This window comes from Pelodiscus sinensis, chromosome 8 (genome assembly GCF_052426305.1).
Source record: "Pelodiscus sinensis isolate ZL-2025 chromosome 8, ASM5242630v1, whole genome shotgun sequence".
Lineage (NCBI taxonomy): Eukaryota > Metazoa > Chordata > Testudines > Trionychidae > Pelodiscus > Pelodiscus sinensis.
In genome coordinates this window covers 57283805-57355893 of record NC_143059.1, presented here as the reverse complement: position 1 = coordinate 57355893, position 72089 = coordinate 57283805, and the positions used below count along the sequence as shown (strand labels likewise).

Genomic DNA, 72089 nt, shown 5'->3' with positions numbered 1-72089 from the left:
AGATCTCAAGGGTGCTGGACTAGAGAGGTTCAGCGTGTAATTGCCTCTGTTTTCAATAACTTATTAGGAGTTGCATTGCCTAACACACAATAGGGATCAGGCACAGGGACTTTAAAACACTGAGCAATTCCTATGATAGCACCTGTTACAACACAGTGCATTAAATGATGCTTACCAGTCCCTCTAGCCTATTATAACACGTCAGAAAAACTGACTGAGAATGAATCCATTTCTGTTGATTTTATTATTAACAAAAGAGTTATACATGTTCCCTTTGTTTAAAGTCAATGTTTAAGCATGGCTTTTGCTTTGGGACTTCTGCTTATTTTAATGGAAGATAAGTGATTAGGGAGGTGTGGGCATTATTATGCTGGCATAGCCACAGAGCATAGCTACAGCATCTACTGACAGACAGCCATTTTCTGCTGATATGTGAATGATTGTGATGATGACAGAAGCACTCTTTCATTAAAGAATGGAGTTTTTGTCAGCGTAAATGTGTTGCACAGGGTGCGTTTATTCTTAGGAGAATACAACTTTTCTTAGGACAATATAAGTTTTCAGAGTAGGCCAAACCTAGAACTCTCCACAACAAATTAGATGCTAGGAATCTTTTAGACAAGACAACATGTCTCTGAGGCTTAGTCTACACTGCAGGGTTTTTGCACAAGAAGCCTTTTGCACAAGAGTTTTTGCGCAAAATCTTCTTGTGCAAAAGCACTTCCAGACCTCAAAGTGCATTGCAAAAGTGATGTGCTTTTGTGCAAGAGCATGTCCACACTGCCATGCGCTTTTGCGCAAGAGATATGCTTTTGTGCAAGAGAGTGTCCACACTGCATGGACACTCTTGTGCAAGAAAGTTTTGATGACCATTCACAGAATGGCCATCAGAGCACTTGTGCTTTTTCTGATAGGGGGTGCTTGTGCAAAAACCCCTCCAGAGCATCTCCAGCTGCCTTTTTTGCATGAGAGTTGTAGCAAAAAAATGAGTTATTCCTCGTGGGGAGAGTAATAACTCTACCAGCAAAAGCCCTCTGTTCTATCAATTTTCTTGTGCAAAAACGCACTTGAGGTATGGACACTGCTGGTTTTTGTGCAAAAATGGCTGGTTTTGCACAAAAACCTTGTAATGTAGACATAGCCTAAGGTTTAGTGTTGAGGGGTGGGAGCTCCATTTCACACTCATAATGTCAAAGTGATAGTCTGTGAATTGAGAGGGTTAAGTATAGCCTAGTGGGACTAGAACAGTTTGTTTCTAAGGTCTCATCCTATGGACTAAGTTTTGTTTCTTTAAAGAACTAGAGACGTGGGGAGCTGGGGCTGAGGGCTTCTGGTGTTTGCATCTTCAGATTGCTGCTGGGTTTGCTAGATTCTGGCTAGCTCTATAGTAATATCCCTCTCTCTATTCCTCATCATTTATAGTTTTATTTCAGATTTTGGGTCTCAGTCCACTGGGTGGTTCCTCTCAGGCATGGACCTGCTGGTATCCTTAGTCAAGGCTCAATCCCTCAACCTGACACTGTGCGTGCAGAGTTGGGGGGCCGGTTAGCAGAATAACCTCTGCAAAACCTATGTCTGTGATTCCCTAAGACAAACTTATTCAATCTCAGTCCTCCTGAGATCCAAAGAGAGAGAGAGAAAAAAGACTGGTTCCTCGCTATCACCACCCAAGCGATTCCAAGAAAATCAGGGAAACGATCACTTGGGAATCCCCTCCCTAAGGTAGAGCTCTCCCCCCCTGCCCCAACCTCCATTTTGCTTGGAGTTGGGAAAAACAGAGGGAATCCACAGACAACAATTGACTCTGCCCTTGTAACTAGGCACTTAGTCCTAAGGACACAACAATGAACCAATACCGGTTAATTAGAATGAAAAAAACCTTTATTATTATTATTAAAACTCTTTTATTATCAAAACAAAACTACAGTTACAACCATAGTAAATTGGCTAGGTGGAAAATAGCCACAGTTTGATATATATACTCAGGGAAAGTCCCTGGGCTGTAATCTTTAGTTACAAAAGAAAAAAACAATTAGCCAGCTCAAACATGATTTCCAAAACCCCAAACAAGGAAAAAAATAAACGTGACGGGCTATCTAAACTTTTCCATTCATGGAGAGAGAAAGCATTTCCCATCTCCCTCAGTACGTGGGAGAAACTGCTGTGCTCTCAAACAAAGAAGAGAGAGAGAAAAAAAAACCCTCTTTCCCGTTTGAAATTCTTACCTGCATTTTTATTGGCTGACTGCCCAACACTTTTGCTAGGTACCTGAGTTAACCCCTTAGTCACTAGTTGTTGATCATTTTAAACTTCTTCTTCATCGGATTAATAGTCTACTGAATGAGAAGGACATCCCATCCTTCCCATTAGGAAGTCAGTAAATTCCCTAAGCATTTTCAGTGGAATCCCTGGAGATCATCCCCAGCAGCTTGATTGCCAAATAACTCACTCACTTGTGGAGAGAACATTTTAATTCTATCAATTAACATGCAAGAAAATGTATTGCTGCAATGAAAGTGTGCTTGCTTTGAGCAAACTTAATCAAAAAACAATTTAAATAGCTAAGAAGTTTGTGTATATTAGCTATCCCACTTTTTAAAAGCGAAAGTTACAAATGCATACAGTAGTTTACCAAATCACACACCCTATGCAATGAAATTACATAATAAACTCATCTGTTGAACTGATACTTGCTACAGAGAAATGCACATAAAATAAATTAAGAATCCTTATACTTAATTTGATGAAAAATTATGTATTGTCTACATTATGTAGACAATAGCCCTGATTTGCCCCCAATAAAATCAGTTTTATACTGGTGCAAATCTGTCAATTACAACATAATTACATCTGATTTACACTTGTGTGTAAGAGGAGAATGTGGCCCACTCTGACATCTACGAACATGTCAGCCATGGATATGGTCCACTGAGTTTGATAAGTTTTACTTTCACTGGATCTAACTGCTGATCTCAGTTCTATGGGTGCAAATACAGATATATTCCTTTGACTATTTGTTTGCATAAAGTTAATCATGTGTTTGTGTCGGCAAGTTTGAGTACTTGGATACTTTACCCTGAGGTTTTCATGCATTAAGGTTGTCAAGGCTGTTTCCCCACTCTAGCACTTTCAGTGCAAAAGTTGAGGACCACAAAAGACTTTAAAATACTTTTGTCACTAAAGGCTTGCATTAAAACTCCTCAAGGTCATAGATTCAATAGCATTAGATTGGTATTGCTAACATCACCAAAATGCAAAGAAACCAACCAATCACCTTTGAAAAGTCCAGGAAGGCGCACTTGGGAATTCCTTCCTGTGAGAAACCATCAAACTCTTGATCCTTCCTCCTCTGGAGAGAGCTTGAAAACCCAGCTGCTGAGATTAGCTGAAAGGGGAACTTTAATTTATTTTAGTAGTTGACTTAGACACATGCACACAGAACCTCTTGCCTTCTAGGACACAGGAATCAGATTATATTCGTAAAAGGGTCATTTTTATTGAATAAAAAAGCATGTTTGGTAAAACATTGCCAACAAAATAAAAGTGAATTGTTTCCCTGGGATTCAGCTTGGAAAGTTACAGTCTAAGGGGGTAGTTAAATGTGCTCAGCACAGAGAAGTCCAACAATCCCACAAATAAATAAATAATCTGATTGTGTTTTACAAAACATTTCTTGTTCTACTCACATATTTATAGTTTCAAGACTTAGTCCTTCCCTAGGTATGGATGTTATTGTATTCTCCATGCCTGGATCCCTGGGTCCTTTCAGGTCTTTCCAGCAGCTTTTCCCTACTCACAGGAACAGGAAGGACTATTCTAAATCAAAAGCCCATACTATCTTTTCACTGGCTCCATGCCTTCCTGCCACCTTGCTTCCTGCTTCCCTAATCATTCTCTTGAAAACAAAAAGAAGCAATACCATTTCTTCAAAACATGCATTTGGAGCCAGACTTCACTTGACAGTGGCTGTTTAATGTAATAATCTTATTATTAATTATTAATATAATAATCTTTTAAACTATAATTTATATTCAAGGACAGATTAGAATGTGGTTATTTGATATTTATATGGAGTCACATGTTGCTTTATCATATGTTGCTTTATTAGTTAAGGTGCAATTAGTGCTGCTATATGGTGAATGATGCAAGCTGGGGTGAAGATGATATTTCACTGTGCTTCAATAGGTTGAATTCATAGTGTTCATTTAGGAAAATTAGCTGACAATTACTTTTAGTGTATTGCAGATTCATAAAATCAACTCCCTGCAGGAGAAACAAGGCTGTTGTGCAAGTGATATTGGCTATCAAGTCATGCTGTTATCCTCAGAACAAGGACATTTAGGCTGTGTCTAGACTACATGCCTCTGTCGGCAGAGACATGTAGATTAGACACATAGCAAAGGCAAATGAAGCCGCGATTTAAATGATCGCGGCTTCATTTACCTTTACATGGCTGCTGCGCTGAGCCGACAAACAGCTGATCAGCTGTTTGTCGGCTCTCACGCTAGTCTGGACGTTCCCCCTGTCGACATCAAAGCCCTTTGTTGGCAGTCCCGTTATTCCTCGTGGAATGAGGTTTACCGGGGCTGCCGACAAAGGGCTTTGATGTCGACAGGGGGAACGTCCAGACTAGCGCACGAGCCGACAAACAGCTGATCAGCTGTTTGTCGGCTCAGCGCTGCAGCCATGTAAATGTAAATGAAGCCGCGATCATTTAAATCGCGGCTTCATTTGCTTTTGCTGAACAAACAAATCTACATGCCTCTGCCGACAGAGGCATGTAGTTTAGACGTACCCTTAAAATTGTGATCTGATTGACATGGAAAAGTTCAACCTTTAAGAAATAGAGTGCTTCTGCTCTAAGTAACAATCAGTACCAAAAGGGGTTTAATTTTAATGGGGGGGGGGGAAGGGCACAATGCCGTTTGAATATGTGGGATCTTTAAGAAGTCTCAGAGTGGACACCCAAAAATTGAGGTTCCCCAAATCAGTAATTACTTCTGAAAATTTTGGCCTCAAACTGTAATCCTGTTCCATACCTCCTTTGCTGTCTTCAGGAGTAGTGCATAGTAAAATGGTCAATATTTCTGCAGGTAATCTCCCAAGATTTTCTGTCTCCCAACCTTTTCTTTTTCAGTAAATTCTCCCACAAATGCAAAGAAATGCATCATTCACATGGGTTAATCTGCATAGGTCTTGAGTTATACATAAGGGCTACGTCTACACTGGCCCCAAATTCCGGAAAAGTCATGCCTGAAATTAGGACTAAGAGATCCTTCGGAAAAGGGCTTTATTCCGGAGGATCGCGCCAGTCTAGACGCTTTTTTCCGGCTTTTCCCCAAGCCGGAAAAAAAGCGGTGGCCATGTTTATTTAAATCCGCGGGGATATTTAAATCCCCCGCGGATTTCCCTATTCTGACTTACCTGCTTTGCATGACTTTTCCGGAATTTGGGGCCAGTGTAGACGTAGCTAAGCGGTATAATAAAGGGAAAGTTAAAGGCTTTCTCATGAATAGACCTTTAGAAAGGTTATGTGAAAGCTTTGCAAGATTTTCCTGACAACTATTATAGCCCCAGCAACATTTTCTAGGGTGCAGCAATTGTGACACTTAAGAATTTTTTTTTTAAAACCTTGAATATGCACTTATATAAAACAAACAAATATTCAGTACATTTAGATAAAAATGACTTGATTTTATTTGCAGGCTATTCAGAACCATTCCTATTCTATTCTCTGTCCACAGAGAATGTTCAGGAAGTGCTAGCAAAGCCATTTCAAATTCAGTTAGTTTTTAAGCTGACCTTGAATTCTGTCTAAATGTTATAGTCTTTCAAGCCCAATATGTAGTTAAACTAGCATGTGTCTTTTGGAAACCCTGAGTGCAGTTCAGATGGACCTAAGGACCTGGGTGATGTATTTACCTTTTCCGATTGTTACAAAGTGAAAATTTTTTAAAATCCAAGTTGTTTACAATATAGTTGTTTAAAAGTTGGCTGTGACGATGCATTCCATATTCTTTATGAAATATGCTGATAATACCAATATGCCATAAATGAGATAGGCTTTGTGTAAGATAGTTCATCTAAGGTATCAGAAGGGATATTATTTACTCAATATGGTTAATCTCATTTGTATTCCTGTATAATTTTTTGTATTAGAAATTAGGAATAACGCCAAGTTATTTTTGTATTTGAAGTTAGGAATAATCTGCGTATCTGTATTTCATATTTGCTGCTTTAGGTGATTCTTACTGCTAACAATTCAGGGCTACAATGGAAAAGTCATACAGGGTCAATGGCCCATCAGCAATGAATTGTGAATAGGCTTGGCCTTCCTATGGTTGCTGAACACCGTTACTCGCTTATGGATGCTGTAATGCAGCAGAGTTAGGTGATCTGGTCATCTGATACTAACCTGCATCTTGCACTGATGGACAGTTCCACAGAGGGATGGGGGAATCAGATAAAGGATTCCAACCTTATGAAAATCCTATATAAGGCAGAGAAGGAAAACAATGATGGTCTTAACCTTGCTTCACTTCTGCCTTCCAACCCCCCCCCCACCCGAGATATTTGAAAACACGTGGAAACAAATACACAGTAACTGAAATGGGTGGGAGAGAACTATTGGACCCAGGCTAGGAAAGACACCCATGGCCTGTGAAGGACTTTGCTTAAAACAACATCGAGAGTGATGAATTCTTATTTGTAACCAGTTTCTTTAATGAATCTAGCTTAGTTTGTGTGCTTTGTTTTATTTTCCCAGTAATCTGCTTTGTTCTGTGAGCTATCTCTTTAACCACTTAAAACACATATTTTATAGTTAATCAGCTTACTTCTGTTGCATAATATAAACCAATGTATGTGATTTCTAATGAGAGTGGGCAAGAGACTGTGCATACCTTCCTCCATATTGAGGGAGGAGGTAAACTTCATGTAACTTAGGATTTGTACCTCAAGGTGTGTGTGTGTGTGTGTGTGTGTGTGTGAATATTTGGGTACTATAGTAAGTCCCTTCAGATGAATCCTTCCAGGGCTGATCTCAGTGTCTGGTTGAAAAAGGCAAGCTCAGTGGAATCTTCAGCAGCTCAGGTGACATCCCAGGGGTCCCAAACTGTTCCAGTGGCTATTTACAATTATTTAAGTCCCAATGGGCCAATTTCTTCTCAGACTGCCAGTGATGCCAGTGCAACCTCATTGACTTCAGTCAGGTTAAACTGGAGTGACTCTACTTAGAATGTGATCCATTTTTAAAAAGGTTAATTTGTGCCCGAACTATATACTTCTAAAAAAAAGGGTAATTTTGAAGTAAGAATATTGCTGATGAGAAGGCATGATAGTACAGCAGATTGGCCATATTTGTATTACCAAGAAATGCTTATATCAAATCATAAGAATCCTAGGGCTAGAAGAGAGCTCAGGGGGTCATTGAGTACAACCCCCTGCCCAAAGCAGGACCATCCCCAACTAAATCATCCCAGCCAGGGCTTGTCAAGCCGGGACTTAAAAACCTCAAGGGATAGAGATTCTACAAACTCTCTATGTAACCCATTCCAGTGCTTCGCCACCCTCCTAGTGAAATAGTTTTTTCTAATATCCAACCTACACCTCCGCCACTGTAACCTGAGACCATTGTTCCTTGTTCTGCCATCTGTCACCACTGAGAACAGCCTCACTCCATCTTCTCTAGAACCTCCCTTCAAGAATTTGAAGGCTACTATCAAATTCTCCCTCACTCTTCACTTCTGTAGACTCAGTAAGCCCAAATCCCTCAGCCGCTCCTCATAGGTCATGTGCTCCAGTCCCCTAATCATTTTAGTTGCCCTCCACTGGATCCTCTCCTATGCGTTCATATCATTTCTATAGTGAGAGGCCGAGAACTGAATGCAATACTCCAGATGTGGCCTCACCAATGCTGAATAAAGAGGAATAACAACTTCTATAGGTCTGCTGGCAATGCTCCTCGTAATGCAGCCCAATATGCCATTAGCCTTCTTGGCTACAAGGGCACGCTGTTGACTCATATCCAGCTTCTCATCCACTGTAATCCCCAGGTCCTTTTCTGCTAAACTGCTACTTAGCCATTCGATCCCCAGCCTGTAACAGTGCTTGGGATTCTTCCATCCCAAGTGCCGGACTCTGCACTTGTCCTTCGTGAACCTCATCAGATTTCTTTTGGCCCAATCCTCCAATTTGTCTAGGTCACTTTGAACCCTATCCCTACCCTCCAACATATCTACTTATCCCCCTAGCTTAGTGTCTTCCACAAACTTGCTGAGGGTGCAATCCATTCCCTCATACAGGTCCTTTATAAAGATGTTGAACAAAACTGGCCCTAGAACTGATCCCTGGGGCACTCCACTTGAAACCGACTGCCAGCCAGATATTGAGACATTGACCACTACTGGCTGAGCCCAATAATCTAGCCAGTTTTCCAGCCACCTTACAGTCTATTTATTCAAACCATACATCCTTAACTTGCTGGCAGTAATATTGTGGGAGACCGTATCAAAAGCTTTGCTAAAGTCAATGTATATCACATCCACCAACTTTCCTGTGTCCACAGAGCCAGTTACCTCATCACAGAAGATAATCAGGTTGGTCAAGTGTGACTTGCCCTTGATGAATACATATTGATTATTCCTGATCACTTCCCCTCCTTCAACTGCTTCAGAATGGATTCTTTGAGAATCCCCTCCATGATTTTTCTGGGGACTGAGGTGAGGCTGACCAATCTATAGTTCCCTGGATTGTCCTTCCCTTTTATAAAGATAGGCATGACATTTGCCTTTTTACAATCATCTGGGACCTCTCCCGGTCACCACAAATTTTCAAAGATAATGGCCAAAGGCTCTGTAATGACATCTGCCAACTCCCTCAGTACCCATGGATGCATTAAATCTGGACCCATGGATCTGTATATGTCTAACTTTTCTAAATAGTTCTTAACCTGTTCTTTCTCCACCAAAGGCTGACCACTTCCTTCCCATACTGTGCTACCTAGTGCAGTAGTCTGGGAGCTGATCTTGTCTGTTAAGACAGAGGCAAAAAAAGCATTGAGTACTTCAGCTTTTCCCACATCATCTGTCTCTAGGGGTATGTATAGACTACATGGCTCCGTTGACAGAGCTATGTAAATGAGTTTACTAGATATAGGAAAATGAAGCAGCGATTTAAATAATCGCTGCTTCATTTACATCAAAATGGCCTCCACGCTGTGCCGAACGGCTGTTTGGCGGCACAGCGGGGCAGTCTGGACATGCCGCAGTCGACAAGGGAAGCCTTTGTCGACTGCTCTGGTAAACCTCATTTCACGAGGCATACTGGAGTGGTCAACAAAGGCTTCCCTTGTCGACTGCGGCGAATCCAGACTGCCCCGCTGTGCCGCCAAACAGCCGATCGGCACAGCGCGGAGGCCATTTTGATGTAAATGAAGCGGCGATTATTTAAATCGCCACTTCATTTTCTTATATCTAGTAAACTCATTTACATAGCTCCATCAACGGAACCATGTAGTCTAGACATACCCTAAGTTACCTCCCTCATCCAGTAAGGGTCTCACACCCTCCCTGATCACCCTCTTATTGCTAACATGCCTGTAGAAACCTTTCACATCCCTTGCTAGATGCAATTCCAATTGCACTTTGGCTTTCCTGATTACACCCCTGCATTCTTGAGCAATATATTTCTACTCCTCCCTAATCACCCGTCCAAGTTTACACTTCATGTAGGCTTCCCTGGTAAGCCAGTCTGGTCGCTTATCACATTTGCTTTTCTTACTGCTCCTAGGGATGGTTTGTTCCTGTGCCTTCAATAAGGCCTCTTTAAAATACTGCCAGCTCTCCTGGACTCCTTTCCCCCTCATGTTAGCATCCCAGGGGATCCTGCCCATCAGTTCTCTGAGGGTATGTCTACACTACAGCGCTAATTCGAACTAACTTAGTTCGAATTAGTTAATTCAAACTAAGCTAATTCGAACTAACGGATCCAGACTAAAAAACTAGTTCAAATTAGCATTTTGCTAATTCGAACTAGCATGTCCACATTGAGTGGACCCTGAACCGGGGTTAAGGATGGCCGGAAGCAGTGCCGGCAGGGCATCAGATGAGGACTTAGAGCGTGGAGCTGCTGCCTCAGGCTAGCTGAGGGCTGTGTTTAAAGAGACCCGACCCCCACCCCGGACAGACAGTTCTCAGGGGTGCCCCGCTTGCAAAGCAGTCCTGGCTTGGATTGCCCGGAGTACCCACACTAGGCACATCACAGCACTCGGCCATCAGACTGGCTGCACTTGCCGCAGGCTGCCATCTGGGGAGAGGGGGCAATTGGGGGGCTGCAGGAGAGCTTCCACCCCCAGAAGCCCGCAGAGCCAGCCCAGTCCTCCCCATCGGGGGCTCGTGCCCCATTCCTCCCTCACCTCCTTCCACTTACCCTTCCCTAGCCCCCCTTCCTGATGTACAAAATAAAGAAAACGTGTGGTCAGAAATAGAATCTCTCTTTATTGAACAAAACTTGGGGAGACTGGGAAAAGGAGGTGGGAGAGGGGAAGGGAGAGGGTGGGAGAGGGGAGGGCAACTACAATGATCAGAGGTTTGGAAGAGGTCCCATATGAAGAGAGGCCAAAAAGACTGGGACTTTTCAGTTTAGAAAAGAGGAGACTGAGGGGGGATAGGATAGAGGTCTATAAAAGCATGAGTAGGGTGGAGAGGGTGCATCAAGAAAAGTTCTTCATTAGTTCCCATAATAGAAGGACTAGAGGACACCAAATGAAAGGAATGGGTAGCAGGCTTCAAACTAGTAACAGAAAGTTGTTCTTCACAAAGCAAAGAGTCAACCTGTGGAACTCCTTGCTGCAGGAGGCTGTGAAGGCTAGAACTAGATCAGAGTTTAAAGAGAAGTGAGATAAAGTGATGGAGGTTGGGTCCATGGAGTGGTATTAGCCAGGGGGTAGGAGTGGTGTCCCTGCCCAAAGTTTGTAGAAGGCTGGAGAGGGATGGCACGAGACAAATGGCTTGGTCCCTGTCTTCGGTCCATCCCCTCCAGGGTACCTAGGATTGGCCGCTGTTGGCAGACAGGCTACTGGGCTAGATGGACCTTTCGTCTGACCCAGTGTGGCCATTGTAAGCTCTCCTGCCCTAGACGGCCACTTTCCTGTGCCTAGTGCGGAGGTCGTGGATGAGGTCCACGATGTCCGCACTAGACCAGGCGGGTGCCCGCCTCTTGCGGTCCTGGGCAAGCTCCCGGGAGCCGCCAGCCTGGTCCCGGGAAGAGGCGGAGGGCTGGGGGGCATTGGGTGGCTGGCTTGAGCCGTGCCAGGTGCAGGGTCTGCTAGCTGGGTGCTGGCAGGCTTGCACCTGGCACGGGCACCGTAGCCAGACCGTGCCCCTTTAAGGGGTCCAGGGCTGGGAGGGGGGCAATAGAGTTTCCCTGGTGTTGACCAGAGTGGCCACCAGGGAAAGCTGGGGAGGGCTAGCCTCCCACTAGTTTGAATTAAGGGGCTACACACCCCTTAATTCGAACTAGTAAGTTCGAACTAGGCTTAGTCCTCGTAAAATGAGGTTTACCTAGTTCGAACTAAGCGCTTCGCTAGTTCGACTTAAGTTCGAACTAGCGGAGCGCTAGTGTAGCACCTATCAAAGTTAATTCGAACTAACGTCCGTTAGTTCGAATTAACTTTGTAGTGTAGACATACCCTGAGGGAGTCACAGTCTGCTTTTCTGAAGTCCAGGGTGTGTATTTTGCTTCTCTCCTTTCTTCTTTTGGTCAAATCCTGATCCTGTTGAAGGTAACATCAGTGACTTCAATAAAACCAGGAATTAATTGCTATAAGGACATATGCAGGGCATCAGCATATTTAAATAAAATATTTGCACTTTCTAAAGCTTGGAACATAAAACATGGTTAACATTATTCTGCATGTTTAGCTTGCTATGGAGTTGGACTAAAAAGAAGAGGTTGCTCAAGCAAGTGAACAAGACTTGACTTCACTTTTTTCAGGCCCATGGAAAATTTTTTGCATAAGACGATCAATTTAAAAAATCTAAAGCCTACAAAGTTACATGGCTAGCATGTATAGTGGAGTGGGAAGGGATCATGGCAGGATGTGAATGGAATATTACCATCTCTGAGCTAGAGGTTTAATGAAGTAAAACTTCCTTTGATAGAGCCAATTAAACTGGGGTATGCTTAGTGGCTTCTGCTAATACAAAGTCATACTCATCTTCTGTTAAAAACCAGGGCAAGGCGTGCTCGATTTGCCCCCAATTTATTCTCTAATTTCAGCAGGAAACTTTTTTTCTTTGAAGATTGACATGGTAAGTTTTAAGTATTTTTTTCAACTTTTAAATGCTTTACTATTGATATTGAAATAGAAATCAGAATATAAATTGTGTTCAGGAAGGAAGTTATATACATATGCTCCAGGAATGATAGTGCTAAGTAAAGTATCTCTCTGTAAGTGAGTTGGGCTGTACAGGATAAGATGGGTTATGAGACAGGAAGTTTGCAATACTATACATAGTGCATGTATTTCTATACATATGTAATGTGCTAGCTCTTCAGTTGTAGTAAATCAATGTACCGGTAGCTCCATGGAATTCAGTGGCTGATTTACACTAGCTGAGGATCTGGGACAATGTGTTTAACTTCTCTGTAGTCTATGATGCAGCTGCCTGGAAAGTACTACTAGCCCGTGTACAAGACCTATCTTGAGGAAGTGGTGCCATGCTGTGTAATGATTTCTCAGACATGACCTCGAAAGTTTTGTTGGGCTGTTACTCCTGATCTCCAAGAACTGTTGCCTATGGAGTCCTGCAGGGTCCAAAACTTCCCCTGTCTGCATCTCCTTTTTGTCTGTATATGAACCCTTGGAGAGTTGTGAGACACTTCAGGCTCCACTGCCAAACATTAGCTGGTGCCACCTGGCAGCACTATCTCAAAGAAGAATACTTGTGAGAGATCTGGTCATATGAAGCCAGTAGGCATTCCTCAGCTCCTGGCACAAAATGTGACATTTTAAAAACAACTGAAGTTTATTACCACCACTACCAGTTTATTTTCAAAGCCATTTGCAAATAAAACGAACATGAGAGAACTAAGGCAAAAGCTATAAATGGAAAAAAAGGTTCCTCAACTGAGTTCTAGGTCCCTTGAGTTCCTCCACACTCCTCCCTCAGATGGAGTTCATTCCTGGAAGATTTGTAGATTTCCCATCATGCCTCGCTCATAGAGCATACTCACTCTATTACAAATTCCAATATTCAGAACTGCTGAAAAAAGCCAGACAGAACAGAGTTATGTTGGCAAATAGTTTTGATAGATGAAGAAAAAGAAAAGAAGCAGTAAGCACTGCACTTTTAGCATGAAAGAAACCAGCCACTTATTCCCCCATTACACAACTGCATTTGAATCTTAATGACTGTAGTTGGTATTCAGATATTATAGTGATGCTAGCCCTAGAAATACATATTACTGACAGATGTATTTTATTATTAAAATGCTTCAATAATCACACTGGCCAGTTCCATTAGTATTTGAACATCATTAAATTCTACTTCTCACCATAACGAATAGGAATTTTATGGGTAAATCAATTAATATATTAAGTAATATTCACTTGCTGCTACAGTCTGGATAGAAGATTCACAAGGACTGAAACCAGAATGCTAGTATTTATCAAAATCTAAACAAATTACACATTAATTTCTAGAAAAATGTTATGGACCTAAATTAGCTTATGACAAAATCATAAAGCCATAGCTTTAAAAATGAATCTAAGAATTCACAAAGACTTTACTTTACAGACTTTAGCACACTTAATCCTGTTTGACACATAGGCTACTTCTAGACTGGCATGATTTTCCGCAAATGCTTTTAACGGAAAAGCTTTTCCGTTAAAAGCATTTGCGGAAAAGAGCATCTAGATTGGCACGGACGTTTTTCCACAAAAGCACTTTTTGCGGAAAAGCGTCCGTGCCAATCTAGACGCGGTTTTGCGCAAGAAAGCCCCGATCGCCATTTTCGCCATCAGGGCTTTTTTGCGCAAAACAGTTTTTAGCTGTCTATACTGGCCCTCTTGCGCAAAAACATTTCCGGAAAAGGGCTTTTGCCCAAACAGGAATGTCAAAGCATTTGCGCAAGAAGCACTGATTTTGGACAGTAGAACGTCAGTGCTTTTGTGCAAAATCAAGCAGCCAGTGTAGACAGCTGGCAAGTTTTTGCACAAAAGCGGGTGCTTTTGCGGAAAAACTTGCCAGTCTAGACGCAGCCATAAGGTATAGCAGAGCTATGTTCTGGAATTGGAATAATTTGATTTTGGATAATATGACCAAACTAAATAAAACCACATACTGAGAATTTCAGTGAGATGACCATAGTGCTTTGGAATAAGTAAGAATTCTGTAGAGCCCTGCAAATTTGAAGATATCAGCTTTTTATCCACGGGTATCCATGGATGCAGGTATCCGCAGTTCATTTTTGTGGATGTGGATACAAATTTTGTACCTCAAATACTGAAAAATTTTAGATATCCACTTTATATCTGCAGGTATCTGTATCTGCAAATGTGGATATCCATGGCTCATGTTTGCATACACAGATGTGGATGCAGATACAAATTTTATATCCATTTATGGTTTTAAAGATCTCATTTCAAGCATCAGTATTAGAGTCAGTGTTAGTATAAGTATTATGGAAATACTGATAGCAGCACCATAATTAAAGCTGAGTGTTGTACTTAAGAATAGTGTGTAGCCTTCCTAAAATTACAGCATTTACTGTTCAAGTGTTGACTGAGTTTTCTTAATAGCAGTGTCAAGCACCTAATGGCCCTCCTGGTGAGGGATTGGAACTCGGTTGTTCTAAGCACTGTGCACACACATAAAACATGATGATTCATGCCCTAAATTGTTTACATTCTAAGGCCTTGATCCTGGAATTATGTTCATGATTAATTTACTGCCATGTGCAGGCCCACGGAATCCATGGGATTTAAGTACCTGCATAAGTTGATCGTCAACTTTCAGTTTACTTCCTAAAAATTAATAATCTAAGCAGTCAGTATCAGAACAAGGGGTTTATGACACAGAAGGGAAGATTTTTAAAATATTATTTAATTTATTTTATTTCAGTGTTGACTTGATGTCTTCCAACAAGACAGCAGGCTGTATGGACAAAAACTACATGTTTTGGGTTTGTGTGATTTGTTGTGGCATATGATTCTCTTTGAGAAAACACTGCTGTGAAAGGGTCTCTTCATTTGATTCTGTATTGTAGGATCTCAGTAGTTGTTTCACCTGGCTGATACCTATTTGGCCAAGACACATAGGCTATGTCTATACTGCAGAGCTTTTCCGGGATACTGGAGATATCCCAGAAAAGCTCTGCTGTGTCCAAGGAACATGTCTGAGTTTCCAAAAAAAATTTCGGAAAAGCAGATGCATTTTTTCAGCATCCCTGTAAACCTCATTCTACGAGGAAGAAGGGATGTTCTGAAACTGGGTTTTTCCCTGACATTTGGCCCCATGTAGATGGGCCAAATGTCAGAAAAGCCTCTTTCAGAAGAAAAGCGGAAAAAGTTATGCAAATTGCAGTTCACAATTTGTGTATCTTTTTCTGACTTTTCTCTGTAGTGTAGACATTGCCTTACTATGCAAGCATGGGGAGAAGTGAAAGATGTTTCACTGATATAATTAACTCAGTGGCACTAGAAAGGTAGCTCTTCAGAGGCATAATAATGCAGATTACCTAGTGCTGCTATCCTAGAGGTTAACATAATTAAATCCCTACTCTTAATGCCAATAGCCTAATAAGAATATGATTTAGTTAATTCCTGTAATCAAAAACATGGGCTGGTTTTAGTGCATGGTATGTGAATAAATCCTCTTTGATTGTAGTAGTTTCTCTTCCCCTACAATCTAAAGACACTTTAAAGTCTACTATCTATTACTATCCAGAGGGTGATGCTAGGCTCTGTTTCCCAAACCCGCTCAAACCTGACACTTAAGTGATTAGAAGGAGGCTAAAATCTCTCTAAAGTGCTTTGCATAATAGAATAAATGTTACTGCTCAGTAAGAGGAATCAATATAACACTTATTTCATTTGCTACAGGCTGAAAAGACTTTGTGAACTGAGCCAGATACATATGCAGTAGGCAGATAGTTATCACTCTGCTGCTCAGAAAGTCCCCTAAAAAAGATATTTACTATGGATCCTTGGAAGAGCCAGAGAGAAACAATACAGATGTAGTAGCTGTAGTCACGAACAGGGGGGCCGACAGCCACCACCAGCCCTTGGGAAAGGCATGTGTGTGAAGCCCAGCTCCATATTGTGAAAGGGGCTGGACATTGGGTGGAATGGGCAGGACCAGAGCAACTAGCCCTCAGTGCTGGCTAGATGAGGGAACCTCACCCCCAGCCCTCTGTCTGGCACTCTGGTGATGATTTAAAGGGCTCAGGGCTTCAAATGTGGATACTGCCATAGTAGCAGTGATAGCGGCCAGGTACCACAGGTCCCTTTGAGTTGCCAGGCCCTGAGGCAATTGTCCCCTTCCTCCCATCAGAGGGCCAGAGCATAAAATAGTCTTTCACTTGTGGAGATCTAGGGTTGCAGGTAGTCTCATCCTTGTCTCTAAGGGATATTTGTTGACAAAACAAATTCAGTCCATAATTTGTGCAGGTAGGGTTCAATCTTGCAGTGTATTGGGTGCTGATACAGAAAAACACATATGCACATACTTTACACTGAGTGCTTAAATTCCTTATTAAAATTCTTAACCTTGAAACATCTAAGGTGTTGTTGCCTGTAAAGAATAATTGAAACTATAATTTTAACACAATAATAATATTAATTTAATAGCAAAGGTATGAGCATTCACTTATTTACTGTTAATTAGCATTTGTTAATAATTATTAATTGCTAATTAGTAAATAGAATCACTAGTTAGAGTAAGTAATCTTGAATACATGGCTTTATTTATCATATTCAATTTCCATTAGTGAACACTTAATTATATGTTGTTGCAAGCTTCAGGACATCATGTGGCTAAAAGCATTTTTTTCCAAGCTCTTGGGTTACTGTAGTATAAATTAAGAGTCCATGTTAGCTTTATAGTGGTGTAAGAAATGCAGCACAGTTTCTGCAAATTCTTTATGTTAGCCTCAGGAAAGCAGCAGAGTTGTGAAAATGCTCCATAATAGCCTCTTTTTGAGATCATATAGCCTCTTGAAATTGGTATCTCTCTCTCTTCCCTCTAAAATTTATTAAAAGCAGAGCTTCTAACCCAGATGACAATATGTTCATTTCAATACTTCATTAGGAGAAACATGCTTTTTTGACATCATATGCTTGAATTTCTTTTTGCACTGCAGTAAATCAGAAGCTATCCCACTGTTACACCAGTGAAATTGCATTGGTGTAAAAGTGAGAGAATCAAGCCCTCTTTATTTCAAAATGTCATATGGAGGCGACAATGAATATAGCAAAGCCAAGAATTAATTCTTCTGAAGGATGATAAGGTTCCATAAGTGATTTCTGTTTTGGACCTTTGTTATTTAATATAGTGCTATAGCAACTTGGGATGCTAAAGGGCTGATTCTCATCTCACTCATGCCAGTTTTAGACTTGTGTGACCATTGTGCCAGATTACGTGTCCACAAATCAAATTCCTTTCTCTTCAGCTTTTATGTTTTGTGTTGAATATCCCAATAGCAGTAAGAAATGAAACAGCCATAGGCCGAGTCTTGGAAAAACTCCTAGGGGAGTTTGGGAGCCCAGTTCCAAGTACGTTTAATAGAAAAGGGATAAAGAAATGATTTAGGCAACTTTAAAAATCCCAGCATTGTGCCCTCAGAACCTGAACCAAAGCCCATCAGGGAAAATGACTAACTGCCTAGCTGTGGAACAACTCTATTGAATTCAATGGTGTTTTGCAGCTGTGCTTAGAATTAAGCACCTGGACAACTACATTGGCTTTAGTAGAATTGATCAGATATGTAATTCAGCGCAAATCTCTCCTCTGAATTCAGTGGGCTTTGGATCAGGCCCTGAGAGTGGCAATTCTCAGACTTCAGTGACATTATTCTCATGCTTAAAGTTAAGCACTTTTTGAAGAATTTTGCTGCCTTGAGGCCACAGACCTTCCCTCATCATCATCACCACAGCTTGTTGTTCCAAAATGGCAGCCAAACCTGGTGTTATAATTTATATTAGTTCCTTGGGAGTACTGGATATTGACAGCTCTCTGTGCAACAAGCAGTGTACAAGTGTTTGCCAAGGCTTTCCACATTCACGTTTGGGGTCATTCCTCAGTTTCTACTTGGTCATATTGTTATGAGTCCTTGCCAGCCCAGTTTTTGCTCGATTTAGAGTACATCAGTTTTTGCAGTGCCTGGATGGAGTAGTTCTGAAGGACCCAGGTACTCCACGATGTTCAGAATTTCCTGCCTTTTTTTAAAAAGAGATTTCCAGAGGGAACTCTTTTTCTAGGCTTCAGTCTCTTAGGTGGTAGCATACGTCCATGCAGTGGTTGTCTTGGATTGTGCGCCTGTTTATGTCTCTCCTTTTTACTGAAGGCATCCTACCACTACTGACTGTTGTGCAGTCCCTGCCAGGCAGTATATTGACAGAGTGGGAGCTGGTTTCAAAGTCCCTCTGACAGACCTCCAGGACTCACTTAGTTCAATACCAATTTAGTGTGCGTAGCTCAAGTGTGAACATGGTGTGAAACAGTAGTCCACAATTGACCCTCCATTGCTGTAGCTAGATGACAACAACATAATTTCAAAAGCCCTCAGATATCAACAACCCAATACTCATCGGCTGCATCTAGACTGGCATGATTTTGTGGAAATACTTTTAACAGAAACGTTTTTCCGTTAAAAGTATTTCCGCAAAAGAGCGTCTGGATTGGCACGGATGCTTTTGCGCAAAAAGTGCTTTTGTGCAAAAACATCTGTGGCCAGTCTAGACACGATTTTGTGCAAGAAAGCCCCGATTGCCATTTTAGCCATTGGGGCTTTTTTGCGCAAAACAATTCTTCCCTGTCTACACTGGCCCTCTTGTGCAAGTATTCTTGTGCAAGAGGGCTTTTTCTTGTGCGGGAGCATGAAAGTATTTGTGCAAGAAGCACTGATTTTGTACATTACAAAGTCAGTGCTCTTGCGCAAATTCAAGTGGCCAGTGTAGACAGCTGGCAAGTTTTTGCGCAAAAGCAATCGCTTTTGCGCAAACTCTTGCCAGTCTAGATGCACCCATACACTCTATATGTAACAATATAGCTTTCCACTATAAGACCCATAAAACTCCCACATTCAGTTAGTTTCTATAACACTACAGCAATGGCTATGAACACCAATAATATTCATTTGTGTGCATAGACTTCCACATATGCGTCAGCATGGTACATTATTTCTTCAATTTCCCTCCTTTACCCTTCACTTTCCATTATACATTCCTAACATTTTGTATTGTCTTCTTCCTAAGCCTCTATTTGAAATTTGATTGCTTATTGCTTCCTCCTAGACATCTCTTATTTAAAAGGTGATTGCTTTTGCCCTCTCCCTTTCCCTGCCTTTTGCAGTTGCCAACCTGATATCAATTTTAGTATTTTTCCATTTCACATCTGTTGGGTGCTGTCAGTTTTAATTTAGTATTTGTATACACATCTTTAAGTAACTTTTTTGGAAGCTTTTGGTCCTTTATCCTACACTTTTCTAGCCATCTATTGTAGTTACTGTTTTGGGTTTTTTTTTTCTCTCTCTCTTCCTGCTGTATCTCCATACACATCCTTTTATCTCTGTGGTCTAGTAGAAAAGTTTGTGTTCTAATGGGTTTTATTTACTTAGCTACCTCATCGGCTTTATTAGGAAAATAAAAGAAAAATTGAAAAAGCAAAAAAGATACTATCACAAATGAGAATTTCCGTATGTGAGTTACAGTCACATAGTGGCTAGAATAGCATTTATAGAGGGCTTTTCATACTTTCCGAGTACAAGAGTGCTCATGCCAGAGCTCCAGGCCAATTCACTTGTGTATGAGCATAGATCAAAGTTTTTGTTAAGTGCACGGGACTGTATGTGGTGTTTTAACCCCATGAAAACTAGTGGGATGGTACTTGCATTGTTTTCACTTATCTGTATCCCGTTACAATGTAGTAGCAAATATTTACATTGTGTAAACCCCGTAATGCAATAGCCCATCAAATAAGATGACTTGTAGAATGCAAATTAAGAACTTTAATAGAAAAGTGCTAATTTCAAAGCACTTTCAAAGCATAGGTCGTTGTGTGTGATGACTGGAGACTGAAGATTCAAATGCTTCCCTCAGCTCTCCATCATCAAGGGAAAAGCTCACATGGGTAGTCACACAGATAGCTTGTTTTCTGTGAATAGAAGCTATAAGCATGGGCTGAAGGAAAGATCTGGGATTGGTGGACTGTTTGAACTCTTACAGGGAAGTGTACTAGGTGCAAAGCGGAGATCCTCCTCAGGTAGCCTCAAATAGACTTTTGGAAAAATGTCAATTTAGGGACAGTTGGAATTACAATTCTGGGTATGTCTACACTAAAGACCTAAGTCAATCTGTATTAAGTCGACTTACCACCACTGTAGCAATTACTGTGGTGGTGCATGTCCCCTTTGACTGGTGGTGAGTGTCTTCACCAAGGAAGCTTGCACTGACCTAAGAGCCTGATCTCTCAGCTTTGCTGGCAGTTCTCTGCTAAGAGCTTATCCTAGGCTGCCCCCTCTGCTCTCCATTTCCTGTGAGAGCAGAAGAAGCCTCCCCCTATTCCACACCAGGAACAGGAAGAAGCTGCCTGGGACTTCTTACCTCCCTGTCTCTTCTTGCTCCCTTTGCAGGTGCAAATCTTATAAAAGTACAGAGCACTGCAGATGCTGCATCTTGACCGAGAATTCTGCCTGGGCCTTTATATAGGCCATGTAAGTGGCTGGGGAAGCTGCTTGTACCTTCTGATTTTCCTCCACCCTCCCTTTGTACATGTGTAATAGGGCCAGGCAGTAGCCTCCCCTCAGTGGCTGTGAGGATTCTCCACTCAGTTAGATTCTTTTAAGAATAATTGAAGTGCAAGTGTATTCAAGAGAAGTCTGAATTATCGAGTGAATGACTGTGACTCAGACAATATGTCTAAGAAAGGAGTAAGAATTCCTAGATCTTGCGTCCAGGCATATCAGTGTCAGTGGGGCTCCTCCCTAGGGTGGAGGGGTGGGGGCAGGGAAAAGTCAACAGGGAGAGGCAAAGGAGGCAGTTGCCCTGGGGCCTGGTGATGCAAAGTGGCCCAGGACTCCTGGCTCCTGCTACTATGACAGTGGCAGCAGCTGGAGCCTCGGGCCCTTTAAATCACCACCAGAGCACCGTGCCTCACGACGTGCTCCAGGAGGCTCTGACAGCTGGGGGGAGGAAGGCGCCATGATCTGGATGGCGTGGAGAGCTAGCTGCCCTCGCCCCTGCCCCTTCCAAGAGCGTGGAGTCAGGCCCTCCCCCACCATGCCTAGAGGCCCTCAGAGGCCTGCAAAACCTGCCTTCACCTTCCTCCCAGTGTAGGGTGGGTGGTGATTTACTGCTAGTCTGGGTCAGCAGTAAATTCTGGCTCCCATGAGCAAGGGATAGCAAGGGGTGTATTGTGACTCAGGATGGTGTCTCGGGGTCATAACCCCTCTTGGAGCTTGCATGTGTTGGTGGAGGTTATGCACACCCCATCCTCAAGGCTGTGTTTGAAGTCACAATCCAGCCCTGAACATACAGCAGCAAATCATTCCACATTTTGTAATCTATCTTCTTTTTCCAGCCTTTGCTGAGGGACATCTGCTAATCTAAAACATACTGTGCTGTACATGTCCAACCTGACAGCTGCATTGCAAAAAATAATTGATCTAAAGCCTGAATTTGTAATCACACTTAGCAGGCAAAGTACAACTCAGCAGTTTAGGAGAAAGTGCTGTGTCCTTTCAGTGGTTTGCAATTAGAAGAATGAGGGGAGAGTCACAGGCATAAAATTACACCAGCCAGCAGTGATCTGGTTCACAGATCTGTGTGTGCATGTGACATCAGGGCATGTCATCTGCATCTCTGCCATTCTGCTCTGTTCTTATGGCCAGAGAGGAATGCTACTTTCTAAGCAACTGAAACCAAAAGGATGACTCTTGGAGCAAGGTGCCACAGAATCAAGCTCATGGAAAAGATATCAGCATTTTCCAGCAGAGATGGAAACTTTTAACCATTCTTAGATTATTGTCAGTTTTGGATTTTCAGGCTCCTCCCCCCCCTCCCCATTTCTCTTTTTACATTTTTCTTCCCTTTTTTCATATGGAATGCGAGAAATGTGAGAAACTAAAAGCCAATTACAATTTAAATGGAAATTAAACTAAAAGAAAATTCTTAATTTTTTCCATTGAATTTTTTTAAAAGTCAAATTTGACAATTTCTGCAGAGAATTGCAATTTGGATGCAACTACATTTTTCAGTGGGAAAATGTTTCAGTCAAAAAAATTTTAGACAGAGCAACTCACACCTCTCAGTAAAACTTGCCCGTTCCTTCATGTGCAAGCAAATTGTTGTTCCCTCACCCAGCTGCATTGGGTAGAAACGGAGAGAGGAAGAAGCCTTCATAAGCTTTGCTTGGCCTGCTCCAAGGCAACCCAGAATCACAGTCTGTGCAAGTGGGTGAAATAAGCAAGGCAACTATGATGGCATTGCGCCTTTCTGAAGCACATTGTCATCTAGTGCTCCCTATGGAACAATGGGCCTTCATGCCTTCCCACAGAGCAAGCAATTCTAAGAGTGTGTTGAAAAGTAAAGTCTAAGAGCTGCCGGTAATTACATCCCAGGCTAGATTTTTGCTGCAGTTTCATAGTGTAGCTACCTAGTCAATGAATAGTCTCATGTAAATCCATGCCATTACTCAGCATGAGACAACCTTAGTCTGGGTGCCAGATTCCTCTATTAAATTTAACTAAGCTTCAGACTTGTGAGAGCTTTCCTTTCCTTTCCTTTCCTTTCCTTTCCTTTCCTTTCCTTTCCTTTCCTTTCCTTTCCTTTCCTTTCCTTTCCTTTCCTTTCCTTTCCTTTCCTTTCCTTTCCTTTCCACTAGTGTTTTTCCTACAAGCTTCTGACGCTTATTCTGGTGGCAAATCTCTGTTCAGGAATTTCTTGCTGCAGAGGAGATTAGGACTGATGCTGCACAATTTACAGTGCCCTCAGTCGCAGTAGTTATTTCTCAGGTGCAGTACACTGGAGCAGAAAGCTATAATTCTGGCACTGCGGGGAAAAAAGAGCTGTCTGGTTTTAACGTGTGATGGAGCACATGGAGAAGCCATATGGCTCATCAGTCACTTTGTTTAATGCCAGTGTTTAATTCAACAAAATCTATCTTGGGGAAACAAACTGTGGGGCATATTCCACTAGCACAAATACTGACTCCCTTTGTGGGGCCCATTAGGCACAGAGCTGAGGAAGGGATGGGCCTATGTGTACAGTCCTGGCTTGACCCCGCCGCTCTCACAGTCCTTACCTGTGCCTTCATTACCTGCCATCGAGATTAAGCCTTTTGTGATTCTGTTCTAAAATAGCCACTCCCCAGAAGTCAGCAGGTATGTGAAGCTGTGCTCTACTCTCTCAAGAATACAAAAGCACAACCGTGTCGCCTCAAACTCTGATAACTTTACCCAGTTCAAGATACAATCAATTAAATTGATTTTTAAACTCTCTGAATCACTCAGCTCCACTCCTTGTTTCCTCTGCCATGCTAATATTGGCTTCAGACTCTATCCATTGACATTTTCTTTAATCTTGCCATATAGAACTGTCTTCTTGCATCGTTCAGCATCTTTAGTTTCCATTTCAGATCTCTGCAATCTCTCTCTCTCTCTCTCTCTCCCTCCAGTTCTCTCTCTTAATATCTACCCCCACTTGTTATCTTTAAAATGGCTGAACTATATTTGCAGTACCTCTCAAGTGCTTTGAAATTCTTTGAGCATGAAAGCTACTGAATAGGAATGCACTGAATAACTTTTCTTCCTTCCTTCCTACCACCCACAGAGAAAGAAGGAGGAAAGAAGAAAGTCAAGATCAACTAGGGAGATGGGTATAGATAGAAAAGTGGTCTGAGCACAGAATGCTGAATCAGGATCTCCTGAATTCTAATGCCACCTCTGCCCATTGCAAATGACTGCAACAAGGGCTGGGTTAAATATATCTCTGGGTCCTTTTTCTAGAATAGATAAAACTATGGCTCAAGCACCTATACAGGGCTATATTATTTCTGGCTTTAGGAAATTAAAATATATCCTTCTTGGTCACATTTGAAGGTGGTTGCACAAACACCCAGGAGTTTTTGGCAAATGGAACCATAAATACCTTTTGTTTAGGGAAAAAGGAAAACCAGACACTAAAACAAAAAACAAACAAACAAAAAAACCCTCTCTCGCTGTGTGTGTTTGTATCTATATAACAAAACGAGCAAAATTCAACTGGTGGCTCAGGAGTATGACTGTCACAAAGCAATTCCTACCCACCTGGATCCACACCAGCTGGTCCAATTACATTCAGTAGTACTAGGAGAGGTGAAAGGGGTAGCTTTCCTCCATCTGTCTGGTCCCGTCTGGAGAAGTCTGCACCACTAAGACCTGCTCTGTTGTGCAGCTTTCTGGTCCAGTTACGTGACATCAACTCAGCCACTGCTAGCCTGGTAGGGGCTGTCTTTGAAGTGAACTTTGTACTGCCACCATCTGATGGAGTGTCACTGTCACCAAGGAGGCTGGCTGTCACTATGTAGTCAGCTCTGTGCTGCCACTGGTTCAGCTTGATCTAATCCAGTCCAGTCGCAAAGAATCCATCCATGCAGGGTTCAGAGTTTCCAGGTGGAGAATCTGGAGCAAAACATTGTCTTTGGACAGAGCCCCTGCTCCCTGTGAGAGAGGTGCTGGTCTCTTGGATAAAGCCCTTTGCCACCATCCACCCTGTTCCTAGTTCTCTGTGTGTGAAGTTTGATGCCCTTTCACAAGAACAGTCCCAGGAACAATCTGTTACTACTTACCCAATCTGACCATAAATTCCATCTGAAGCAATAAAATATGGTATGTGGAACCATGGGTAAGCGACATTTTAATTCACAGAAATGAAGCCGGCTTTCCTGCTCTCAAGAGAGAGCAGAGAGTTGCATCCCGCTAAGCTTCTGGCTCACATGATGATTTTATTATCAGCTCTGTCCTTGCCTCTGTCTGTGGCCATGGGCCAGTCACCAAGGAATTTAAGCACACACTTGACTCCATAGCCAATGAGGAAAAACATTTGCACATGTATTTATCTTTATGCTTAAGTCCTATTGACTTCAAAGGTAGCATAGCAAGGCAGTATGTGGCAGACCCTCAGCTCCAGTGTGGTGCTGTGACAAATTATGCCAGTGGGGGATCTGTCCCTTTGACTTCAGTAAAATTTAAGCATGTGCCTAAAGTTAAGCACATGCTCAGTAAGAATGAACTCCTGAATCAGGGCCCTAAGCACTGTCTCCATTTCTTTATCTTCAATATGAGGACTATAATGCTCTTTCATCTAGTTCAAGGGGCTGAATATGAGGCACAGCTCATAGTTGTAAATACCTTAATTAATAATAATACTAATACTAATTAATAATAATGCCTTAATTAATAGTATTGGAAAAGTGAAAAGTTGTATGATTCATTACCCAACTATCAGACAGTTCAGAGGTGTTCAAGGTTAGCATCTTCCTCAGGAAGATTAAAAGAAAAACAACTATTCAAGAGATAACATCTGCAGCTATCACAATAAAGATAATGAACCACTATGTTCAGTCTCCAGGAAGAAAAGCACTCGCATTATGGTTGTGAACACGTATGAAAAGGCAAATGTAAATTGCTCTTCAAACTCATTGCCCTTATTATTTTACTTTATTTATTAATCAGGAGAATTTGGAGGCCAGTCCCACAGCTGGGATAAATAAGTTTAGCTGCACTGACTTCAGTAGTGCTTTGCTGCTCTAAGCCAACTGAGGATCTGCCCCCACACATAAATATGATGTAAAAAGTAATATTACCTCTCTGCTATCATGCAAAGTCAGAAATTAATTCTAAAACTCATTTACAAATAAAAAATGTAGTTATTTTCCTGACAGAGGAGAAATTCAGAATTAAAAATCTCTATCATGGCACTAAAATTAATGTAACAATAAGAGAAAGGACAGATATTACCATATAAGAAACACTAGGTATTATGGGCTGTATATTCTGGTTCTCAGCAGGGAGGCACAATATTACATGCAAGTATGAATAAACTTGTAGCATTCTGTAAAGTGAAGCCAGAAGTGGAAATGCAGAACTCTGTAATGTAATTATTTGTTAAATGAATTAATGAATAATATATAGTTTGAACTACAGAAGGTAATCCTCTATCACAATGTAAAACCATCTATTGATATTACGTATTCAAACTTCATTTTTATTTTTATGCTAGCTGTATTAGGAAAGGTTTCACAGTTCAGTAGCTGAAGAAAGGTGACCCTTAGAACTGGTTGTATAAAAATTACATGCCAAGGTACATCATGAAATAAAGTGTTTCTACCATATTTTTAATTAGGTTGGCACTGAGCCTGTCTGAATCTAAGGAAGATCTGTATCAAATTATGTTGCTTTTTGTTTCTCTCCCAGATCAGCAGGAAATTTATCACTGCCAGATAAAAAGAGAAAAGGTCATTTTTCCATTTTAGAATTTCGGAATCATTTAATAGCTCATTTGTACTATTAATTACTGCCTTTTGCATGTGTAATTAGACTGAATTATTGTTCTCCCTCTGCTGTTAATGGGAAATGGGTGATAATGTGAGGATCTAAGTTCTCACTGGGTTAATGACTTGCTAGATGACCATATGCAAGATAACCAGGTTACAAAAATTAGTATGCCACTGAATTTTCCTGCTTCTATGAATTTTGTCTAATGTCCTAACTCAAATTTCATCTCAGGCTTTCAAGTTCAAGGCTGCTACATTAAGGTCCTTATTCAAAACTGCACTTATGCATGTGCTTATGTACATTCCTGTCCATCAAAACAATTGATCACATTGCTTAAAGTTTTGCATGTATTTGCCAGACTAAGTACCTGAAATAATTGAAGACTTAATTCTGCAAATTACTCACACAATATAATTATTATTCATGTGAAGAGTGCTGTTTCCGTTGATTGGACTTCTTCAAGTGGCATCTCGGACACGAAGACTATTGATTGCCACCTACCACCATTCACACTAACGAAAGAGGTGTAAAACTTCCACTCTCTTTGTTCTCTTGCTTTCCCTTCCTGGTTTGCCTGTTTTCTTGCCTGATAGTCTACATGTAGGAATCAAGTCAGCAAACACAGAAAGATGCTATTCTCTTATGCAGAATCTTAAGGAATTGTGCTTTTTACAAATACTTTCTTCATATCACCTCATCATTCACAGTTTTGATTATCCAGCTCATTTTAAACATTCTTCTATAACAGCAAAACTTGAACATTCTGAGTCACCTGTTCCATTTTTAAGTGTTCAGCTTTCACACCTGTACAGGAGGGGTCCCCACACATAGCACATCAGCAATCTAATGAGGATGAGGTAGTTTTAACTTTTGACAGGTCAGTAGTTTTTGTTTACTTATTATTATGCTTTTTATCTTCCAAATGTTTATCATCATTCCATATTTTGTTCTGGCATTGTTCATAGTAGAAAGAATGTTCATAAGTTCTTCCTAGTTAAGTGATGCAAAGTAGGTCACTGGCCTATCTTTTGTTGTTGCTAGATATGCTATAGACATGCTTTGATTAGTGTTTTCTAAGCTTTTCCTCATTATATCTTCTAGGTGTATGTTGAATAACTATAGAGAGACAGTGCAACCTTGGCCTATACCTTTCTTGATGCTGTAATACTCAGTTCATTGTTTGTTTGGCTTGTTGCTTTCTATCACCAATATAGGCTTTTTATTAATTGTAGATCTTGGAATCACTATTTTATTCTTTAAGAATATATATTATCTCATCATTTTGGATTTTATCAAATGCCTTCTGAAGGAACATTCACATTTAACTTTACACTTCTAATACATGCTCATTTGAGGCCCTGTCTTCACTACAGGGAAGATTGATGCTGCCGTGATTGACCTTCAGGAGCTTGATTTAGTAGGTCTAGTAAAGACCTGCTAAATTGAACTCAGATGGTGCCCCCGTTGATGCTGGTACTCCTGCTCCTCATGGGGAGTAAAGGAAGCCAACAGGAGCATTTACTCCTGTCAATCTCCTGCTGTGGAGACACCATGGAAACTCAAATTAAGGTACATTGACTTCAGCTACATAATTAACAAAGGTGGAGTTGCTTATCTTAATTCGATCTTCCCCCGAAGGCCTGGCTGATGGGCCTCAGGGCATGCTTTGCTCATGCCTACTCCTGAATGAAAACCAAACTGAAATCTGAAAAATTCTCAGCTTGAGATATCTATGTATAAGTGATATCTCAACAAAAAATTGAGTTGTGTGCTTCACATTAAAACTATTATTATCACTTATTTCGAAATAGAGCACTCTTCCTCCAACTTCCCTTACTTCTCATACAATGAGGGTTACAGGAGTCGGAGTAAGAAATCCTCCAGTTTGACAGTATTTTGAAATTATTTTAAAATAACCCCCCGCTGGATAGATGCAGACAGAGTTATTTCAAAATAACGTGAGTTATTGTTGCTATGTAGGTGTACCCCTAATATAAACATGGGGTAGAAGAACAATAATGCCATTAGTACTTGGAGGCTGTGTCTACACTGGCAAGTTATTCCGGAAAATCAGCCGCTTTTCCGGAAAAACTTGCCAGCTGTCTACACTGGCCGCTTGAATTTCCGGAAAAGCACTGACGATCTAATGTAAAATCATCAGTGCTTTTCCGGAAAAACTATGCTGCTCCCGTTCAGGCAAAAGTCTTTTTCCGGAAAAGTGTTCCGGAAAAGGGCCAGTGTAGACAGCACAGTAGTGTTTTCCGCAACAAAGCCCCGATCGCGAAAATGACGATCGAGGCTTTTTTGTGGAAAAGCGCGTCTAGATTGGCCATGGACGCTTTTCCGGAAAAAGTGCTTTTCTGGAAAAGCGTCCTGCCAATCTAGACGCGCTTTTCCGAAAATGCTTTTAACGGAAATCTTTTCCGTTAAAAGCATTTCTGGAAAATCATGCCAGTGTAGACGTAGCCTGCCAGTGTTCTGGTTGAGCTACTTCTAAGCACTGGGAAGTAGAAAGGTAGTGAAATAAATCAAACTTTTGAACCTCAAAAAGGCTTGGAATCAGTTCAGTTTCTGTTTTGGTTGAATGCTTTTGTCAGATATTATTTTAACTTGATTGGTTTTCCTATCACTAATTGTTCTGCAGCTGAAGTTGTGACACAATGGGATATATTCATATTTGGTTGACTGGTGGAGTTTCTACAGGGATGAATAGGGCTGGTTTTAGCCACTCATACTGAACTGATTGTTCAGATTCTTTTGTCAGTTATTTGGAGTAACTCTACTGAATTCAAAAGATTTATTCTGGATTTATACTTAAGTTCAGACTCCAGTCACATGGGATTGTACAGGATATATATCATGCAGAATTTGACCCAGTATAACCAAAAAAACAATGTTAGCTTTTTATTTTTAAAAAATTCTTTACAGTTGTAGTATAAATGGAAGTCACTCTAATGTTTCTTCTAAGTAGATTATCATCCGTTCTGGTTTATTCATTATTTCATTATTTTCATGGATCTGATTAAAAAATTGTTTATGTATTGTCAAATATAAGGATGATTGGTGACCTGTTGGTAAACGGTACTAATTTCCAGCAAAGAACTTTAATAATGATCACAACTGTAGCTATATTTATTAAAAAACTCTGACATGACTAAGACAAAGGAATGAAATATATTTAATTAAAGGTTTGAAGCGAAGTATTTGTTCCACTGGCAAATTAAAAGAAAGTCACTGAGCACGTTACCCTTTCATTCATTTATACTTATCTCCTTCCCCTCTGTTTACTTTCTGGTTTTTAATATCCAGCATTCATTTTTAGAAGTGGCTTGAATTACTGATAGTAGAACTGGGTGATAGTTTTAGCATTGGCTTTATCTATTTATTGATTTCTAGATTGGTTCTTCATTGCATTCCTGATTAAAGGTACAGATAACATGTGAAGAAAGCCTTGTCAGCCCTTAGTAGCTGCTCCTTATCAGCAGTTGCTTGCTGTTTCTGCAGGCCTGATCTTGCGTTGCAAGGATGCAGAGTGATCATTTACACGTTTCGCAATTATATTATTCATGTCTTCATATGGTACACTTAGTAATGCACTTACAGCATGGGAAATTCCAAAATGCTCTGTACTTGTAAATCTGCGTGAGTTTATTTTAAATATACTTCATTCGGAAGAAGGTAAAATGCCTCTAGAGATAAACGGTCATACATTTCCTGTTAGCTGACTGAATTGAATCCAGACTAAGTTAGTAATGACCAAAAGCTGTCCCTGTTTGAGAAGTTTAAATTGTCTGTGTGGAAATCAGTAGATGGGCACAGTATAAATACTGACAGACATAAAAGCCATCTTCTTAATTGACAATCACTTGCCCCCTTGTTGATCATTTCAATCAAAAAGCCAACACAGAGATTTAACTATCCTTTCAACCTAAAAGGGTCCCTTTAAAGCAGAGTTAAAGTAAATTGGCAGGGCACTGTGGGGAAACTTGTTCTTCAGATGCTTTAATTGTTCCTGTTGGCTGGATAAAAGATGATCCCATTCTTCAGGACTGGTGAGCCACCATGTGTCATCAGAAGAAACCTCACCTAAAAATCAAGAAAGAAAATATTGGAAATGTTTTGTATTATAACCCAGGCATGAACATTAAGTTGCCACCCAGGTCTACTAAGAGAAATTCTAGGCCCCATGATAGAAATCAGTGGGCCCCCTGACTCCGTCAGTCAGGACCACAAGCTCCCCCACCACCAAGATGCCCCAAGTGCAGCTCTCCTTGGCTGTGGTTTGCTCTTTGCAGCCAATGGGAGTTTCAAGGCTCCATGGCTACAGACACGTTAAGGAAATAAAGCAGTGCAGGCTTGCCAGCAGCTTACCCTGGCAGGCCCCATGATCCAGGTTTGAAAAATGCTGTTCTAGAGGATTCTACTCTTTGTGAAAGGTTATGGTATATACAATGTGGAATGAGTGTGAAAAAGTTATTGCAGGATGAATATAACTGCACTAAGAGCACTGCTGTAGGCTGGGAACGATCAGTCATATTCTGCCCATTTTCAGTGAGAGCTTTTTGCTGGTGTTTATAAAATGCTGGTACCGAACACCTGACATATATTTCAGGAATACTGTCATTATCTATTATTTCTTAAACACAGAGGATGTGCTCGGTACTATACAGGACAAAAATGAAGACAGGCCTTGTTCAAGAACCTAGTCGACAGACAGGTATGATAAGACAAAATTCCTTGATTCCCTTTGGGTTCAGTCATGATACCGTCTATTCTTTACAATTTAGACTATCTGCTACTTTAATGCAGCAAATAGATTCCTAATCTAGTTTGAGTTTCTTCTTGTAACCTTACTGGCTGAATTAATTTCTTTAGGAACTCTCTTGAATTAATGTCTGTCAGACAAGGCAAACGAATTGGCATTGATGTTATTTATTGATTTCAAGATTAGCTCTTCATTTCTTTCCTGCTGAAAGGTATAGACACTATTTGATAGAAAGCCTGCTGTCCCTGAGTATTTGTGCCTCCTTATCAGCAGGCTTTTGTGACTTTGGCAGAACTATTATTAGATTATGTTTCCAGTAGCAAAGTCATATTTCATGACCCACATCTCTGTTTATGCTTTCTTAGTTTTAGTTCTGTAAGAGCTGGAGTTAGATAAGAATACTAATACGTGGTGTTCAGTCATTACCCTTTTGGTTTCACATGTGTGTCTCGTTGAAAAGAATGAAGTATATACCCCAGTTAAGATTTTTTAATTAGAATATCCTTAAGCAAGCATATGGTGAAGGCAATTTTCAAGAGATGTTTTTTTGTGGGACGTTGCAGGAAAGGGCTTGGGAAGTTTGTAGAATCTTTTGGACCTCTCTATTACAGTGCATTGATTTTGTTAGGCCTTTGGAACCTGAAGAAACTCAAAGAGTCAGTTTTCAGTTTTCTCACCTGTAGGATACGATTGCATGTGCTTGGGGTAAAGTGGGACACATAAGGAACTGAAAGGCAGAGGCAAGAGATGCAGAAAAACAGACTTAGAATAAGAAGAAAACCATCTAAAGTTTGTGGAGGTTTTGGACAACCTGCAGTCAACATTACTTAATTAGTAGTAATTTTGGCACCCGATCGTGCCATGTACTGAGCAATTCATCTGTCTAATCATTTATAATGGGGCAGGCAAAACAAGGCCCGTGGACGGGTTCTGACCCCTAGGTTGACTCACCAAGACTCCCAGGCACACACAGCAGCTAGCCACTTTAGAGCAGTCCCATCCTGCTTTAAGTAGCTGGCTGTTCCCTATGGTTCTCTCTGCTCCAAGTGCCAGGGGGAGTAGGAGGCTTCACACACTGCCACTAACCCCCAGCAAAATCTCTCAGCTCCTATTGGCCTGAAGCCACTAGGTAAGCTCCTCCCAGCAAGAGCATCTTTCTGGCACCCCAGCCCCTTCTTTCCCCCTAACTCCCTGCCCCAGGCCACCACCTCCTCCTGCCACAGGTCATCACCCAAAGCATCTCCACCCTTCTCCTCCAGGTCATAACTCCCTCCCAGACTCTATACCCTCTCTTAGACACCTCCTTCTGGCCAGAATCCTCTCCTGCACCCTTGCCCTCTCCTGCACCCTAAGCCCCTGCCCCAGAATCCCAGATCACAGTCCCCCTCCTCCATCCAAACTCCCTCTCAGACCCTGCACCCCAGTCTCCTACCACAAGCTTTTTCTTGGACTCAACCTTCATCCCAGACCCAACACCCCCTCCATTAACCAAAATCTTGGACTGGCACCCCCTTCAAAAATTATTGGCCACCCCTGGTTTATACTGTCTTTGTCATCACAATATCTAAAGGCCAACACTTATTTAATAATTATTATTTTTTAAAACAACCATAATTTGGGGGTAGACAATGAAGTGAAAATTGTTAATATAGATTCAGAAATTGCTAAAGCCAGAAGGAACCACTGTGATCATGTAGTCTGATCATCTGAAGCCCTATGACTTCCCTAAATTAACTCTTGTTTGAACTAAAGCATAGCTGTTAGAAAAATATCTGATCTGGGTTTAAAAAAAATCAGTGATGGAGGGTATGTTGTTCCTAGGATTGATTACTCTCATTTAAATGTGTGCCTTGTTTTTAGTGTGAATTTGTCCAGCTTCCATTATGAAAGAGAGTGGTGTAGGTCTATGCTGGTTAGGCTTGTGTAGCAGGTATTGGTGCAAGAGGACCTAAATAGCCCTTGTCCTGTTAGCTCCGATCAAGGGGAACAGATTGGAGCCAGGAAAAATACCTGATGCCAAGGGCTATCTAGGTTGTGAAGAAGCCAGAACTGGGGCCAGGCAGTGAGGGAGATGTCAATCACAGAGGGAGCTTGGAGGCCTTCTGAGGACTGAAAGAGGGGGAACCCTCCCCCCCGCCCCCGTAAAGACTGTATATAGTTGGGCATTGATGGTGGGACAAACTTTGGTTATGTACAACCCTGAGGTCTTTCTGAGCCTGATTTCAGAGGGCAACCAATGCCCAAGAAGGAGGGGCTGGTTGTGCACCACTTGGTCTTGGTCAGGATTTTGAGGGAATTATGTTATATAAAATACCCATGATAATGATAATGAGTAGTTCTGTGGCACCTTAGAGATTAACAAAGGTATAGGATCATGAGCATTCATGGGTAAAATCCACTTCATCAGATGAGTTGGAGTGGAAATAACAGAAAACAGGTTTCCACTCTACTTCATCTTATGAAAGGAGTTTTACCCATGAAAGCTCATGATCCTAAACCTTTGTTAATCTTTAAGGTGCTACAGGACCACTCATTGTTTTTAAAGTTATAGGCTATCACAGCTACCCCTCTGGGACCTCTAACAATAATGATGTAAGGCACACATATAAGAAAGTACCACAACATTCTGCAGATAAAGTGCCCCATGCTACCATGTACAATAATAAAATTACAATATTTTAAATAAGTCTCAGAGGGGTTGCTGTGTTAGTCATAGTGAATGTAACTACATCTCTGCATAAACAACAAGGAGTCTGTGGCACCTTAAAAACTAAGGGATTTGTTTGGGCATATGCTTTTGTGGGTAAAAACCACTTTGTCAGATGATGACATGGAAAAACCACTTTGGTAGATGATTATGTGGAATACTGTGGGACTGGTTTCTGACAGACCAAGAGAAAGTGTGGTTCAGGAGAAATTAAAAAATGAAAATGAAGATGTGAATTAATTTGCCAGTATGAAGCTTTCTGTGGTACCTACTCTCTATACACAACCTGCAGCCAAATACTTGCTAGAAATCATGGGGAATGTATTATATTGTGAGATATTCAAATATCTCACACACAGACACACAGACACGCACACACATTTTAAATGTCTGTGAGTCTGGATCACTGGGGGAAGCCTGACCTTCAAAAGGTATAAATGTTAGCTCTCTCCTTTGCATGGGCAGAATTTTATTTGACTGTTCTATTTCCTGACCCGTGCAGCAAAGTGCTAGGTAATATATATTGTTATGGAAGGAGGCAGCCTTTTTATTTCCATTCTTTTCCCACTCCATGACTCTCAGACTTGTAGTTAATATTTTAGAGACCCCATAGAGAAGATGAATGTCATTCCATTTTTTGAAAGCTCTATATACCTGGTAGATGCAAATGTGACAGAGGCTAAATAGACCTTGGAGTTTTTATCATCACTCGGGGAATGGCTGGAGATCTCCACTGCTGCTCTTCTTTTTGCAAGGTCAAGCAGCAGCTTTGGAGGAGAGACTGTCAATACCTTTTCTGATTTTCACTTCCATAGGACATTTCAAAATTTCTATTTTTCATTCTAAAACTGAACAGTGATTCTCCAAAACAACCACCTCTATTAGCAATGCCATACCATATAAACTCATAATGCTAAATCTCCTGTGTGATGGCTCCCAAACGTTTTGTTTGCCTGTTTAGCCCCACATTGCTAATTCATTTTGATGCCAGTGAACTTCTGAGCACTTGACATAATAAAGATGGACCTGAGTCCTGACGTTCACATCCAAACCTCCTAGTGTTTTGGGGACAGATTAGCTCATCAGAAGTTTATCAAAACTAATCTTCTTCCATGAAATATTTGGGTTTTGATGAACCAGGATTTTTCTGAAACACACCGAATAGAAAAATTCATGGCCAACCCTACTGATTACATATTCAAGTACTTCACTGTCACATGATAGCGACCCAAATACTTTACTGTAGCTCAGTGGTCAGCAAGCTTTTCAAACCAAAGAGACAAACTACATCAAAATTCAGAACACGTGGTCAACAAAGAGCCATATAAGAATGCTCATTTGCATGACTAAAAATATATAATATTATTGGAAAGTGACATGACTAAAAATAATATAAATCAGCATTTCCCAAACTATGGGCTGCGGCCTGTTACCAGGCCGCGGGAAAAAAATACCGGGCCTCAGCATGCCTGGTGGCTGCCAGCAGGGCCGGCCTTAGGCTGATTCGGGCCCCGCGCCCCTGAACCCGGAAGTGCCGGCGAGTTACAGAGCCGGGGGCCCTGCTCCATCAATACGTGTCTCTCCCCCGGCTCTGGGGTCTCTCCCCTGGCTCTGCCTGGAGCGGGCCCAGGCCACCACGCTGCCCCCCCCGCGCGTCCTCCCACCCCATCCCCAGAGCGTCCCCACCATGCGTGGCTCCTCCTCACCGCCTGCTGCTGCCCATGTGCGGCGTTGCACGTGGGCGGGGAGGACGCCTGGGCGTGACGTGATGTCACGGCCCGGGATTTTAAAACTCTTCTGAGGCACGTGGCGGGGCCACGCTGGCTCTGGGTTCAGCCTCCGGGGCCTGAGCGCGGCCTCTGGCCCCGCAATGTGGAAGGCAGAAGGTAGGGAACGGGTTTGGGCGGCGAGGCGGAGGTGGGCTTGGGCTTGGGCGGGGGGAGGGGAAGGCACCAAGGGACAGGGTGCAGGAGAGAGAGACAAATGGCAGGGGGCCAAGTGCAGACAATGAGGGAAAGGGCAGGAAGGGGAGGTGTCAGTGGGAGGGGGACAGGGTGATGCTGGGAGAGGACAGGAGAGGAGAGGAGAGAAGAGGGGAAGGGCATTGGGGGCTGGTGGAGGAGGTTCTGGGAGAAGGCTTGAAAGAAGGGGTGGGCATGAGGAAGGCCAGGATGGAGCAAGTCATGTGTGAGGGCACAGAGGGGCAGGAGGGGAATGGGGCAGAGAGTGGTGAGGGGGTGGGTATTAGGGAAAAAGAGGGCAAAGAGGGCAGGGGCAGTAAGGGAAGGGGGAGGCACCAGGAGGGTGCAGGGCTAAGGGAAGATGCAGGTGCCAGGGGATTCTGGGGTGAACTGTCTGGCTGGTAGACACACTCATGCAGCCTGAGCACATTTACCAGCCAGGCAGTTCAAAACTACAAACAGATACATCTGATAATAATACAACTTACCTAATGAGAAAATACCAGACATGTTATATGTCTGGTATTTTCTCAGTTTGTTTTTTATGTGTTTATATTTTTGGGCTGCAAAAAGCAGTACTGAAAAAAAAGGGTTCCAACTAAAGTAAAAAGTTTGGGAAACCCTGGTCTAACCAGCTTTCTGTCTGTCTTACAGTCCATTTATCCAATCCATATTCCTTAACTTGCTGGCAAGAATATTGTGGGTCACCATATCAAAAGCTTTGCTAAAGCTGGCACTGGGGGTTTTGGGAGGACCAGAAACAACTTATTTGAATATTCATCATTTGATTAATGAATATGCAAATATACAAATGAACATTACCAGTCCTCCAAAAGTTTGTGAATGGATTTACTGGTTTCCATGTCAAAAAGTTTGGGAACCCCTGGTATAAATGAAACAGTGTACTCATAGACTTTATTTAATGAGACTGCTGCTGCTGCATTTTTTTGCACATTTCTTTGACGTTTACATCATAACTGGTCAAATCCAGCCTTATGCTGTCCTCTGTCAATCTTACGGCAGGGGACTGGGGGTTTGTGGGGGAGCAGGAGTCAGGGTTTGGATGTATGATGGGCTCAGGGCACAAGATTAGGGTAGGATTATGTTATAGCAGGAGGCTGGGGATGTGGGAGTGCAGGAGTCAGGGTTGGTGGGGTATGAGGAGCTCAAGGTAGGGGTTTGGAGTGTGTGGGAGGTGCAGGAAGCAGGTGCTGTGGGTGGGAGAGGGGCTGTGGGGCCAGATTACCTTACCTGACCAGGGCTGGACTGCTGCACCCCGGCAGCAGTGGCTGGATGAGGGGCCAGCCAGATCATGGCCTCCTCTCCTACCCATGCTGCAGAATTGGGGGAGGGGGAGCCTTCCAGCCCTTCCTGCAGCCAGATAGGAGCTGGATCATGGGACCTACCCCAGGATGGGGACAGCGGAAGGATACTGTGGCTAGATGGGGGCTGGGCCCCAATTGGGGCCTTGTTGGCCAGGCTACCGCAGGAGCAGCTGCACGGCAGTCTTGGCCCCGGTTTTGGGAGCAGTCAGGCAGCCATCATGTGACCTGGCCTGGCTGCAGCTCTGGTCCTGGGGAAGAGTTGAAGCTGGTGCCAGGGCCACATGGTGGCTGCCCAGCTGCTCCCAGGGTGGGGCCATGGGGCTAGGGTTGTGGTGTGGCTGTTCCTGGGGCTGCACAGCGACACTGGCCCTAGGAAAAGCCATACTGTGGCCCAGCTCCAGCTCCGGTACACAAGGCATCCAAATATGGCAAAAGAGCCATATTTGGTGCCCTACTGAGCCATATTTGGCTCCTGAGCCATGGGCTACCTACCCCTGCTGTGGCTGAACAGATAGAGCTATGGCAACGGCAGGCGTCTTTATCTGAAAGGGCAATGTTCTACTCATATACCTTAGTAATAATGCATTTAGCATGTGATTGCAATCACACAGAGGGTGAGTTGCAGGTTTTAGCCACAGTGCTACGTCCTTTCGGGGGGAGGAATATGTCATTAAGAGTTGGCACAAGGCCAGCTAGAGGGTCCTGGCATCAGAAACAGACTTGAGTAAGAAGTTACAGCAGTACCAGGTGCCCACACATTTCCTCTGCTAGCAGACTCACAGCCAGACCTGGCCTTTGGGCAAGGTGAGCAAGGCAGTTGCCTTGGACCCCACGCATTCAGGGCCCCATGCTGCCCAGCTCCCACCCTGCCCACCTGGCTGCTCACTCGCAGCCCTGTCTGGGAGCCGCTCAGCCATGTGGCTCAGCCAACCACAGCATGCTGCCTTGGGCCCCGCAAACTCTTTGGCTGGGCCTGCACACAGCTGCCCAAGCACGGGCATGGGAGGAGGAGTGGCCAGGGTGGTTGGGCGATTCTGTGGTTCAGCATGTCTCCTCATCTGTCTCTACTAGTAGTGCGCCCACTGAGATCTAAAACTCCCCTTCCACAGTGGAATCCTTGTATGAGGACAAAGTAGCAAACGCTGCTTACCCTGCCTCAAGGAGGGAACGCCCCTGGGCTGCAAGGAGGCAGGCTGCTGTAGGGAGGTTCCTCTTGCTCATCCAAGTAAGAGTTTTTCTATGATTCAAAAGTTAAAATTCTTTTTACCTTAGGATTTCCAATGCACCCACAGGGCAGTCTGAAGCCATTTTCCTTTGGCAGCCATCTACAAGCTGCTAGAAATTAAAATGACCATTACATGTTTACTGGTAGTGAGAAGTGTAGGCCCTGAGTAACCAAGACCTGATAGTTGCTAGTTTCTATCACCCTGGCCTATACTGGACTTTTACTTTTAGTGGTAGATGTTGTGTTTATCTGAATTCTCTGTGTGCATACAGATAAAAATTTCTAACAGTCTTACTGGAAGATTGCAATGTAATCCTCTTTTATGCTTACAATCTGGAACATTAACACACATCATCAAAAAACAGAGAGAGAGAGACAAAGCTGTCTGGCAGTTCCCTAAGGCCAGGTCTAGGGAAGGTCAGCTTAAACTACAAATCTCCAGCTATATAAATAATGTAGCTGGAGTCAACATACCTCAAACCGAGCTTGATGCTGTCTCCACAGCAGGAAGTTGTTTGGAGAAACGCTCCTATTGGCTTCCCCTACTCCTTGCAAGGAGTACCATCACTGGTGGGGGTGCCCTCAGCATTCAGTTTAGTGGTTCTTTACTAGACCTGCTAAATCAAACCCTGGAAGATCTATTGCCAGAGCATGAATCCTCTGGTAAGAGGAGACATGGCCTAAGGCAGATAGCATAACTTATTCCCACCTTGTTCTAGGCTTCTTTTTTACCAGACTATCTACTGCAAGATCACATGCTTCACTAGAGAGCCACTAGCCTGCAAGCTGGACCAGGAAACCACCCTCGCTTGAAATTCTAACACAGTCCTCAGTACACTACAACAGAGAGCTCGCTAAGAAGCTGATCTCTAAAAAGCTCTCTCTCCACTGGTTTACCTCCTGGACAATACATCTCTTATTTGGTCTTCACAATCAGAATCATCCACAGAACCAGCAATTTTATTACAGCAAATAGATGATCAAGGAGGCAGACTGGAGCAATCCATACCTTTGGATGCTAGGAGGAAGATGAGCTATGTGTGTCATCACTGGCATGCTGGAGATTAACAAAGTGGCTACGTCTAGACTGGCATGATTTTCCGGAAATGCTTTTAACGGAAAAGTTTTCCATTAAAAGCATTTTCGGAACAGAGCGTCTAGATTGGCACGGACACTTTTCCGCAAAAGCACTTTTTGCAGAAAAGCGTCCGTGCCAATCTAGACGCGCTTTTCCGCAAAAAAGCCCCGATCGCCATTTTCGTGATCGGGGCTTTTTTGCAGAAAACAAATCTCAGCTGTCTACACTGGCCCTTTTGCACAAAAAAGTTTTGCGCAAAAGGGACTTTTGCCCGAATGGGAGCAGCATAATATGTCCGCAAAAAGCACTGATTTCTTACAGTAGGAAGTCAGTGCTTTTGTGGACATTCAAGCAGCCTGTGTAGACAGCTGGCAAGTTTTTCCGGAAAAGCGGCTGATTTTCTGGAAAAACTGGCCAGTCTAGACACAGCCAGTGAGAACAGAACAGAAATGAAACCCTAAAAATGCTGTAAAGCTTCAAAACAGATCATGCACTCAGTATGGCCATTTGTAAATAGATTATGCATATTTTATATAGCTGGAGATATACCATCTCATAGAGCTGGAAGAGACCCTGATAGGTCATTGAATCCAGTCCCCTATCCTTAGGGTAGGACCAAGTACCAGCCCTGGCAGATTTGCCCCATATCCCTAAATGGTCCTTTCAAGGATTGAACTCACAACCCTGGGTTTAACAGGCTAATGCTCAAACTACTAAGCTATACAATTGCTAGTATTAGATAATACTAGTTTCCATAAAGTCTGTTGCCTGAAATGTGATTTAAACTGGAATTCCATTTGCCTTCTGCTGAGCTAGTCTAAATCAGTTTACACAAAGTTCAAAAGCCATTCTTTCTCTCACTCACTCGCACACACACACACACTCTGAAGTTGGTCCAGTGAAAACCTTGTCTCTCTAATAACTGTAACTGTGTTGGTTCCAGAAATAGAGTTATAATACTGAATTTTAAAAAATAAGAATTCTGGAAGGGATGTAAACCTAAATGTTTCATGACATTAGCCCCAAACACTAACTATTAGTGTTGAAACACTTCCTGGGGCAGCTAATCCTATAACTTCCTTCTGTTGAATTTCTTCCACCTTCTTCTGCAACATCTAGTACAGGCCTTCATTGCAGATGGGACATCGGAATAGATGAACCACTATTTGGGCAATTCCTATGCTCTTAACTGAGAACTTTGGGTATCTCCTTGTATGCAAAGTTAGATGTGCTGATTGTCTTCCCAGTAATAAATTCATTTTCATCATCTTTATTTCACTACTTAAATCCATTTACAAGTGAGCTAACACCTGCTCTCATGCTGCATTTTCTGTTTCTATCACCATCTTGAAAAGGCCACACCTGTCATCTGCACTCAGATTTATTACTTCAATGGCAATTTTGTCATGATTTGGCCAAACCTTCTTCAATGAAATTTATTATCCAGCTCTAATCAACTTAAAGAAGATTAACATTAAGAAAGCTAGGGGAATATTGTGATAGCTTTACTGACATTGAATACCTTATTCTGTAAGTAGTTCCACTGATTTTTTGTGGAGCAACTTATTGTGTAAGGTTCTTTTCACCATGAGCAAGGTAACCATAATCTGACTCAGTATCATAGAAGTCTAGAGTGAAAGATACAAACAGGTATCACAAATGCCTACTCTAGAGAAGAAGAAGAAGAAAAGGAAGTAGATATTTGTCAATAAGCAAATATTATCCCTTATTAAGGGAACTGAAACATATGTACTTCCATATGCATGTTTTGTGTGCGTGATTGTTAGTGCTAACATTTATGAAATTGTTTGTGTTTATAGTCTTTTCATAAACACACAACAGCTGTCTGAGTTCTTGTGACTGTCCTAAATTGTAAACCAAGTCTGTCTGTCCATCCGTTTCTTCTAGAAACCTCCTAAACTTGGTATGCAGCTTCCCCTTATCATAACTTAAAGAAAGGTCAGGGTTTGATTGTGTGTGGGATAGAACCTCCTCCCCAATTCGTATGGGGATGCATAAAAAGAACTCCCCCTACATGGTGAGAGCTAGGATCACTAAATTTGGTGTACATCTTCCTTTAGCATAACTTAAATGAAGGTAAAGGGTTGGTTGTGCCAGGGTTATGGGATGTGCCTGGAATGGGATTGCTTCTCAGAAAACCACGAGGCACGGAATGACCAGGCAGGTGAAAGGCACTGGCTGGAGGTTCGCCTCCCCCATCTGGGACTGCCTCAGCCCTGAGCCTCCCACTACCCAGGCACTCTTTAGGGATGGCAGAGGGGGCTGATTTATACAAGAACATCGCTTCATGTTCCCCTTCATGAGGGAGTGAGAGGAAAGTGCAGTTTTCTGTATTCCTCCCTCTAGGGAGCACAGGAGGCAGCTGAACCTGGACCTGCCCCAGATAGGAGATATGCATCCCTTCCCCAGCTGTGCCCGCTGGAGCTGCAGCAGCCATGAAGAAACGCTTCTCACCTGGCCCCAAGCTGCTGCAGTGAGAAAGGTCTGTGGTAGTCCTTTCTCCCCAGGGCTGCCTGCATACTGAACCCCTCAACCCCAGGATCACAGCAGAACAATGATTCAAATGAAGCATGGACATTTTCATTTTATTTAAAAAAGTGAATTGAATTAAGAGCCCACGCAACCCCAGGTAAATCTTCTAGTTATTTATATTACTTTGTATGTTATACAAAAGTTTTCCCCTTTTCACCGGTTATTTTATCAATTTAAACATTTCTCACTTGGAAAAAGCAAGTCACCTTGACCAATCGAACTCCCTCAATACATCTGTCTACTTAAAAAAAGTATCAACAGTTGATCAATTTAATAATGCACACGTTTTATACTATTTAAACAACGGAATTTTGTGCTGCAAAAATATCCTTGGGAAAAAATATAGCATGGAGAGAATAAATAAGATCCCACTAGACTTACAGTGTTTTCTCTCCTGTATTAAAGGAGGAGGTAAGGCAGCTAAAAACCCTTTAGAAATTAAATTTACTTTCTCCTGGCTGATTTAACACCTGGTAAAGCCCAGACAAACACCTGCTTCATTAAGCAGGATAAGTCAGTTATAACTCACAGGAAATGCATTTCAGTCCATAGCTTAAAATATTTAGGTTTAGAAAAAAATTATTAAATACCCTTTAATGTATCATTATAACTAACAGTCCACAAGTCATTCTATGGCAGGAATATCAATTGCTAACCATGGTAAGTATGTGAATGGGATGCAGCAGTTTTTTAAAAAGTGATACTGCCTAATAGTTTAAAACTTTGCCTAAGGTCTGATCCCCAGCCCATTTATGTTAATGGAAAGACCTCCTTTGACTTTAGTGGACTCTAGATCTGGCTTCTAGCGTACAAAGTTATATGTAATCAATTGAACATTTTTTCCCGGAGGTGTTGTTGATTGGATCAGAATATTTGTAATTCCCTAAGGCCCTTATTTTGAGCAATTAAAAAATGTCAGTACCTTTAGCTGGAGGTAACAGGAGAAATAGATGAAGAAGTTTCTCTCGAGCCATACAGATGGGCTAAGCAAACTTGGCATTTGTGGTTAGTGCGTATTTTCATTCAAACAATCTGTCAGTCAAGTCCCAATAATTTGGCACGGAGCTGTTACCAGACAATGTCCCCATCTGTGAAAGAAACTGGCACAGGAAATTGACTCATTTATACTGGTTGGGAAAATTACCAACAAGACAAGAGGCTGAGTTGACTTTAATGTTTGATTTTTATCTCGTTGCTCATACCTTATTAAAATGTATTTGGCTGTGTCTACATTGATGCGATCTTGCGCAAAAGCGGCTTCTTTTGCGCCAAAACTTGCTGCCTGTCTACAGTGGCTGCGAGTTCTTGCGCAAGAACACTGACGTTCTAATGTATGAAATCAGTGCTTCTTGCGCAAGAACTATGATGCTCCCGCTCAGGAACAAGCCCTCTTGCGCAACTGATCTTGCGCAAGAAGCCAGTGTAGACAGGCAACATGAATTTCTTGCGTAAGCAAGCCCTATGGTTAAAATGGCCATCAGAGCTTTCTCGCGCAAGAGAGTGTCTACACTGGCATGGATGCTCTTGCACAAAAGCACATTTCTTGCGCAAAGGCACATGCCAGTGTAGACACTCTCTTTTGGAAGAGTTTTTGCACAAGAACTCTTCTGCAAAAGAAGCCTCTGAGTATTCTGCAACAGGAGCCCAAATCACTGCCGGTTACAAACCTGACACTACCAGAGACTTTGATCCTTGGCATTTTGTACAATAAGGGCCACATTGTTAACTTCAATCAGATACATTAAAATTCTGTTCATTGATATCATTTAAAGTATGGCAGCCACATAACTAGGTGTGTTTGCAGCTAAAATCCTCAAACATACCACAGTATAATACAATAGTATAGTAGTTGTACCATTATAGTATCACTGTTTTACACTAGAGTAGTTCTGAATCCTTTACTATAGAATACTGTGGCTAGAGTCAAAGCAATCTCAGATGTCTACCAATCATTGGATACAATTATTTCATTGTAATAGGCTACTATAAATGATGTACTTCTTACAGCATAAAGAATAGACAATATGTTTAAAGGCAAAAGGGCTACCTGGCACTAGACCCTACATGGGAGCACTGATGTTTGTGAAGAAAGTGGCACGTTACCAGTCCTTTTGTTTGGGGAACATGACAAAATTCACAGGCCAGATCCTTAACTCGAGTAAATAGGTCCAGCCCCATTGAATTCAGTGGAGTTATGCCAATTTATATCAGCTGAGAATCTGGCCCAATGACTTGTCCAGTTTATACCAGTTAAGGCTTTGACCCCCAAAAGCTTAATACTTACCTATGCTAATGAATAATGCAAAATTGGAGTGGAGAGATCTTGTGCCCCGCAGAACCAGCTAGTAGAGGGTAGCAAATGCCCTTTCTTTGAAAGGGTCATTATGCTCCTCCAAGTCTCCCAGAGATAGACACTATGAATCTAATTGTTCGTTTACATACACTAGTTGTACACCAGTTTAACTCCATAGATCAGAGTTGTTGATGAATGAATGTACCCCCCTTCTTTGTGTCTGTGGTAGTTTATGTCCGCAAAATACTGTCAGCTAGCTATGAAGGCAGAATGGAGTGCCCAGCTCTGATTGCAGCATCACACTGGCAGCACAAGAGAAGTAACGGTGACAATGTGAAAAGTCATATTTGTCAGTACCACTTTTCATAGCGGACTTATTGTCCTATTTTTACCCTTGCTTCGGCACTGCTGCTACTTTCCCCAACCAGGTGAGAGATTGGGGCTGGGGGAAGTATATCTTAGACCTGGGTTGCCTTCTGCTGAAGGACTGACTGGGGCACTGGAACACTTTCAATAGTGGGGTGTTGAAAGCCAGCTCCTTTCAATGAGACACAGGAGGTAACTGCCATACAGCTCTCAGCAGTGGTGAGGCCTCATCTGGGGAACTGTGTCCAATTCTGGGTGCCACATTTTAGGAAAGATGGGGACAAACTGGAGAGCGTCCAGAGGAGAGCCACAAAAAGGATAAAAGGGCTGGGAAATCTGATCTATGAAGAAAAATTAAAAATCCCTGGGCATGTGCAGTCTTGAGAAAGTGGGACTGAGCGGGAAACCTCATGCCAGTCTTCAAAAATATGAAGGGCTGTTATAAAGAGGATGGTGATCATTTGTTCTCTCTATTCACAGAAGGTAAGACAGGAAGTGATCTGCTTAATCCACAGCAAGGGAGATTTAGGTTAGATAATAGGTAGGAATTTGTAACTATAAGGATAGTTAAATTTTGGAATAGGCTTCCAAGGAAGATTGTGGAACCCCTACCACTGCAGGTTTTAAGACCTGATGAGACAGACATTTATAAGGGGTAGTCTTGGTTTACCTGGTCCTGCCTCAGCTCAGGGTGTTGATCTAGATGACTCTTCCATGTCCCTTCCAGCCCTACATGTTTAAGATTCTATTTCCTACATAACAAAAGCAATAGAATCAAGGACACTGTTTTGGGAGAGCAGGGGGGCGGGGCAGCAGCTGTGCGTATCGAGATGTGGATTGCTTTTCTTCCTGTTCCCCTGACGATAAGGGAGCGAGGGAAAAGTACTTGGATTCCATGAATTACTCCTCTGCCCCATCCCTTCACCAGCCAGGAATGAGAGGCATGCACGGAATCCAAGTACTTTCCCCTCACTCCCTTATCGTCAGGGAAACGGGAAGAAAAGCAAGCCATGTCCTGGTACGCACGGCTGCTGCCCCCTCCCCACCCTGCTCTCCCAACAGAATGCCCTTGAACAGAATTCACTCGGGAAGTCCTGCACCAGGCTCAATAATTTGTGGCCAAACTGAAGCAGATCTTTTAGAAACATTTCCTGTCTTGATTTAAAGACTTCATCTGATGATGAATCTGACATGTTCTTTGGCAATTTCTTTCCTCGCTGTTAAAAACAGGCACCTTGCTTGCACTTTGAGTGAGTCTAGCTTCAACTTCTAGCCATTGGAGCTTTGTCTGCTGTTTAAAGAGTGATTCTGTAACAGCTAGTTTCACTCTGTGAAGATACCTATAGGTATCAATGATACTTCTCCTGATTGTTATGGTATTAATAACATAACATAAGAATAGCTATCGTAAGTCAGAACAAAGGTCCGTCTAGCCCAGTATCCTGTTTTCCAAGAGTGGCCAATGCCAGGTGCTCCAGAGGGAATGAATAGAACAGATAAGCATTGATTCCTCCCTTGTTGCTCATTCCCAGCTTCTGACAAACAGAGCCTAGGGACACCATTCTTACCTATCCTGGCTAATAGCCATTAATGAACTTATCCTCCATGAATCTATCTAGCTCTTTTTTGAACCCTGTTAAACTCCTAGTCTTCACAGCATTCTCTGGCAAGGAGTTTCACAGGCTGACTGTGAGCTGTGTGAAGAAAAACTTCCTTTTGTTTGTTTTAAATTTGCTACCTATCAATTTCATTTGGTGACCCCTAATTCTTATGTTATGGGAACAAATAAATAACTTTTCCTTATTTACTTTCTCCACACAAGTCATGAATTTTAGACCTCTGTGATATCCCCCTTAGTTTTCTTCTTTATAAGCTGAAAAGTCTCAGTTCTCTCTTACAGCAGCTGATCCAATCCCCATAATTTTTGTTGCCCTTTTCTAAACTTTTTCCAGTGCTGAGAGATCTTTTTTTTTTTTTTTTTTTTTTTTTAAGATGAGACAACCACATCTGCACACAGTTTTCAAGATGTGGACGTACTAGGGATTTATATAGAGGCAGTAAGATATTCTTTGTCTAATTTTCCATCCTTTTAAAAATTATTCCTAACATTGTTTGCTTTTTAATTGCTGCTGCACATTGAATAGATGTTTTCAGAGAATTATCTACAATGACTCAAAGATCTCTCTCTTGAAAGATAATACCTAGTTTAGTCCCCATTATTTTATACCTATGGTTGGAATTATATTTCCAATATGAATTACTTTTTATTTATGAACATTAAAATTCATCTGCCATTTTTTTGCCTAGTCACCTAGGCTGTGTCCAGACTCCATGCCTCCGTCGACGGAGGCATGTAGATTAGCCAGCTCGGAAGAGGGAAATGAAGCCGCGATTAAAATAATCGCGGCTTCATTTAAATTTAAATGGCTGCCCCGATCTGCCGATCAGCTGTTTGTCGGCAGATCGGGAGAGTCTGGACGCGATGCCCCGACAAAGAAGCCTTTCTTCATCGACACAGGTAAGCCTCGTGAAACCAGGTTTACCTGTGTCGATGAAGAAAGGCTTCTTTGTCGGGGCATCGCGTCCAGACTCTCCCGATCTGCCGACAAACAGCTGATCGGCAGATCGGGGCAGCCATTTAAATTTAAATGAAGCCGCGATTATTTTAATCGCGGCTTCATTTCCCTCTTCCGAGCTGGCTAATCTACATGCCTCCGTCGACGGAGGCATGGAGTCTGGACACAGCCCTAGTTTTGTGAGATCCTTTTACAGCTCTTTACAGTCTGTTTTGGACTTAACTATCTTTAGAACTGAGATTCGGCTTGCTGCCAGGCCTGGGGCCCCAGCCTCCAGAGGTCCGTAGTGAGTCAGCATGGCCCCCCGCTGTCACGAACTACTACAGTCACCAAATGAAATTAATAGGTAGTAGGCTTAAAACAAACAAAAGGAAGTTTTTCTTCACACAGCTCACAGTCAACCTGTGGAACTCCTGCAAGAGGATGTTGTGAAAACCAGGACTTTAACAGGGTTCAAAAAAGAGCTACATAAATTCATGGAGCTTAGATCCATCAATGGCTATCAGCCAGGATGGGTTGGAATGGTGTCCCTAGCCTCTGTTTGTCTGGAAATGGATGATAGAAGATGGATCACGTGAGGATTACCTGTTGTGTTTCCTTCCTCTGGGGCATTGGCCACTCTCGGCAGACAGGATACTGGACTAGATGGACCTTCTGTCTGACCCATTATGGCGTTCTTATGTTCTTGTGTTCTTATGATGACCATTCCTTCTCCCACAAAGGTCAGTGGCAAAACCTATTTGGCTTCAGTGGTAGTGTCACTGAGGGTCTATATACACTGCAGATATCAACATGGTTGAGCTAGTTTTAATCTAGCTCACCAAGGTACTAATAGCTTTAATTTTTATTTTTTCCTTTGATTGGAACTGCCCAGGCATAAATTCTCTAGCTTAGCTGATTTCCCCACACTAAAAGTTGTTCTTACTCCAGGACCAGTTATTTCCATCTTGTTGGCAGAAAGCAGGGAAGAGGAGTTGTGTTTGCGCTTGCGCATGTATGTGCACATATTATGACAGGGTCAGGCCAGAGGGATACAAATGAGTAAAGGAAGGTGGCTATATTAGCCTCAGACTGAATAAATCTCTGTTTCCAGGGTAAACTGGCAAACTCTAGTCCATAACCAGCAAGAATGTTTCAGAATCAATCAGGGCAATTAAGCACTTGGAACTAATTAAGTGGGTTTAGAGAATCAAGTGAGCCAAGGCTAGTTAGAACACCTGTGGACAATTAAAGAACCATTTGAGCATGGTTATAAAAAGAGCTTCTCTGTAGTTAGGGTGCGTGGAGTTGAGACGATGGAGGGAGCAACGCAAAGAATCTAGGAGGAGCGAGCACCAGCGGCTTCTAGTAGGAAGAGCTTGATGTAAGCGGGGGAATGGTCCTGGTATTGTGGGGAACTTTCCTGGCTTCTATACTACCCCGGAGAAATGGACCAATGAAAGGATCTGAGTCCCCTGCTCCTACTTCCTTTACCCAATGGCCTCCCTGACTCTGACGGCTCCCCTTCCACTCTCCTGAGTAGCAGAGTTCTCGAAATCCCGACAAGGCTGGGCCCAGGTTTCCTGGGACTTAATCCCCGACCTTGTAGTCACTAGGGGCAGGAGTTAGGGTGTCCCCAATCTGGGGTGCTTGCTTCACACTGCATGCTTTCTTGGCCCAGTGATCATTTCACACAGTTCAAAGCAAATACAATTTATTAAACATCAACTGGTTAAAGAGAAAAAAAATTAGAAAGTTTAAATGAGAACACACAGTCCTGCTCTGTAGCACGGGGACATCACAAATAGCAGTTTGCAGAGTGTAAGGACAGTTCAGTCTGTTTCTTACAGGTCCCAGGGCTCTCTCTCAGGACCTGGCTATGCTGCAGGGGGGCTGCAGGCTGGACATGCTTGCTCTGGCAGTGACCACACGGCCTCAGGCTGTAGGTGGCAGGACCCCTCTCCCAGTCTGGCCTTTAGGGCCTCTTGCCTGGTGGTGTCTCCCTGCCCAGAGCCTCTCCCCCCGCTTTGCTGGTCCAAGCTGCTCACCACACCCAGCTGCAGGCTGTCCTGCTCTGCCAGTCTCCAGCTCCTTGTGTTGCTTCTCTGTCCCCTTTGGCTCTCTGATTACTGCAAGTCTGCTGCTCACCACAGGGTCTGCGCTCCTTGGGCTGTGTGTGCCTGGCTCTGTTGCTGCAGGACTGCCCCTTAGCACAGGGTCTGGGCTCCCTGGGCTCTGACACTGCAGGTCGGTCTCTCCACATAGCTTGCTCTTCTTAGCTCTCTCTGCTTTCTCTCAGAAGGACCTAGAAAATCCCAGTTCACATGGAGGACGGGACCTGGCCTCTTAATTTTCTCACTGGCCTGTCCAACCTGTCAATCAGGCTGAGCTGGAGTGTTGGCTGCTTTCCATTGTCTCTGGGGTCTGGCCTTCTCAGGGCCCTGATTTCTCATGGACCCTTCTCCTTTTGGTACAGGGAGCTGGCCAATCAAAAACTCCCACTGAGTTTTAGTAAGGGGTTAACAGTCCCCTGACACTGAGATAAGAAAGGTGTTGGGGGAAGGTGTGGGGAACTAGCCCAGAGATTTTGTAGCTATCTTGCAACTGGTGTTGGAGACCTTTATAGGCAGCTGCTATTACAGGGTCCTGGGCTGGAAGCTGGAGTAGAGGACGGGCCAGGGTTCCCTCCCTCAACACCTATTTCCCCATTTCCTCTCAGGAAAAATACTGGCTGGGAAAAAGAAAGAGGTTTACTTATCCCTGTATTATTTGGGGTCCACTGAGACTATGGAGTTTGGTTTCTCCCTATACTTTACACTGCCCAATGGTGAGAGTAGCTCAACAAAAAGCAAGCTGTTGCCGGAGGTGTGGTGCATAAATTGAGGGCTGCTGTGAGCCTCTGAGGAAAGCAATCCATCTGAAAGTGCAGGACCTATCAGGACCCATAGGATCCCTCTATGGATCAGAGAAAATCAAAGAAATATAACTTGGTTAACAATATTCAAAATAGCACTAAAAGTGGTAACTTAGAAAATCGAGAGTAATAAAAAGCCTTTAATTGTTTAGTTAAAATGAATAGGATGTAGAACAGAACATTTAAGAGTTAGAGGCAGTCCTGCTATGGGGGATGATAGAAAGGAGGGGCACTGAAATTCCATTTGAATAAAATTTTAAAAATCATCTCTAAAGGAAGCCACTGATTCTTGAGGTAGAATTAAACAGTCTTCATAAAAGGATGGAGACAAATATATCATTTGAAACACCTGAACAAAGAAAACCCGTGAAAATTAACTTAAATTGTTATTAGACAGATGAATACACATGTATAAATGTAAATTTTTGAGTTTGCAGCTAAAACAGGGGGAACACTGGTTTGTTTGTCTTAAACAGAGAGAGGCTTCCTAGGAGTTTTATGACACTCTACAGACATTTGGGGGAAAGATGATGCTATAGATATAAAAGGATTTTTCCAAAAATTAAAGAATTGTGTGGGTTGAAAAAAAGAAGTAAATAAACGAAACACTATGCGAACAGAGAATGGCTAAAATAGATTATCAATGGAGGTATTATACATGAAGGCTATGTCTAGACTGCAGCAGAGGTATCCCCGAAAAGCTATCCGCATCCAAGGAGCGTGTCCGCTTTTCTGAAAAATATTTCCGAAAAGCAGATGTGTTCTTTCACCATCCCTATACATCTCGTTTCATGAGGAAGAAGGGATGGCTTGAAAGAGAAAGTTTTTCTGAAATTTGGCAACATGTAGACATGCCAAATTTCAGAAAAGCTTCTTTCGAAAGAAAAGCAGAAAAAGATACTGCAATTTGCGTATCTTCTTCTGACTTTTCTTTGCAGTGTAGACCTAGCCAAAGATTGTTTGGTTGGGCTTTGTGGGAGGATGGGAACTGGTATTCAACCCTGTTTTGTTTGTTCTAAAGTGTGCAGTAGAACATACAGCAAACTATGCACATGCAGTGCTCTGGATTTATGTTTGCACTGCTGTGAAATAATCACAGATGCATTCTTGGGATCAGACTATTAATGAATATACCAGGCACCCTGCTTTGCCATCCTTGGAATGGAGCAAATGTGAGAACCATTTCAAGAAGAAAATTCTCCCTTGGAAAACTGTCTTCCTTGATGTGTGAAGGAAAAGAATTCAAGTATAACAAAGACCATGCATCCAAATAAATAAGGCCTGCAAACATTAGAGTAATTTTGTTTCACAATGCTAAAGACTTTGTTAATATGTTGTGCTTGAGATTATTTCTGCATTTTTATTGTAGTACAGGCAATTATTGTCACTCTGCAGCAGAATTGTTATTACTGCTCTTAATACACCACTTCACTGGCTAACTTAACATGTAGTGCTGTAATGGACATTTTATTTGAAAAAATAATTTGAGTGCAGCCTAAGGTTTAATGAACCATGTGCTAGAACTTTACATTGATTATCCTATACTGCAGCTACCCAATGCTAAGCATCTTTTACACAGCATTTTATATTAAAAACCAAAGTTTGAATTAATTAGTAAAGTGATTCTTTCCTGCAGATTAGCACAAGGAGTCTTGTAATCCTCTGATTCCTACATCATAATTAGTTTTCTTCAGGCTACTAATTAGGGATGTTATTAAAATATCCACCTAGCAATATCTTCCTCTTGGTGCCTTTATTACTTGAGCTGCATGATAGGATTCTTGTGTGTTTAGTCATCTGTAGCAAAAGAAATTTTAAAAAGAGGAAGTGGTCTTGGGGGTTAGAGAATGGAGACAGAAGACATAGATTTGATTCCTGGCCCTATCATAGATACCTGGGCAAAGAACTTAATCCCTCTGTGCCACAGGTCCTTGACTTTAAAACTGGGATATAGTATTTCCTTTCTCCTACCCTATAGCAATCTGCTCTTTAAGACTATCAGTTCTTTGAAGCCGGGGCTCTCTCCATGATGTATTGGGATAGTGCCTAGCGCAAAGACATGATCACAGTTGGAATTATTAGGTGCTGCCAGTGTCACGGTACTGTCACAGAAGACTTGTCAAAATGGCTGAGTCTATCTATTTGCATGTAGTTGAGGTTTTCAAAACAAGAGATGCACTTACAATTCTATAAGTACCCCAGCTACCATTAACTTCAACTAGGCCAGGCTGAAGTCACACATCAAAAGTACCTACCATTCAAAGCAAAATCTCTTTGGTGGTGTCTTTTTGAAGGAGTTGGTTAATTTTGACTATGTGATAGGTGTTTACAGCTAATGGAGATTAAAATATTCCAAAAGCAACTGACTTTTCAGATTCAAGTCATGACTGATGTTACTCTGAACTGAATGATATCCCAGACCCTAGCATTGCAACCTCTTTCCTGAACTTTTCTAGGTGATTTATGTAGATAGACTCGAGTAAACCCAAACTCAGCTGAAGCCTGTTTCAGCTGTGGTTTATTGCGCAAGCCATTATTTTTTTATTGTTCTGATTTTATGACCCATAAAATTTGGACCTAACTGTTCTCAGAAACAGACATGGAACTTAGATCATGAAACTTCTGCAAAATTGGAGCAATGATATGAACTTTTGACTTTTTTCTTTAAAAGGTTGAATGGAAATTGTCAGTCTCTGAATGCTTCTGAAAAAAAACTTTTGCACAAAAATGCTTGCTTATGAATTTAGAACGAGCTTCTGGAGGGCGAGAAAGGGGTGTGATATATGCGTGTGAATGTGATTATGGGGCATTCAAGCACTATGTGGTCCAGGGGTTCTGAGATCAGGTCACATTTTGGCCCATGAGAAATATTCCACAGCTTGAACTCAGACAGTACTTAACGCATGTCATTTATCAGGCATAGATCATTACTGATCTATATTACATTATTGATTTTATTATTTACCTCCCACCACCACTCCGGGATCTGTGACCATTGAATGAATCTGTGCATCCTAATGAGCCACTGAGCTAGCTGATTTTAACCAGCTTAGGCTGTATGCTTTCTATGGGCTGTAAATTTAGGAGCTGCGTCTATGTATTTTCCTAGTGAAATTGTCAGAACTTGACTCATTTGACTGCCCTGACTCATTTTTGGTAGAACCCGTCTTCTGGTTCTATTAAAAAAGTGATGGTGAAGAGGGCTTTTTTTCAAGGGGTGTGACAGATCTGCTCACTGCCACAGTACCTCCTGCTAGCCAGTCTTGGGAATTAGCTCTTCCAGGTCTGCAGCACCTTCTTCCGGCCAGTGACTTGCCCTCTGTTAGCTCTCTTTTTCCAGTTATCCACCATTTTGCATCAGGACCCATTTCACTGTGGTGCCTCTTCCCATGGGGTGCGGCCATGAGGCAGCACCCACACTCTGGGGTTCTTGCCTCCTGGGGAACCCCGTTATCCCTATGCCACCATGTTAGGATACAGATATTCAGGTCTGCCTGTAAAGGCCCATGCGTTAAGAATTTAGGTGTATTATTACCATTTTGCTAATTGCAGATGGTAGGGTTGCCAGTTGGTTTCAACAGAAATACCGGACACACTTGACATTACATCACAATCTACATGACATCTTATTTAGAAAATACTGGACATTTATATTGTCTCATTTGTTTCCCGAACGGAAAGCTCAAATACTGGACTGTCCGGTTCAAAACCGGACACCTGGCAACCGTACCAAATGTACAAGAACAAAAATCAAAATCACAGTCTAGCTGTAAATGATGGTCTGCAGCCTTGTCCTTTAGCTAAGGCTTTTGGCTAAGCAGCAGGGGCATCCATAAGCTGGGAAATTTACAGTCATGTCCTGACATTCCGAACCAGATGCATTTGAAATAAGGCAATTTGAGGCTGTTAGAAAGGGCATCCATTCTATCACTTCCGGATAAAGGGAAGAGCCTAGAAGATTTAAAGGGAACTTAGGTTGATAGCTTTCTCTCTGGCAAGGACCCACTTTTCTGTAGTTGAGGTTGTGAAATTCTCATTTCTTTGTTTTATTATTATGATCCCCTTCTCTTTTTTGTTTATCTGTAGTGCCTCTGTCTGGTTCTTTGTTCCTGTCTGCTCCATAATTAATTTTGATGAATGTAAACCAAGTGAGGTGATGGGATATAATTGGTCAGATAATTGTGTTACAATATATTATGGTTGGTTATTTAAATTTCAGTAGAATGATTGGTTAAGGAATACCTGAAAATATTACTGTATACGTTTGGGCAAACCAGGAAGTAAATGGCAAAAAACCAAGGAAAAAACAAAGGGAACAAGGAAACTGAATTCATGCTTGCTGGACGCTAACCCCAATAAACATAAAATTGATTGCATCTCTGGATTTCAGGTCTTGCTGTTCTCTGGTCATGTGAGAAGGACCAGGGAAGTGGGAGGGTGAAGGGATAAGCTCTCTAAAGTACCACTTGCCTCAGTGATCCACTGCCATGGGTCAGATAGCCACTTCGCTCAGGAGCAAACTGCAGTCTGAAAGGGCAACTTCATTATTAGCAAGAGGGCCTGCTGCCTATTTTAGCGCTGGCTGCTTCTTTGTAGGCCCAGTGCCTCCTTGGGCCCCTATTGCTGGGCCTCAACCTGGAATTTATTCAGGCCTGAGGTCCTCTGGTTCACCCTACCTTTCCACATCACTGCTCTGTCTGCGAACCTTGTGCTAGCAGGCAGCCAGGTCTCCCTCTCTCCAGAGCTGGAGAGAGAGAGTGAGCTCCACCTCTCCAGGAGCCCTTCTTATAGGGCCTAGACAGGCCCTGATTAGTGGTCTCTAGCCCTCTTCTAATGTACCAGCATGGGGCAATGGCCCCATCACAAGGGGCTTTTCAAAGTTATACACTTTTAGCTAGATTTAAGTGCAATGTGAGATTTTTAAAGCAGGTTAAAGAAAATAATCTAATACCTTTTGGTGTCATGTAAACTGGAATATAATTATTGTTGTTATTACAACAGCAACGATAAGTCCCAACTAAAATCAGTGCTGCGTCATCCTAAGCCTCCTATAAACACATAAAAAGCGATAATCCCTGTCCCAGCTTTTAGTTTGTTTCTGCAGCAGCCATTTGGGGGAATTCCAGTGAAGCACTTGGGTGCACCCTAAAATTCACACCCCCACAGCCCAATACATGGGGCAGTATTCAAAAGTAATTACAATGGATGAGATCTTTTCCAACATTAATGTCTAAGACATATTAAAATATGAATAGCACAGAGAAATCATTCTTGGTTTCCCCACTAAATATTATTGTAGCGCCTCTCTCCACGGGCCAATCCGCCTACACATTTTGGTGGATAGGTCTGGGTTCTTCAGGATCCCACTACCCACTCAGCAGGGTGTATCTTCTTTATTTTTTCCTATGAATTTATTTGGCGGTGCCTCCACCCCCCTCACTCCTTCCTGGCAGGTTCACTAGGGCAGTTTGGGAGGAAAATTCTAACCACAGGGTAATCCCCATGTACTTGCCAGATAGTTGGAGACTTCAAAAAATAACACAAATACATACGATATATTCAACACAATAATTATATTAAACAGGAAACAATTATAACATAACAGGGTAAAATACTATTTTTAGGTTCTCCAGTGCCCACGCTGCTTATACCTGTGACTTTCCCCAGTCACGTGACTTGATGTAGCAAATGTAAGTGTCCTGTTGGTACGCGTACTTTGTCGGGGCTCTTGATGACCTATGACCACAAAATTCTTCTCTGCAGTGGTTTAGCAGTGTGGCTGACTGGGTTCAGTACAGCCCAACGGACTCACAAGCGGGAGAAGGTGGTAAATCCCTCCACAGATTTAATATGCAGCAGGTTATAAAATCCCCAAACCCTTACTCTCTGGCTTGAGGATACAGTTCAGGGAGTAGGGGTCCCCAAAACAAATTCCCTTACTGACTAACTAAAAGATGGTGCACTCTCAAACTCCATGAATGATCCTCCAGCTCAGAGATGACTCTGGACTCCTCAGTCATTGCTGCGGGGCTGATCTCTGCTATCAGGGATCCTATTCAGGCAGGAATCAGGCTGCTTCAGTCCAGGATTTCCCCTCACCACAAAGGGCTCAAGGTGCAGATTACGCAACTGTACTAAAATCCAAACTGTAATCTCCTAGCCTAGCACCCAGACACACACAGCAGGCAGCAGCCTTGAACTAGCAGACAGAGCAGAGCTGACCACATGGTGGCTGGTCTCACCTAGGGCGCTGAAGGGCTAACTCAGCCTGGCTGGAGAAGTTTCCCAGCAAACTCTACAAACTGGGAATCATCAGTGGAGAAGGAAAACCCAACTGAAGGATCTTGCTTTCAGGTCCCTAGAGGCCAGTTCTCAGGGGGGACTCTGCATGCAGGCCTGGGGCTTACCAGCTTCCCACACAGCCAGTCCTGCTCTTGCCCTGGCTGGCTGCAGACTGACTCATAAAAAACAATGGCTTCTCCCCTTCCCTGAACTCCCTGGGGAGGGGCATCTCACTCCCTATTTGTTGCAGAGCAGACTCTGAGTTTGCCTTGGCTCCCCCCTCCCTACCAGGGACAGTGTGCCTCTCCCTGAGGTACCAGCAGAGAACCCCAGGAATCTCCTTGGGAGTTACATTATCAGTATTGGATTTCCATAAAGGACTATTTTATTCCCAATCTATTTTTCATATATATGAGCAATAAAATGTACACTTGGTATAGATAGCTGGAAATTTTAGCTTATCTTCCTGCTGATGATACCTTTTCATATTTTGCAGGTGTAACCCCTCCTGTTGGCTAGCCCAGTGTGAGGTTATTCAGCATAGGGGAAGCTTGTGACTTCTTACACCACTGTGGGGGGAGGGCTAGGCCTGAGGCTGCTTGGTGTGCTCTGCGTTGTGTATGTGTGAGTGCACCTCAGACCAGACCCACTCCGACAAATCACCAGGAACAGGCTTTATTCTGTAAAAAACATAGAACAGGAAAACAGTTCAGCAGCCCCTTCTCTCAGCATGCAGCCTGTGGGCTGCTTCTAGCACAGTCCTTGCTGAGACCCTGCTGGGGGCAGAGGGCACATCCTGGAAGGAACCAGGAAGTTCTCCCAACATGCCGCAGTTTGTAGTCCACAACTTGTAGTTCCCAGGGCTGCTGCTGAAACACGCTGGACCTTGGGCTACACAGGTTTCTTCATCTTTTGCAACATAATTTTTATAATATTCAAGGTTTGTGTCTGCTAATTTAAAACAAAAATCAAATAGTATGGTCCAAGTCATCCAATATGGCCAAACTCTGCCTGTGCAAGGGAGGGAATGAAAAGCAAAAGTGACTTTGTGCTACCTTTGCACTCCTCTGGCATTACCAGGTTTACCATGGACCATTTCAACCACTGCCTAGTATTAATAGTTGCAGACAGATCTAAAAGAATAAGCATGATCTTTGAAGTTTTGGTATAGACATGTTGCTATTATTAAAGACCTTCCTGGTGGTGTCACAAGTTTTTTTAACTTATGTCCGAGTGATCTTATATAGTTTTTTGTGAGTAGTAAGATGTTGCAATTTATGATCCATTTCTCCCATACTGCCATTGTAAATTGGAAAGTGTTCTCAGTTTTTACTTGTCAAATTGCTTTATTCATTATTTATTATCATGGTACACATCCTTGGCAGATTTCATTTCCTAGAGGTCACTTGCCTGAGGGTAATCAGGAGGCAATTCATGTGTTTTTAAAAATTAAAATGAAATTAAACAATGTTATTCAAATAGTAAAAACAAACTCCCCAAAATGGCTAAGTTTGGGCCATTGGATGCCAGGTCTGAGCTTTGAAAAATTTTTTAAGCAATCAGGAACTGATTTGATGTGTATAATGCCCCATTAGCTTATAATGGAAGACTACACACATCCTTGAAGATTTAGTGCAATCCATTCTTCCAGATTCCTCACAGGACTACCCTCATCCAGCATCAGACTACATGGGAAACAGACCTCTTTTCAGAATGCAAGCAACTAAGGTGACTAAACATTACCTTTGCCACATATTCTATGGTGTCTCTTTCAAACAGAAAGGGAAGTGCTTTATCCCAAGAGCAATACTGTGTTAAGCATCTACTGCAGTTATTTTGACTTCTGTCCTATTTATACAGCTACATTAGAGGAGAAGAAATATCTAAGAGACTGCTATAATTTACAAGCTATAAATGATGTTTGGTTTACAGCTAGCATTGCTTTTTAAAATATTGTGGCATTCTACAACAATAATCTGAAACACTGTCACTTACAGTAGTACCTATAATGGTTTGGTTTGAATCATTACTGTAGAATAATGCTGTAGGGTCTTTTTTTTTTTTTTCTCCATAAGAGACTTCCTGTTAGGCAGTCATTTATTGTTACTACTGACTGGAATCAAACCGCATTTATTTGAATCTTGTTTTGAATCACTCATTTTGGAACAGATTATTTGTATTCTCTACATTTCATTCAGTTATTGTTGTCAGTATAAAGATAAAGTAAAACCCAAAGAAAAGATGGTGACGTATTAAAGAATTCAACTCATTTGAAGAATTCAGAGTAACAAACTGTGAGGTATGCAAGTGTAACACCAACAGGCGGAACTAAACCTGGGATGTCTGGAGCTTAGTGCATGAGCCACTACAGTAGGGCTGGGCAAAATATGGCCTGTGGGCTGAATTCGGGCCTCCAAACCACCAGATATGGCCCACAGACACAGCAGGGAGCCCCAGGTAGGCTCCCTGCTTGCCTTGCCACTCCTGCATGCAGCTCAGAAAAGCAGTCGTGGGGCTGTTTCTCTTTCACTACTATGAGCGTGGGGGTGGGGAGAAAGACTTTATGTGCTGTCCCTGCCCCCAGGACAATCCCATTGGCTGATTCTGGCCAATGGGAGCTGCCTGTTCTTCAAACAAACAGCACAGGAAGCACCACTCCTCTCTCCCCTCTGGTTCATAGTTATTCACACACACATACATGGCTCCTGCAGCATGTGCCGGGGCAAGAGGCTGTCTTAGAATCCTGCTGGGCTGCTGGCCAGGAGTCACCCATGTAAGTCCCCTGGCTAGAGACTGCCTCTGGCACTCCAGCCCCTCTCTCCCTCCAACCATCTGTCTGCCTACCCAACATAATCCAAACTCTTTCCCCCGTTCTGCACCCATATCCCCTCTCAGAACCTGCAACCCAATCCTCTGCCCCAGGTCACAACACCCTCCTGCCCTAGGTCCCATCCCAAACCCCTGCACTCAAGTCCCCTGCCTAGGTCCCAACCCAAACCCTTGTACCCTCGTCCAGTGTTCCAGTCACAATCGCCTCCTTCACCCAAACTCTCTCCCAGACCCCACACTCCCTCCTGCACCCTAATTCCTTACCCCAAGCTCCCTTTTGTATCCAACCTCGATCGTAAACCCCGCACTTCCTCCATTAATACCATGGAGGATTGTGGCCCTGGACCAATTTCCAAAATCTTGGAGTGGCCCTCTAGCAAAAATTATTGCCCACCCCTGGTCTACAGCCTAAGTTAAAAACCAGTTGGTTCTCATCGAAGGCTGTGGTCTGCCTCTCTGTAAATGGTCTAAGTGCCACTACATGGGACAGTTAATCACACCCAGTAGGTGTGTGGGTTAAACAAGTGCACTAAGGAACTTTTAGTGAACTGCAGGTATGTCTACACCAGATATTATTGTGCAGCAAGCTAGTGTACTATACATTTGCCCCCTGGCTTGCCACACAATAACGCCCCATGTAGACAAGATCTTAACGGAAGAAGGATTTCACCGAGCTGGAATGGGGCTTTGCCATAAATCATGAGTTAGGGGAAGTGCATAGTTGTTGCATATCTTGAGCAAATCAGGAAGTCAGAGAATAATTGTCTGTTCCAAACTCTACCTTTGTGTGGATGGGGGAGGGGGAGAAGTAATCTACCCCAGGTCTGTCCCTTCCCCCACCACTCTAGCTCAGCACACTGGACACAAAACCAAGGATCCCTCCATTTCTTGCCCTTGCCACCAATTTCCTGCCTATTAGCATGGAAGGGACAATAGTGGCTATGGAAGAACTTCTCACTCCCATGTACTACACTCAGTACAGGTAATGCTCGTTAAACCCACAGCATTGGCACATTAAGTGGCCCACATTGATTTTTAAGTGTCCTAATTAGCACACCCATGCTTGGGGACCTGCTCCCTGAAAGGTAGTCATGTGCTATTTAGAAACATTTATATTCTTGATTCACATCTGTTATTCTCAAGGCAGAATGAAAGAACCTTTCGAGTCCAATCTGAATATTTATTCCAAAAAATACATGAACTCTGAGAAACCCTGCAGCCAAATTTGCATATTTTATTTGAACAACAAGCTTAAGGGCACTTTTTAAAAATGTCAGGATTTGATCTTGTACAGTTCTCTGCATTTTCTCCCAAATCTGATACATCCAGCAAGGCTTTATGGCTTTGTTTGTATCCTATTAAAAAACCCCAATGACATTAGAATTCTTGGTGTTATCCTGCAAGCATACTGAGCCCTCTGAGAGATGCTGAGTGACTTCAACTCCCTTTGACTTTTCTGGGAGTTGAAGGGGCTTGGGATTTTTTAGGAGCTGAAGAGAACGTTACAGGGTTCAGCCATCAGTAGGTTTAAAATTAATTCTGGCTAGGTGCATGGTACATTTTGTTTAGCTCTCTGATGATGTTGGGGGTAAAAATTGGGAAACTGACTCACAACTGCCCTAAATTCCCTAAATGCAGGCCTTCTATGTAAGATCAAAGTATAACTTTGACAGCCACAGTAGACTTCACCTGTTGGGGTACCAGCTAAATATTAAATTCCTAATCTATTTGGGAGTTAAGAGCGTTTAGGCTTAATCAATTTTCACCTTTATTTACACAATTTCATACAGAAATACTGTCCCTTACAATTCCCAAATGGACATGTATGCTGCACAAACAGACAAGATAGAATTGGTAAATAAGACCAAGTCACCACATTCCAGGTTGTTGGGAAGTTGTTTCAGCTTCCAGAAAAAGAGCATTTTAGCAGCAGCAGCAGTAGTAATTGTTGTTGTTGTTGTTGTTACAGGTTCATGTGGTTTTTTTTGTTTTTTTTTGTTTTTTTTTTACTTTATAAGGTCCAGCCAATATTATCTTGGGTTCTGTCAACATTTTCTTCATTTTAAGCAGACTGTCAATGAGGTGTAAAAGAGGAATTAGCAAAACCACATTTATGCCATCAAGGCCTTGGCCTAAGTGTTACCTCATCTATACTCTTTCACTGTACATAATTACATTAAGAAATAACTAACAAAGATCTTAATCTTACCATTTAACAAGTCTTCATTTTATACTGCACTGTTACAAATTATTTTCTTAATCTATTTGGGAGTTGAGAGAGCACACAAGGGGTATGTCTACACTGCATAGCTATTTCAAAATAAATTATTCTGGAATAGCTATCCGAAATAGCTTATTTTGAAATAGAATAGCACGTCTACATTGCAGGGAAGCCTCAAAATTAGTCTGAGGCAGGCTTCCCTAATGTAGACATGCTATTTCGATTTAGAGAGGCTATTTCGAAATAGCAGCAGTGGCGTGTCTACATACACCTTATTTCAAAATAGCTATTTTGGAATAGGCGTTATTCCTCATAGAATGAGGTTTACAGATTTCAGAATAAGCCATCCATTATTGCAAAATTATTTTTAAAGAACGGAATGGCTGTGTAGACGCTCGCATTGTTATTTTGAAATAACGCTAGTTATCTCGAAATAACGGTGCAGTATAGATGCACCCTAAGATTCTCTCATGTCTTTAATGTCTTCTTTAAGCACGAGTATTTAATTCACAGTTCAATTTTATTTGTGAATCCTTACAAAGAAACTTCATTAGAAGTTTTCCTGTGACTGCATTTTCAAATGTGTCTCAGTTTTAGGAGTTTAATATTTAGCTAGTACCCAACAGGTGATGTGTTTAGTTGTTTGGTTTTTTTTTTAATCAGATTGAAATCTGTGGCTGTCAAAGATTATACTTTGATCTTACACAGAAGGCCTGCATTTAGGGCATGCCCAATTTGATTAAATCAAATCAGGAGCTTATTTTCATTCATGACAGGATATGACCATGCCTGACCAAAGAGTTTGTGGGGCCCAAGGCAGCATGCTGTGGTTAGCTATGTTGCATGGCTGGGTGGCTCCCAGCCAGGGCAATGAGCGAGCGGCTGGGCAGGCGGGCGCCAGGCAGCACAGGACCCTGAAGCCATGGAACCCACGGCAACCACCTTGCATTAAGGCCAGGCCTGGATGTGAACCTTGGCAAAGAAGTTTCCCTGTAAAGAGTACACCTTGATCCCTGGAAGAGGAGACGCTAACGTTGAGGCCAGTCTGAACAACTGAGTGCAACCTGTAGAAAAAGACATTCCAAAGTGGTTGGAGGAAGAAAGTTTCTTGGTGATTTTAGATCAAATGGACTCATGCTGGGATCAGACCAGATAGGCATGTAGTAATATGTTTTCTGCCATCCAGCCTGGCTTGTGGCTAACTATAGTAAGACTCCATATGTCCGGCATCCAATGCTCTGGCACTCCTGATGGTCCGGCACCATTGGGAACCTGGAAGTGCTTTGGCAGCTGGACAATTGGAGCTGCTCTGCGCCTGGCTTCCCTGATTCAGCCACTGCTGAAATTGACCAGCGCTGAATTGGGGAAGCCCGGGGCAGAGCAGCTGGGGTGCTGCCAGGTTGTTCCCGTAGCGCTGCCCCTTGGGGCAGCAGGACCAACCTGGCAGCACCCCAGCTGCTCTTGGGGATGCCTGGGGCAGAGCAGCTGGAGTGCTGCCGGGTTGGTTCCGCAGCCCCGAGGGGCAGCGCTACGGGACCAACCTGGCAGCACCCCAGCTGCTCTGCCACAGGCGTTCCAGATTCAGCCACTGCTGAAACTGACCAGCAGCGGCTGAATTGGGGACGCCTGGGGCAGAGCCGGACTATCCGAAGGGGGAGCTATGAGGGGTCTGGGGTGGCATCCCCCCACCCCACCCCAGACCCCTTATAGTCCCCTTTTCTGATAGTCTGGCATATCTGATAATCAGGCACCCCCTGGGTCCTAAAGGTGCCGGATTATCAGAAGTTTACTATACTAAGGAAGTCTCATTCTAACCTTCTCTTACTGGTGACCAGCACCATCATGTTTTCCATATAAAGATAACCAGGGATGTTTCTCCAATTGGATCTTTTTTGGGAGGGCTTGTGACTGGGGTTCTGGGGCCCAAAGATTTGTCTCCTTCCTTTTTAAGCTGTAGACTAGTAACAAAACAGGGGAAGCTGACAGACCTGAGAGAACAATATGTAGTGAATAACTTACTTCATGAATTCAGCCTCCTTGACAAGTTGTATAATGTCTATGAACCTGTTGGAAGTTCATTCTGTTGAATGAATTAGCTTGAATTTACTCATCAGACTTTTGGCATAATTTTTTCCTCTTGATGTGTTGATTGTGAACAGTTGTTTGTGATTATTTAATTCTCTATATTTTAAATGTGATATTTATTTGTTGTGATTGTTGTGTAAGTCACATGATAGTGTCTGTTCTCTTATAGGATGAGAATAACTAGGGTTGGAAGGTTTAGATTTGTATGGGTAAATGTTGGGAAACCTTGACTTCACTGAACAGACAGACAGATGAAAACATTTCTATTGATGATAAAAGTTTACAGATAAAGTGATAAAAATGCTGCTTGAGAACTTTAGATTTTGATTTTTGTACTTTGTATATTTTGACATGTGGTGTTCAAAATTTATGTTTTGACAGTTATAAATCTTTAGCTTTTGGAATCTCAACATTTACTGTTCTTGCATAATTACCCTCACAACTATGAACATTTAAATATAAAATGCTTCAAACCCATTATTTTGACCAACTGTGAAAATTTAAACCAACACAAATGGGAACAAATACTTAAAATAATCACCAATACAATCAGTCAAATTATACATAAAAATAAAATTGTTCTAAGCCTAAGTTCAACTCTTCTATTTAGGAATTGGGTTTGAAGAAGCCACATGACTTTTCCAAGAAGAAGCAGTTTAGGGAAGGGGACACAGAGGGTAGGAGGTTTTAGAGGGTAGGAGGTTTCCTTTCTAGGCCATGGAGACTTTTTAGGCATGGTTACTATAAAAATTAAACCATTCTAAGGTGTGTTGTTTTGTTGGTGTAATATCCTGGACAAACCAATATTGAATTAAGTTTAAGTACTTTGGGACTCAGTTTGGAAAATGTTAATAGTTATGTACCATTGTGGGTCTGTATGGAACTTCTTTAGGAGGAAGGACATGATTAATTCAATCTGCAGCAGATGAGTGACTTCATAGGACTTTTGGGGACAATATGTATGGAGGAAATAACTGGTGGGTGTGTGGGTGGGTTGCGTTTGGGGGAAATGCAAATGACCTACCCCCAATCCATCTTTTTGAAGCTGCACTTTGAGTAGGGACTCATTGACTGGCTGATTACCTTTTCAGGACCACTTCAGAGAATCTTACTGGATAAATGAATGACTGGATAAAGGAGTGTTCTTGTTTGGAGTAAAGCATTTGATGAACTTGAAACCATTGGGAAACCCCAGGGTGGGGTGCTCAAGGACTTTTTCTGCCAGACTCCATGTTAGAGAGGGTAACAGCTGGTAAGATTATTAGCATGTGTGATGACTCTTCTATTGTTTTCAATGTATTTTATTTGTAAGAATAAAAGATGCTTGCTTAGAAGAGCTGTTCAAGAGCTTATATGCAGGCAGTTACACTGTTGTTAGTCTCTGAAGAGAAAGCAAGCAGGTCTGCTTAGGCAGTCTGTCTTTTGCTAGGAGTGACATAGTAAAAAAACCAGGGAACTAGGTAGCATAAATGTACCGGGGTGCTGGAACAATTTGTAGAGTGTGGGTGCTGAGAGCCAATGAATCAAAGTGTGAACCTTGTACAGAATGGAAACCAGTTCAAGACAGGGGTGCCTCAGCCCCCTACTTCCAGCACCTCTGAGAGGTACCCCAATCAGTAGGGAGAGAGATTCAATCTTGACTTGAGAAGGGCAATGGTTAGGGAGCTGGAGGTCGAAGAGCGAGTGTCCTGGCTGGACTGCTGAGAGGAATGCAGGTGCAGTTGCTCTGAACTGTGACAGATTGCAGAGTGAAATGGAATTTTCTCTCAGCACATTCATACAAAATAATGTCATGCACATTCCTATCTGCGAAGGATGAGGCCTGCCAAATAGGGTTAAATGAGATTGCCTCTGTGCCAGGGCTCTTGCCAGGAGTTCTGGGAACCCTCTCCTTTTCTCATATAAATATCTTTCTACTATTGTGAGCATGCAAGTTTCAGCTAGATTTTTTTGCTAGTACTTGAGCAAGTAAAACTCAGTTGTTCCATTGTTCTGTGGAAAGCAAAGACAAAAGGAGGAAAACTTTTTTTTTTTAATTCACCCAGCACTAACTGGGAGTGGACTCGGTATCCAACTGGGAGTGACTTGGTGTCCATGTTTCTCTCTTACCTCCTCTGCTGTGTACTCCAGGAGTTGCCTGAAATGACCCTGGAGCAGTGTGTGAGGAGAGGAGTGTGAGTTAGATAGCGCAAGCTGTCAAGAGGAAGCACAGTAAAGACTTGAAAAGAAACAGCCTGACCTATATGAAAGGGAGGAGGAGAAGGAGGAACTGAGTACAGCGCTATCCTCATCCTAGGAAAAGTCCATGCTATTGAAAACTTGAAGGAATTCTTCAGTACCCAGTAAATGTGATCGCTGCTGCCAGCTTGCAGCTGCTACTTTCTGCTTCCTACAACTGCATCGTTTATTGATGGGTTTTTTGCCATCTTCTTTCTCGTCTCCAAGTTAAAGATTTTGAGTTCAACAGCTACAAATACAGATTAAGCAACATTCTTCCTTTTAAAGTGCACAGAGCATGTCCAATAATGATTCTGCACTCTCATATTCTGGTATAATTCAGGAGCAACTTCATTGCACTTGGCTGAGTTATATTTGTAAAAAACCTGGCGTGAGATCAAAACCAAGGATGAATATTGTCACAGATTAAAAAAAGTACCTTAGAGCTTTCCAAAGCAAAAATCTTTGTCAGAAGGAGAGTGTCTTCCATAAAACTTATATCTACAAGTCAGATCAAAGTGACAGCTTCCATCATTCCTTCATTTGCATCACTTCATGTAAAACACCAAAAAAGTTTTAAGAAATGCTAATATAACTCCGCCTTTTTATTGACTAGGAAGTTGCTTGGAGTGTCTTCTCTTAATGTTTCATGAACGTTCCTAGAACAGGAAAATAAATCCTTTAGACAGTCATTTAGTCCTTTTTACTGTTAAAAATGGGCTTTGAATTCATGTTTCTCTTTGAAAAGGATCAATTAATTAAGTTACTGTATTGATGTTGGGTGCTAGGATTTTGGCTTCAGATATATATTCCACTCGAGCAGTTCACATGGTAACTTTGATTCTCATCCTACACATTTTCACATCCAATTATCGAGTTTCTGTAGACTCAAAACTAGTCCAATCAATTTAATCTGTTAAGAACTATTGAGCAGAAATGCCAAAATGTATGAGCAGTTTTTCATCCATTTCTGGTGGAAAATCAGACTGTCTGGTTTTGAGTGTGTAATAGCCACAAAATGGTCATAAAACTGGACTTTGTCATGATACAAATGAGCGTAATAGCCTTTGGATGCTGATATCAGCCTGGGGGAATTGCTGTTGTTGCTCACATAGCATGCTGTGAACTGTGGGTTAAGTTCCACTCTATACCCAAGCCACCGATGGTATAGGTCTGTTACAGCTGATGGCTATATCAGCTATGCGGTTTGTTTATTTTTCAAACTGTAAAGACTCATGATTTTAGCATTGGATGTGTATGGTTCTCTCTCTCTTTCAGGCAAATGCACCTATAGATGTCAGTGGAAGATACTCATGTAAATAAGGAGTGACCAATGGGTGCTCAATACATTACCAGATCAAGCCTTAAAAGTGACATCTGCTCTAATTTAGCTTTGATTCAGGATTGAGGCAGCTGGTCAGATTTGGAACCAGAATGCAGTGATGCTTTCATGAATTGATATCCATCTGTGATGCTGGTAGAAGGATTGCAACGAGTCTGTCAATGTGTTCCCCTCTACAGGAATTTATTGTTATTATCTGTGCTATAGAAGTACGACCCCCATCATATATTATACCACTTGTGGCTCTCAGTCAGAGCAATATTTCAGTATGCAGGAGCAATGAAGAATTCGTCTCTGAGATACTTTACTACAGTCAGTTCTTTGTAGTTCAGGGGGATTTAAATAGCAAAGAGCTTCTTTATTCCACGAGCGGCGACTGAAAATTGTTTCAAGAACACTTAATTTCATACCCATGCACTGATTTGTATGTACTGAAAATACTAACAAAATAAAATTGCTTAATTCTTCTAAATAATGAAATATTGTTAATAAAATTCCTGAGAGAAGGCAAATGACAAAGGTAACAGACCCAATCATATTCTGAGAGTGGTGCTGTGAAACTATCTGGAGCTGACCTATTGAATATAAGTAGAATAACTAGAAGTCATATACTAGATATTAAAGCAACTTTCTCAGTTGCAGTCAAAGTATCCCATGGGATATTTTCTTTCTCCAGAAGAGAACATTGTGGAGGAAGGCTGTTTATATTCCGGTTAAATGGTAAGAACGTTTTACAGTCCATGTACTTAAATGAAGTGTTGTATACACAAGATCAAAATATTATGGAAAATAGATTGATTTTAGAGATAAAAAAACCATAAAGACACTCATTATTTCTGATATGAACAGCAGTGTCTGATATGACCCTCATTATTTCTATGATCATTTTAGATCCTCTGCTAAAACAGAAATGGAAAGGCAATAATGAAAAGATTCCTTAACATCATCAAAATGCGCTCAAAAATTTTCTGGTCAAAAACTTTTTACCTGCTCTAGAAATGAGCTATTTTGGAAATCTGGCCTTGATTTTGGGAGCTGAACTTTCTGGCAAATCTGTCCCCCAGTGCAATTAATTTGCTCAATGCTTCTATTTAGTATAATGAGGGGAATCCTCCATTTGTGCCCTTTAGCACCAGTAAAATTAATAGATTGGCATTTGCTAGCTTTCATTCTCAGGAATGCAAGAGCTCGAGTGAGAAATTGTAAATTATTTATTTGATCCATTAAAACACAATTTAATCTCCTCCATTTCCTTCTTTTGGAAACACTGCAGATAGCTGATATTTGGTTTCAGGTTATTATCAAGCAGCCTAACTTGTCTGAGTTTAATTTATGGAAACATTTGCAGAGTTGGTGCAGTATGTTTGGTAAACAGCCTGGAAGAAAAGGGCCATGCACCAGTTCAACATATGTTGAATTTGTTGAAATACATACAAGCTGTGGAGAGCTCTGCTAATGCTCTTGATTGTACACTCCTATACATTTATTGTTCCAGGTTCTGTTTGCTCTCTACAGAAGATTTTAAAATGTAAGTTACATAATTATTGGCATGAAAGCATTAATTAGTCTGGGGAAATAGAAATTTATCAATCTACATGTGACTTTCTTGGTAGCTTTACTTTGGGTCTAGTTTAACAACAAGCTATTTGTCAATTGCACATTTGCCCCAAACTTTCTTCACTGTGTTGTGCTGTCATGGGGGTTTTAGCTGTTGCAGTGTGTATCTGGCTGTCTCATAAATCAATCTGAATGTAGGAAGGTATGTTGCACTCAAATGAATCTGCTTTGATATGTAATTTAACTCTATCTTTGAGAATGATTTGAAGCAGTTGTTGTTTCTTTATTGCTGATAACTCTTTCTCTTCATAATATAGCTACTCAGCTGATATATCACCACTGATGTCTGGTCAGTTTCATTCTATGCTTTTCTCATAACTCTTTTCTGTGTTGCTATCAGTATTATTTATCCAGTCAATCACATACTTCTCAGTTTTTATCCAAGATCCTTATCTTTTATTGACAGTGTTCCACAGGCTACTGTCCTTGGCCCTGAGTTTTCTGTTTGTATGCAACCAGCCTTGTGAATGGATTCACATTCTTTTTGTAGGTGACAGCAGGTTTATTGTTCAGTTGAGGTTTTTCAACCTGATGTTGTTTCATCTCATCAAACATGTTTGTTCCAGCCCTAACAGCAGAAATGGGCAAATGCGTTTTATTGCTGAGCAAATACTGGGCAAACTCTCTGAATAATGGCCATCACAGGAAAGCATTGTTTTACTTAAAACCATATTCAGATAATAAAATAACATCACTTGAAAAATTCAGCTGTAAACAATGTGCCAGATTGAAACCTCTGAAAATGAGAAATTCTCCACAGGATGGGTAAATGCATTGGCAAGTGCAATGTAAATTTCCCTGCACGTTGTCCTGCAACCCTTGCCTGGAAATACCACCTATAGGTGATAAGATTGCTACCTACAGAATTCTTCTGTCAGTATCAGGTCATGCAAGTCCTCATGCAACTCCCCGAACAGTGAACGTGCTGGGTGTGGAGAAAAGGTGAGAGGGTGTGTGTGTCCGGAGTAGCGAGCTCCCGAATATAATGCACTGTAAAAAGACTCTCCGGGTATGTCAGTCCACACTGCAAAGAAAAATCCACGACACCAATCTCAGAATGCTGATCAATTGTCTAGGGCATGTGGGGCTCAGTCTGGATGGTTAAAACAGCAGTATAGGTTATTCCCTCTTTAGCTGAAGCCTTGGGCAAAAAAAACCCTCACCTTGCTGGGTTTCAGATCTTAGGCTCAAGACAAAGCTGGAATGTCTACACTGCTAGTTTTAGGCCCACAAGCTGACCTTCCTCCCTCCCCATGAGCCTAAGTCCTCAAGACTTAGTGCTTTGGGTCTTTAATTATGGTGTGTATGTGTGTGCACATCCCCCACCCCCAAACACACACACACACACAAAGCTATTTCAAGCTGTTGCCATTTAGAGTAGTTTCAAAGCCCAGGAGAGAATTCAATAGTCACAAAGGCATCTTTGCTCTTCCTTTTCCTGTATCCAATCCCAGTAAGGAATAGCAGAATTTCTAGTCCTAGGAGCCAGCTTTCCCTTCTCTAAGACTCGGAGGCCATTCTTAATATATGTTCTCATTTGTTAAAATTAGAATGTAGGTGCCGGTACATCATGACAATTATCAATTGGCTAGCCACTTCCATGTGACTAGCACACTCAATCTGGCCTCATGGGTGCTCAAATTTTTCTCAACACCCTCTAGCTTAATATTTCTTCCACTGCAGTTCAGAAGCTATTTTCCAGAATCTTCCAGTCGCCACACAGACAGTCTTTTGGGGAAAATGGGGTTACCCTGCTGCATTACAGATTATTTGCCTTTGTATCAAGAGATATGATCCCACCCATTATAGACAGTACTGTTTGTTAAGACCCAGGATCTTCCCGTCACAATATTTTTCTGCAGATCCAACCCTCTCTTCATTATTATGTGATACAAGCGAGATACAGACAGCAGCAAATGGGACCCTGGGTCTGAGTCTTCTTTCAAACCATGTTGACATGTGTGTAACTCAATTGACTTCAATGAGGGTACTGCTGACTTGCACCAGTGTGAGCGATAGAGGCCATTCAGGCCCTGTACTTGTGATTATTGTCACGCAGGCGACTTTAGACTAAGCTGAATAACAGCAATTATAAACTAGACACAGAAATTGTTCCACTTCTCCAAAACAAAATGAGAAATTAGATAAGGAAGTGTATGTGCAAATAAGAGCTGGCAAGACAAAGTCAGGAACATTGTTCACAGGGATTTGCAGTAATTTGCTCTGACGCTGACTAGTAAAGGAAGACAAAAAGACGTAGGATGGAAGGTTAGATATTTTTTGCTTGCCTGTGTTTAAAAGCAATCAAATCAAATCAGAACCTGTTCTCCACTGTGATCTGGGAGATAAACCCGAATAGATGGACAGTGCCTATACAGTACAGGACCGACTCAGATAAGAGTGCCATTTATTGGAGGCTATGAGGGCAGTAGTCCCCCTCCCGAGTTTGGACCCCCTGGATTTCAGACTTCAGGTCTGCTTAAAGCTGCATGCTGTGACTTACCTTCACTTCTTACATGGAACAGAGTTTGAGCTGTTCCCAGCTTTGCCTTTGGGGCAGGGAGTTTTTATAAAAAGTGGGAGGCAGGGTAATTAAGAATAACAAAAGGCTGGGAATTCAAGTCATTGAAGGATCGTTAGCTCATCATTAAAACATTGCCAGATACTCCTCTTAAAAGATAGGAGGGGAAAAAAGAGTAGGAATGAATGTTGTGCTGTGGGGATTTGCATTTGGATCACTTCTGTTACCACTCAAGAAAGAGCTCTTGGAATCATTGTGGTTAGTTTTTAAACTAAGAGATGGGGGAAAGCCGATTGGTGCGGAGATGCACATAAATCAGATGGAGACTTCTCTTAGAGGAGAATCCATTGATAGAGATTCTCTAAGCTGTAGTCAGAAAGCGTATGTCTATGCTAGCCCTCTAGTTCAAACTAGGGCGGCTAATGTAGGCATTCGAAGTAGCAAATGAAGCCCAGGATTTAAATATCCCAGGCTTTATT

General features: G+C 42.2%; 1 long non-coding RNA gene across 2 annotated transcripts; it reads right to left on the bottom strand.

Annotated features, from left to right (window-relative positions):
- Positions 1–29916: 29916 nt before the first annotated feature.
- On the bottom strand, positions 29917–45874 carry LOC112545837 (uncharacterized). 2 transcript variants are annotated; one of them, XR_012905812.2, is made up of 4 exons: positions 45698–45874; positions 43291–43468; positions 38663–38749; positions 29917–30840 (listed from the first exon to the last, which is right to left on the bottom strand). It is a non-coding gene; the product is annotated as an uncharacterized LOC112545837 (long non-coding RNA). The 2 variants fall into 2 exon arrangements; XR_003089390.3 differs by lacking the exon at positions 38663–38749 and having other exon boundaries at positions 45698–45867.
- Positions 45875–72089: the final 26215 nt, after the last annotated feature.